Below are 72,089 nucleotides of genomic sequence, written 5' to 3' on the forward strand. Positions count from 1 at the left end.
GAAAATTTACATGGGGCAGAAACTAAATAGTGTATGGTCATCATCAGGTGAAACTGTACTATGAAGCTTTTTCTACTCATTGTGGCCATCCATGAAGCTTATGTCTCTTTGTACAGGACAACTTCAAAGTTCACTGCATATGTTCATGCATAAAACTTTTTCATATTCCATCTAATATCTCACAAACTATAAAACTCAAGTTCTTTATTATCTCTTAATGAGGTAATCTGAAGTAGTGAGGCTACCAGATTTACAAATTCAAGAGGTGATAATCTAATGCCAGGCAATGATTAATGAAATGCTTTAAACACATTATTCAAACATAAGGTGAGACCCTGGAGAATGGCACACTGTGGGTGGAGGTGCATGAAGGCAACAATAGACTGAAACAAAATGTTATAAGAAATGGTCAACAGGAACAAGCAACTGGTGCAAGAATATATTTGTATTGTGGTGGGATGTAATAAAGGCAGTGACATAGGAAGAGCTATTGGCAGAAGAGGGAAAAACAGAAAAGCAAAGGAAAGCATGTATAAGCATGAAGGCATGGGCAAGAGGGGGATGTAATGTAATAGAAGTAAAGCAAAAGAAAATAAGGACACCTAGATAACTAGCAATTAGCATTAAAAAAGAGACATCATAACAATAACAAAAGCAAAGTTAATAAGGCGGGAATATCTGACACCGTGAATAAGCGAAAAGCTTCAAATTTGTGGCTTAGAAATTCAAGGAGAGAAGGCAAAGGCACTCCATAAAAGAAACTCAGATGTAAAAAAATGAACATCAACATATATGGATTCAAAAATTATGGAAGAGCATAAAATGTTCACTGTGCTATACAAAGTTTTGTCTTTTCTGTATTAAGACATGCAAATCTGTATTTATGTACTACTTATATAGGAATTTTTTTTTGTATTATGTGGAGCTTTTCTCCATGGGCCTCCACTGAAAATGGACTATTTGTCCAGTCGACTCTCCCAGTAAGCAAATGTAAAATAAATACAATAAAGTTTTAAATCCCAAGAGACTTAGAGAGTATAGCTAAATGGGTAAACATTCATACAGTACTGCAAACAGCTGACAGGGCCTTGTTAGAAGGCAACATATTGGAAGAAGAGATAGTCAAAACAACAGAAAAGCTAAAACCCTGAAAAGCTGCTTTTCTTGTTGGCTAGGAAGCTGAGTTGTGCAAATGGGGAGGATTATAGTTAAACATTTAATGTATTTTTATGGAAGTATTCTTCAGGATAGTATCACACCTCTCTCTGGGAATAAAGTAAGAAAACTAGTTCAACCCAAGACCTGTAGCTTAACCCAAGGGTAAGGAATTCCCAACAAACATGGACAACTTTCGCACCATTTATCTGATAAACATAGCTGCAAGATCTTGGCAAAAATATCAATAGTTATGATAAAGTATTACCAGAATTATAAATGCAAGGCTGCAGGGCTCATGAAATTATGAAAAATGTTAGATATTTGCTAAGCCTTAGTAGTTTAAAATGGGTGTCTGCACCAACAGAAATGCAGAGGCTAGATTAGTTTTCTTTATTTTTTAAAAGACTTTAGACTCTGTACACTGGACATTTATGAAAGAAGCACTACAATTCTGAGAGATTTATGTAACAATTTCTAACCTAGATAGAGATGTTAAAAAATGATAATTCTGATAAATTATTTTACATATTTATAGAGCCTGCAAGCATAGTTAGTCCATGGAACATAATCACCTTGGTAATGAGTGAGGAAATGTCTAAAGATGGGAGCATTAAACGGGTACTGTCTAGAGGTGTCCTTTATCCCCAGGTCTGTTTATAATAATAATAATGGTGTCACTTGTCTATAAAGTGAGGAACTTACTGGAATAAAATCTGGAAGGCAAGGAAGGAAGAAAATAAATATCCTTATATTTGATGATGTTTGTTGATGGGGAAACCCTTGAATCAAATCCTGGGATTAGTACTGCACATGTTTAAGGAATTAGTATCCATATCAGGACCTTGTTGAAATTAGAACAAACCAGTCTTGATGCTCTTAAGGGACATCTATTGCTGCCCCATCTGAAAGGTTTTGCAAAACTGAATATTAAATCAGTGATGGTTATGGTTATAAGTTAATTGTTTACAACCTCTCAAGTGTTCCGTTAAAACTGGTTCCACCAACAGCTCCTCCTCACCTGGCTTCTCCTCAAGTTTTCCATTACAACTGGTTCAACCAACAGTTCCTCCTCAGGTGTTCCATTACAACTGGTTCCACCAACAGCTCCTCCTCACCTGGCTCCTCCTCAAGTGTTCCATTACAACTGGTTCCACCAACAGCTCCTCCTCACCTGGCTCCACCTCAAGTGTTCCATTACAAATTGTTCCACCAACAGCTCCTCCTCACCTGGTTCTTCCTCAAGTGTTCCATTACAACTGGTTCCACCAACAACTCCTCCTCACCTGGCTCCTCCTCAAGTGTTCCATTACAATTGGTTCCACCAACAGCTCCTCCTCACCTGGCTCCTCCTCAAGTGTTCCATTACAACTGGTTTCAACAACAACTCCTCCTCACCTGGCTCCTCCTTAAGTGTTCCATTACAACTGGTTCCACCAACAGCTCTTCCTCACCTGGCTCCACCTCAAGTGTTCCATTACAACTGGTTCCACCAACTCCTCCTCCTCACCTGGCTCCTCCTCAAGTGTTCCATTACAAATGGTTCCACCAACAGCTCCTCCTCACCTGGCTCCTTCTCAAGTGTTCCATTACAACTGGTTCCACCAACAGCTCCTCCTCACCTGGCTCCTCCTCAAGTGTTCCATTACAACTGGTTCCACCAACAACTTCTCCTCACCTGGCTCCTCCATAATTGCTGACTCCATTTGGTCATGTAGCCCAGTATTAAGCCCATGTTGTAGCTGCTCCATACATATACTGAACATTTAGCATTCTATTCAGTACAACTCCTTGACTTGAATTAGCCAGTTTAGATTTCCTAAGAACTGGAAACAGTTTCCATAGCTAACATGGTATGTTGAATGGTGATAGTTCTACACTGGAGTATGATGAAGTTGTACCATATCCAACACTATGTCTATGCAAGATGATGAAGGAAGTCAAAACATGTACTACTACTTGTCCATTAATAATAACAATAATTTGTTTAAAATTAATAAACCATTCTTAGTTTGTCAACCAACTGTTTTCTGTTAAGGGATATAAAAATAATCCCCATTAAATTGATCACTCTGTGGTATCCACCTTCTGTGGGTGCCAGGTAGTAAATCAGTGGGAAGATTTCTGAAATTGGGGTTTTCATTGAGTTGGAATTGTTTTCCCATGTTTGAATAAAAAGCTTAGAAATTATGAACAACCATTCTAATCCAATCCCATAGTAATGGTAAGATATGATATAAGGTTGCTGTGATTCTGAAAAGCCAAAAGCGAGGGTATGCCTCGTCAAGTAGTAATGACCTTGTTGTCCAAATGCAGGCTTCAATTATAACATCCCATAGTATAAACTTCTTGGACCATAACCAAATAATATGTCTGTAGTCTGCTTTTGGGGAGTTATAATGCAAGAAGGTGTCTGTCAAGGAAATATTCCATTTATATAGCCTCTTTGGAGGGTTATGCCACTGATTCAGTAATTTAAAAATGTAAATTTGTGTATGTTTGTAATGTTACTGACAAATTTTCCTTGTAAAAGCCTCGGTTCTAACTGTGTCCTAGGGAAATCACTGCAAATATGTACCCTGTTATTCCTGACTGACTAGTTTGAGGGGTGTCTCTCTATCTTCTTGGTAGACTAGCTTTATCTGCAAGCCCCCCTTGTAATTATAAAAGTTTTTTTCTTCTTTATTAGCTGTAAGTACTTAGCATGAATTATTTATCTACCCACACCTCACTATAGATAATCTTGGGGGCTGAAGATCTTGCCACCATGTTAACGTCTTGTTGAGAAATTTTCTTGCAGCTCATTAAACTCTGTTATTTTATTTCATTCTACATCCCAGATGTCCATAAGGGTGAAAATGCCCATTTTAATCTAACTTGACCATTCAGAGAGCTTGCTGTTTTTGTTAATAAACTTGGAGTTCCACAAAATTTTCATATGTTCTTTATTACCTAAATTACTCCATCAAAAGTCTTTGTTCACTGTCCATTTCTCAGAACCTCCAGATTCCCAGATCATCCCTGGGATTCAATAAATTCCCTACATGGAGTTTACATGTTTGATCTATGAGGAGCAGCTCCTAATGAATATTCATGCTGTGCACCATGGTCAAATGTAAATAAGTGAAGTTTAATTGTGGGCACGAGTGTTGCCAGCCAGGAAACTATGTAAGCCAACAAGAATAGCAGCCCTATTGAGTCCAGAGCACTGAAGCACCACAGGTTTGCACTGAATGCCACAATGATCACCAGGGTTTAACAGATAATAGCTGTCATAGCTACCAGACTCTCAGGGCAGCACAGTGGTGCAGCAGTTAGCATTGTTACCTCACAACAAGAGGTTCTCTGGTTTGATTCTTGGCTGGGGTATCTTCTCTGTGGAGTCTGCATGTCCTCCATGGGTTTCCACCCACATTCTCAAAGTATGCAGCAGGTGGATTGGACACTCTAAATTGGCTGTGTATGCCTTCTAAGGAGGGACAGATGCTAAGCTGGTAGCCTGACACCATAAAACATTGTTCAGCAGACCACTGATCTGCTGTGGTGACCCCTAGTGGGAGCAAACAAAAGAAGATGCTGTCAGGCTCTCAGTGCATGATATTTTTGACAAATGCCAACATAAAGGGGGGACAATGACCCAGAAATAGGGACAGAGTTGACATATTTGTATTTAGGATATGTGCTAGAATAACAAGGAGTTTTTGTCAAGATTCATATTCTGAAGGATTTGGAGTATAAAACTCAGATGTGTATAACTATTGAGCTACTTCAGTCCTGAGATTATCCCAGTGATATGGCAGAAAACCACTAATCTGATAAGGAACAGATCAAAAGATAAGGAAAAAATGTGGACATGTTCTTAAAATTATGATAATTGAGAGTTATCCAGTGTATACAGTGAAGAGTATTATGAAATCCCATTCCTGGCATTCTGTACTGAAGATGTTTCTATGATCTGTAAGGGTACATAGACTGCAATGTAAAATAAACACTCAAGGGGGGTGTGAGTATTGAATAGGGGAACACAGGTGTATTTTAGGAATGAACACAGGGACCAAGGACAGGTGAAACAACCTAATGTACAGCAGATGAGGGCATGTCAATGGAAGACAGTTGTAGCAGCAACACCAATCACATATCAATATGGCACAGTTGGGATTGTGCAATGAAAATGTGTGGTATGTGACCGTCACACAAGATGAGTGTGTGGGATAAGTATCCTTACATGAACAATGCAAAGAACATCTATCAGGGATGTTACATACAATTGGGGTAGGGGCATATTGTGAAGCTGTGTAAAATGATATCTCTGAATATGAGTGTTATCTCAGCAGAGGTCTCCAGCAAATGGAAAGCAGGTAAAGGCTAATGGACAATATTAAAAACAGCAGTCACAATCATGGGTACTATCAGAATAATATCACCTGTAATCCCATTGTCTCTGATATAACATATGTGATTTACAGTGATCAGAGATGATTCTGCAGAAGCACACTTGTACAACTATTATGATATGTCCACACTCTATTTTAGGGTAATTACGCACAATGTCTTGGCATCATAACATCTGCTGCAGGTGTTAGGAGGGGCACTGCTATACCTGTATGCAACATTATGATTAATACAGGCTAGTTAACTGGGATGTATGGTAATATATATATTTATATATATATATATATATATATATATATATATATATATATAGATACATATATATGTCACAATCCACACTACCGTGATTGTTACCCATGCCATTAATGTTGTCAAACACCTGTGTATGTACTGTGTGCATCACCATAACAGGTAGTATACATGTATTTGGTGTAATAACTTGATGAGGGTTCTGCACTGTCAGACAGTAATGTTTATGAGACAAAAGTAATACCTAGGTATGGCCAATAAGACATATGAGAGCTCAATGTGACAACGGTGGTACACGTCTGTTATATATCACTTGAAGATGTGTAGGGATGGACTTGAAAAAGGGTGCATTGTACTCAGTTATTGGTGTGATGAAGGCTGTGAACTATGAGGGTATTATGGACTCTCAAGTAGATGTCCTTCACATACTCAGTAGTTGTGTGACATGCAAGGGAATAGTCAGCACTGTGACCACATGCTATTGGACAACATCAACCCCAGGACACAGGTCACATACCTATTGTTCTAATTATAGGATGTGATGTCTGCATTATACTTGGGTTGAGTTTTGAAGAAGTTCCTTTATTGATGTATCAGGAATGAAAGCACTTAACAATTTTAATAAAAATTGAGTTTTAAGTTATTCAGGACCGTGTGAGTACAGAGGTATCTGTGGTTATGCAGTTTCTAAAGTTTTTATCATTGGTTTCACTGTGAGTACTGCCTGTATTATACTAATATCACAGTTGGACTCAAGGATTGGCCATAATCTGTAGTCCTTCAGACAGTTGTTTGGACACAGAATGTGTATGTCATCTGTGACATCTGTAACATAAATAATGGAATGGAAAAGGCATAGCAGGCAGCCCTGATGTATGGACCTGATCATTGGACCTGAGAGATAGGTCACTTCAAACATGTCAACATATTTAGATGCTATGTATGTGATACACTGGTCTACCCCCTGGGTGATATGGGTGTATATGGCCACATCTGACAGTTGTTGTTGTTGTTGTTTGTCTTTCAGCTTTTCCAAGTAAGGGGTCACCACAGTGGAACTCCGGTCCGCTAATGATTGGCAGTAGATTTTTACAAAATGCCAAGGTGCCAGCTCAACGCCCAACCTTCAACGAAGGCACGCACATTTATGCACATGTCTTTTGAATGCTACCCAACTGCGGGGAGGACATGCAGTTGGGTAGCATTCAAGGCACTCCCAAGCCCAGCTGAGAATCAAACGGGAGAACCTCTTGCTGTGAGGTAACAACGATACCGCCGTACCACCATGGCCACTGATGAGTGAATATTTCATTGTGGATTTCTGTCAAATGCTTTGGCCTTGTCAAGTTTAAAAGGATGATAGTGTTGTTGTCATGCATGCTCTAGATGACTTCTTTGAGGATGTCTAATAGATGTAAAAGACATGAAGTAGCATTAACAAGTCACACAGGTCTGTTGCACACAGCTGGGATATCTGCAGTGTCCATTTAGACAAGGTCCATGATGGCATATTGGTCTATATCACAGATGAGGAGATTCAGAATGTGTCTATACATGCATGCATTGGGTGCTGTCCCCCCACCCCCCAACTCAGATGAATACATGTTGATGTACACTCTTCATCATAAACATAGTCTATGTGGAGAGTGTGCAGAAGCGTGTATGTAACCTTGTCAGGAAGGTGTACGTGATGAGCAATGTGACAGGTGATCTGCGATGTTGCCACACCCTATTCATTTTGTGTGATAGGCCTGGATGAAGGTAAGACAGTGCATACTGGCTAGACTCAGCTGGCCTAGGATTTGAACACAATCCCCCATGCAGGTATCATTGAGAAACTCTTACAGCTGATAATTAAACTTTATGCCACTACATGGGTAATCAGTTGGTTCATTTACAAAACACATGCTGTTAAGGTTAGTGAATCAACCTGTACCAATACAGCTGTCACCATTGGTGTACCCCTGGAATCTGTGCTTGTCACTTTACTATTTGGAATATATGTCTTGACAGTTCAGGCTACTGTATACAGCCTCTGTCTTACTGTGTTTGCTGATTCTTGCATATTGGGTACAATCACTGAGTCCACCTATGATGATAATATACTACAGGAGGGGATACCACTGACAAATGATTGCTGACAAAGCCACACAGTGTACAAATAAATGCAAAAACGTGTCTTTATTTTGGTCTTCTGTAAATAGGTCCATAGGTTAGTACTAGGCTAACTGCCCTTGTGGGCCATTTTAAGCCTAGCCAATTACCCCATATGAGAATCAAACCCTGAACCTTGTGTCTGTAAGGTAAACATCTTGACCATTATGCCAACCTCCAACCCCCAGTGGAATTTCCTGCTGAATACAGCATCAACAACATCCTGCTATGCTAAAAACCACTGATGCAAGCACTGGGAGCAGATGTACATAGCAATCTGAACTTTGACAACCAAGTGCTCACACTGGTATTGAAAGTCTATGTTGTATACATCATAAGTTATGACATTGTACTCCGTGCTCAGGATTATATTACAGCACTGTACTCAAACCTTATCAGAGCATTACTAGAGTATAATGCTCTCTTTTGCATATAACTTACCAGACACATGCAGCAGCTGGAGAGATCACAGGGGTTGCTTACCAAGAAAACACAGTGCCTGCAAACCATGCCATGATGTATGAAGATATACTGAAATCCATGTCACTGTAATCTGTGTTGTATAGAATGAGGTGATTTCTACCTGACTCAAGCCCAGTCTCTGACCCTACACTAGTGGGAATACTGTACATCCACAAATCAGATATAGCTGATGACATCAGCAGTGTCTGGTGAGGAGACTACAACAATAACAGTGTTGCACATGCTAATGTAAAAGGCTCTCTGTAATGTCAAGCAAGTGCACACACACCAGTCGTGTGCAATGAGAACAGAACCTCTACTTATCTAAGTTGACAGACTGCAGATTTCTGTATTTATCACTAGTGCCACAGCCCAAGTATATTTGGGAGGGTGTCAGACAACACTTTCTAGCTGATGACATCAGCATAGTCATTAGAGAGAAAGTTGGTAATAGCAATCTTACACAAGCTGATGTAAAATGCTGCCTCTAATGGCACTCAAATGTGCACACATACCAGTTGCCTGCAGTGAGAACAGAACCCTTACCTATCTAGGTTCATAAACTAGATATCTTTTTTTATTTATCACATGCACCAGAGTGTTAGGCAACACTTTATAGCTACTGACATCAGGAGAGTCATGGGAGAGGAAGTTGGTAATAGCAGTATCCCACAAGCTTGTGTAAAATGCTCCCTCTAATTGCAAACAAGTGCACAAACACACACACACATACTCATACACTTAACCACAGTGAGAACAGAACCCTCCCCTATCTAAGTACACAGACAACAGAACACAGTACTTTACCCAAGCACCATAGCACAAGTCTAACTTTTACAAGGCTGCAGGACAATTTACAGTGGATGACATCAGCAGGGCATGTTAGACAGAAGATTTTGGGAGAGCTGAATGAAATGGACATGTAGGCATGTGCAAGTATCAAAATTCTGTCAGTCCATGGGATTGGAGCAGTAACTGTATGATACACAATTCTACTCTTCTGGCTAGACACATAAACACAGTTGACTCTAGTGAGAACAGAACCCCTACCTATCTAAATACGCAGGCTACAGAACTCAGTATTTTACACATGTCTCATGGCACAAGGCTGCAGGACAACTTATAGTGCATGTCAGCAGCACAGCAGGTTGGAGAGAAGATGATGGAATGCCTGCATAGATTCATAGGAGGTCACTAGGCTAATTGCCCTTGGGCATTTACAAGCATAGTGGTATAATCCCATTAGCAAACAACCCCTTCACTATTGATCATCATCATGGAAGTACTCATTCATTCACATGCATGCGTGCTGCAGCACACACACACACACACACACACACACACACACACACACACACACACACACACACACACACACACACACAGACACCCATGCAAATACACATGCACAGCCGTATAAACACACATACCCTTACATAGGTGGACTCAAACACACAAACACAGATCCACCTATCAACAAACATCCCCTCACAATCAATCACATTCATGGAAGAAAGTATTCATTTACCCACATGAATATACATACATGCATCCACACAGATGCATACACACAAACACACACACACACACACACACACACACACACACACACACACACACACACACACACACACACACACACACACACACACACACACACACACACACACACACACACACAGAGGTGGCAGCAAGGAACAATGTTTGACAGGTGATTGATGCTTGTCATGGCATTAACCCTGGAATCCACTGGTGTGCAATATTAGTCAATGAATTTATCGAGTGTATAAAGAAATCTCCCATGCAATGTTAGCAGAAAGGTTTACAATCTGTCTGATAAGCACCAACAGACAGGAAAGGCAGCAGCTGTGAGAGCCATCAGAAAAAAAGCATGCGTATGGACAGAGTTTGTTAAACCAATAGCAAATGGCTTCAGATAGTATCAAAAGAGTTAAGTAAATCATCTAGTGACCTAACAGAGACTAATGCCAGCAATGATGCAAAAATCCTGTCCTCAAATGAAGGTCTTGTGAGGAGATACACTTCATACAACTCTCAAACCTGATGAGCATGCCCTTCTGTGAAGAAGTAGTGCCAAAAAGCAACTGCTGGGACTGAGTGCATTTCTGATGATAAGGTTATATTGTGGCAATTAAATAGTTCCAGGTTGTCAGGGCCATTGGGGATTGTGATATCTATGCAAAAATGTTAATTCACTGGATATTATTGGGCTGTTATAATTAAATCATACTTTTATTGTTGAGTTGTAAATAAGAACTATAACTTTAAATTGACAATTGGGGTATTTATCTCCATTTTCAAAAGATGGACAACTTTGCATTTTCCTGTTTAGAGAATTTATTGTCACCATCCTCCCTGCAAAAGCCTTCAGCAGGATACTGCACAGAAAATGTTGCCAGTTATACAGGCATCTGATTCAGGATTAGAAATATGTATTTTTTTCTGGCTTAAATTAACCCTATGCCCTTGCTGGGATATATTATGAGATTTCAGCATTTATTAATATTGTGTACAACTGTTTTATGAACCAAGACAAGGCAAATGAATGTCCACTGTCTAGTAGTGTATAATATGACAGTACAGGTTATAAGGGATTTTACTTGCCATTCATGCCCTGCATTTAAGGTGAGGAGTGGTATTCACATTACTGTCATTAAATAAGACATACACAAGGAGGATTATAATTCTACCATGGATTTGCCTTGATTTTCATCCTGTTCATGATCTTCAGAGACTAGAGATTAATGCTCAGGCGAAGCTTGGAGATTTTCCAGTTTAGGAACATGAGGACTGTGTCTTTGTTGTTTCTGAGTGATTCTATATGTATGGCCTCAAGTAGCCATGATCTACAACATACATTGTAGTGGTACATTCCCAAGACTGCAGTGGGTAGTAACCCTAATTTCCAAAATATAAAATAGTGATAGAGTGCTGAGATTAAAGTGGGTGGTAACCCCAATCTCTACCATATAGTGTAGTGGTACATTCCTAAGACTGAAGTGGGTAGTAACCCTAATTTCCAAAATATAAAATAGTGATAGAGGGCTGAGATTAAGTGGGAGGTAACCCTGATCTCCAACATATAGTGTAGTGGGTGATTGCTGAAATTGACATGGGTGGTAAGCATGACCTCCAAAATATAGAGTAGTGGTTGATTGCTGAGATTAATGTTGGTGGAAATCCTGATCTCCAATATATAGTATAGTGCTTTATTTCTGAGATTGGCATGGGTGGTAGCCATGACCTCCAACATATAGAGTAGTGGTTAATTGCTTAGATTGACATGGATGGTAACTCTAATCTCCAACATTTACAGTATGGTTAGAGTGTTGAATGAAGTGGATGGAATATGAATGCCCTTAAATCAGAAGTCAACATTATTTTTGGGAAAAGAGAGGATCAATCTTTGCAGGATGAGAGAGAACAGCTGCCTCAAATTCTGCAGTTAAAGTATTGTTGTTGATGAGTGAAATTAGAACATAGTTAGAGAATGACTAGCAGGTGGTTACAGTATTAGCAGTACTGAGTGAGTTGTACCAGACCACATTTGGAGAATGACTCACAGATAGTTACAGTAGTAGCAATACTGAGTGACTTGCACCATACCACATTTGAGAATGATTAGCAGATGGTTACAGTAGTAGCAGTATTGAGTGAGTTATACCAGACCATATTTAGAGAATGACTAGCAGGTGGTTACAGTAGTTCATAGGTTCATAGGTTCAAAGGTTCATAGGTAGGTACTAGGCTATCTGCCCGAGGGCATTTATAAGCCTAGCCAGAGTGTGTCGGCTTTTGCTGCCCCATTGATTAATTAACTGATCCTCTGTCAAGCAGAGCCAATGAAGTGATCCCAGGGGTGTATTTTCTGTTACCCATCCAGTCGTCAAGGTTTCTCTTGAAGAGTGTTAGTAAGGGACTCTGCCTAATGTAGTTTAGAATTTTGTTCCAAAGCATGTGGAGTCTCTGTAGCAGGAATTTATCCCTCCAGCATGTTCTTTTTATTGTTGTGGCAAGGTTTAGCTCACTAGAACGCATGGCTTGCAGTGACTTGGATTTCTTTAGGTGGAGCATGTCCATCAATTTTGAGTTGGACATGGCTTTGTAAGTCAGGCAGAGATCACCTCTGAGTAACAATATGCCAATGAGTACATCTGGAGCTTTTTCAGTTGGGCTGCATAGAACATATGTTTGAGGCCAGTAATCCTCTTGGTGAGGTACCTTTGTGGTCTTTCCAGCTGTTGGAAGTGTCTTGGGAGGTACATCCCAAATGGGGTAGTGTACTCTATGATGGGTCTAATGAGTCATGAGTAGAGGGGCACTATAACCTCTTTATTTCTAGATGCAAACCCTTTAGTAATTAGATGGGCCACATAGAAGGATTTCCTAATTACTTTGGCAATATGATTGTCAAAGGAGAGATTACTATCTACCAGGGTCCCCAGATCTCTTATTACCTCCTCTGTATTAAGGGGGCTGCCACCTATGTGGTAATTTGTGGGTGTTTTATTTTTCCGAAATGGGATGACTATGCATTTTTTGATATTTAGCTTGAGGCCATGACTTTGATAGCAGGTCTCCATCTCAGTAAGGCCCTATTGGAGGATGTCCATGTCAGCCGGAGAGTCAATTATGGCTCCCAGTTTGCAGTCATCAGCAAACTTGGTTAGCCATAGTCCTTCTGTGTTTGCCTGTACATCTGAGAAGTATATGCCAAACAGTAGGGGTCCCAGGACTGAGCCTTGCAGGACACCACTTGTGACTGGTTTAGAGTTGGACCTGGAGCCTGCTATTCTTACTGTGTGAGTTCTGTCTGTAGACCACTTTGCAACCCATCTCGTGATGTAGGGGTTTATGTTCAGGCTGGTGAGTTTTTCTTTAATACCCAAGTTGGGAATGGTGTTGAAAGCCTTGATGAGGTCAAGGTAGTCTGCGTGAACCACTTTTCCCTCATCTATGGCCTTGGTGACTGTCTCAAATAAGTAATTCAGGTTTAGTAGGCATGATCTGCCCTTAATAAAGCCGAACTGGGTCGGGTCAAGTGTTTGGAGGTTCCCAATGTCTTTGTTAATGAGTTCCATGTTGATGCACTCCATAGCCTTGCAGATCAGGCTAGTCAGGCTTATGGGGCAATAGTTACCAGGGTCAGTTGTGGCCCCTCCTTTGTAGAGAGGAATAACCATTGCTGTGCACCATTCTATGGGCAAGTAGCCTGTGGAGAGGCTGAGGTTGAGCAGCATGTTTAGGTAGGGGGTTAGTTCATTCTGTAGTTTGTAGTTTGTGCAAGATGCAGCCTGGGACACCATCTGGTCTCATTGACGCTGTGTTCTGGCTTTTGAAAGGGCTGTTTTCACCTGTGCATCTGTGATTTTTGGGACACTACACTTTTCCTGTATTGTTGTGGGCCCTTTTGGAGGTGAGGGGGGGGTGAAGTTTGCACTGAATCTATCTGCCAGGATGCTGGCAATATAAGTAGGTTCAGTATATCTTGTGCTATTTTGCACTAGTTCAGTGCATATCTGTGACTTGCCACTTAGATTCTTAACATAGCTAAAGAAGGCTTTGTGGTTATCTTTTGAATCCTTGGCTATTTTTCTTTTGAAGTTTGCCTTGGATGATTTCATGAGGGACCTTAGCTCTTACTGATACTGATCAGGAATGTCTTTTCTTCTTGGGATTTGCTTTTTTTCTGAACTGGTTTCCTCCTTCTATTGTATAGCCTGTTTATGGCAGGTGTCCACCAAACTGGTTTCCTTCTCTTAGAGGAGTGAGTCTTGATTTTGCTAGGGATGGCACAATCCATGCAGCCTTGTAGGTGTTCATAGAGTGCATTTGTAAAGGTTTCTGCATCTTGGGGCAGTGTTATCCTTTAGCGTGGGGGCTGTGAAACTTACCACCTCTGTCTTAAGTAAGGTGAAGTTTGCTTTAGAAAAGTTTTTTACTGTGGTTTCCTTAGTTGGGGGTGGTGGTGGAGTGTGGACATCCAGAGCGATTAGTTTATGGTCTGATCTAACCAGTGACGGGTTGACCTCCGGTGTGGAACACCTGTCGCCCATGTTGGTGATGACCAGGTCCAATGTGTTTTCATGTCTGGTAGGGGAGTTTACCAGCTGATCCAGGGTATTTGAGTTGATGAATTCCAGAAAGCGCTGGGCCTTGGAGTTTGTACTCGAGTAGTTTCCCCAGTGAATGGTAGGGTAATTGAAATCACCCAATATCAGGGTATTCGGTAGGACTTCATGTTTTCCATTGTCTCCAGAAAGGTGGCTTGGTGGTCCTGGGTCATGGAGGGTGATCTGTAGCAGGCCACAATTTGCATTGCAGATTTGCCCGATGTTAGTTGCACATGGATGATCTCAGAGGTATCATGCTGCACCACTAACCTGGAGGTGTAGGTATCCTTGATGAATATGGATACACCCCCTCTTTTTGTGTTTCGGTCTGTGTTCTGTGGCTGAAACTTGTGGTATGAGTTGTAGCCTGGTACTGCTGGGGTGCTCTCTGGAGCCTTGAACCAGGTTTCAGTTACTGCACAGATGTCAACGTTCTCCATATTGAGGAGTGCTTCGAGCGTGTGCATTTTGAGATTTAAACTCCTGGCGTTGAGTAGCATAACCCTCAGTTTTTTGTTAATTGTGCTGTTTATGGAGGTGGGTTTGACTTTTGAACCTTGCCTAAAAAAGGCACTATGGGGGCAGCAAGTGCCTTGGCCAGTATTTGAAAGCTTAGGGGTGACAGGTGCAAGCCATCTCTTGCGAAGCAACTCGGCTTGCGAGCATGTTGTCCCAGGCTGACAGACACTGGATCCCCTTAGAATGACACCAGAAGCTTAGCCAATTGTTGAAATTGATCATTTTTTTCTTTATACTGAGATATCATTCTTGGTGAGGGCAGGATGCTACTCAGAGTCAGGGTCATACCAGCCTGGGCTACATGATCAGAGAGCTCTTCCATGTCTCTTTTCATGTAGTCCAGGGAGGTATGTCTCAGGTCATTCACACCAACATGAACAATGAGAGCATCATATTTGCACTTGTTCTGGAGTGACTTGAGTGCTTGTGTTATGTGGCAGATTCTGGCTTCCGACAGGCAGCTAACAGTAACCTTCTGCTTGTCCAGCCTAGTGAGTGGGACGTCACTGTGCCTGACTGTAGAGTCATCTATTACTAGTGTGTTAGGTATGTTATTTTGCCTTAAGGGCTATGATTGTGTGGCACACTGATTTAGTGTTTTATGTGTTGTCTGGTTTGTGACTGGAGGTGCAGGTTGTTTGGGTGTCTGCTTTGGAGATCTCTGATGCTTTTGCAGGTTTTTATTTAGAGCCTCCAAGTATAATTTTGTGTATTTATGTGTATTTTTTGCCAATGCTGTTTTAGTAGGTCTGAGTGCGGCTGAGGTGTGGTGCAAGTGTTAACCTTCTCCTCTTGACTATCTGTTCCAGTCTTGGGTGGAGACAGCTTAGCTTCTAATTTGGCTGTATAATTGCATCTCTCACATATGTTAGTGTTTTGTGGTAGGAGGAGAGGGTTGACTGTGTACATGAGGCAGTTGTAACATTGCCTCAGGATACCCAGATTCACCAGCTGGACTGGAGAGTACACCTGGAATTGCCCTTTGGTCATGCTTGAATAGTAGGGTGAGCTGCTTAGTCACTTGGTTGGTGAGGGGTGAATAAAGAGCCTTGCCCTGCTGGGCAATCAGTGTCAGGGTATATTAGTGCTTGCTATTATGTTTGAGCAAGTGCTGGGTTGTAGGAAGCTTTTTGAGTGTTTAGATTGAGAGTTAGACTAGTTTCATGAAAAAAACTGCAGGGGAGACTTAGTGGAGCCGGGAATAATTTAACCATAGCTAACCAGTGCTGCCCAGTGCACAAAACCGTGCAAAAGCGTTTTTTATAGTAGGGAAATGAAAGAGGTAGAAATTAGTCCAAAATGGCCAATAAACTACTAACTTCTGGGCTGGAACCACTCCTCCAGGGACAAATAGGTTGCTCAAAGCTCCCCTCTCTCACAGGTGAACAGAGAAGCTTCCTTCTATCCAAGTAAGGTATGGGCAACCTAGAAACTAGTATCACAGCCCTGAATTCAGCACTAGCCTGAAAACTAGACTATACTAGCTTAGAAAGGTGGGAAACAAGGATTTTTTTTTTGAAAAGATAAGGCAAAAACAGTGAAAACCAATAATCCAAAAAATATAAACCACTAAAACACTCCGGTGGAGTGAGTAACACAGTCAATGTAGTGGCTAAACAGCATAAAGATGATCCAACGAAATGATGACCAATGTGCTGCGCACACAGGTTATTCCGAACAAATACAGAAGCTACACACTGAAAGCGTTTACCTAGGTTTCGTCCGTCTCCACAGACTTCATCAGAATACAGCAATGAATAACAAAGCCACTTAAATAGTCAAACCATAAGCAATTATCTAATTAACTAATTAAAATGATTTAAATTCAATAAATTGAAGGATTAACATAAAATGTACATCTGAAGTTACTCAACCCTAATACTAGGTGTGCCTAAATTGTGTAAAAAGTATTAGTATGTATAAATGTATAAAAAAATGTAAAAATAATGAAAAAATAATGAAAAAAATGATTTTATACATGTATGCAAAAAAAATAATTATGTATACAAAAAATTTAAATGTATATAAGTATATATAATATATATAATTTTATAAAAATGAAGATGTTAAATACAAACATATGTAACAATAATGTAAAATAAATTTTAATTTTAATTTAATAGGTTCATAGGTTCATAGGTTCATAGGATGGTACTAGGCTATCAGCCCTAGGGCCTATACAAGCCTAGCCATAACAATTCCCTGGCTATTTCTTCCCACATTATTTACTTTCCTTTATCAGTAACACATAACTGATAAACCCACATATTATCATAAAAATTTTTTTTACGTATGTTGTATAAAATGTTATAAAAATGTTTGTGTTAACACAAATCTAAAGGGTAAGTCAATTACTTGCCCTTAAGGCTAATAAGTCTTAAAATAGGCTTAATGCTACAGTATTCATTTAAACCAGGTCGATTATGGGCATTCAACAAAATTTGCCATCTCAGTTCTTGTACATCTAAATCATAAACAGTTATCCTACCCTGTGGGTCCTGTTTAATTTGTGAAACGACAAAAAACTTAAAACAGTGGTCCCTAAATTGTATAATATGTCTTGCTAAAGCATTGGTACATTTGGAGTGTTTGATGTCCAACAAATGTTTCCTAATTCTATCCCTTAGATGTCTACTTGTTTTTCCAACGTAAAAAGCATCACATTGTTGACATAGTGCAATATAAACCACATTGGAAGAATAACAATTAATAAATAATATAATAAATAATAATAAATAAAAATAGTGAAAAATACACTTAAAACAGCTTGAAATGACTACAGTGATCAGAAAAGGCTATCACACTTTAATGCATAGCCTACAACAGTTAAACAAATTATTTAAACAAAAAACAACTTTTTAAAAGTGCAGGCAGTCAAATAAATACAATATGTGTAAAAAAGCAAGCTTTTAAATCACAATAAATGCTGGGAAATCTGCATTTAGGCAGAAAGCAGTTAAGTACAGCAAGAAAGTACAGAAAACTGATACTTAATCACTCCAAAGTCTCTCTTCTAAGCTAGAAGGTTTGTATCAGTTTAAGGCTTTCTAGTGCTACCCAGTAGGTTAGTTACAGGAAAGATGGGAAACAAACGCAGCTGTGGTCTTTTAAACCAGAAAGTTGAAAGAGATGGACAAACTGTCCAAATGGTCAATACACATCAATTTCTGGGCCAATAACCTCTCCTCTCATGGTAGACAGGCTACCTAGTGCTTACCACTCCCACTGATAAGCTAGAAGGCTTTCCTCCAACACAGAAAGGCTTGCAGGGCTCAGAAGCTTACCAACAGTCCTGGGTACAGCAACTCTGTATCTGGACTAGGTTAGTTACAGGAAAGGTGAGAAACAAGTGCAAGTGTGGCTTTTAAACCAGAACATTGAAAGAGATGGAAAAAACTGCCCAAACGGCCAATAGCTAAAATTTCTGGGCCAGGAACCACTACTCTTGTGGTAGATAGGCTGCCTAATGCTTACCACTCCCACTGATAAGCTAGAAGGCTTCCCTCCAGCACAGAAAGGCCTGGGGGGGGACTCAGAAGCTTACAAAGATCCCTGGATACAGCAAATCTGTACCTGGACTAGACTAGTTACAGGAAAGGTGGGAAACAAGTACAAACACAGGCTTTTAAGCCAGCAAGTTGAAAGAGATGGAAAACTGCCCAAACGGCCAAATAAACTACAATTTCTGGGCCAAAACTCACTCTTCTCATGGAGGATAGGCTACCTAGTGCTTACCACTCCCACTGATAAGCTAGAAGGCTTCCTTCCAACACAGAAAGGCTTGGGGGGCTCAGATGCTTACTAACAATCCTGGATGCAGCAACTCTGTAACCGGACTAGGCTAGTTATAGGAAAGTCAGAAAACAGGTGCAAGTGTGGCTTTCAAACGAGAAAGTTGAAAGAGATGGAAGAAAACTTCTCAAACAGCCAATAGCTACAATTTCTGAGCCAGGGACCACTCCTCTTGTGGTAGATAGGCTACCTGATGCTTACCACTCACACCGATAAGCTAGAAGGCTTACCTCCAAGACAGAAAGGCTTGGGGGGCTCAGAAGCTGACAAAGAGTCCTGGATACAGCAAATCTGTACCTGGAATAGACTAGTAACAGGAAAGGCAGGAAACAAGCGCAAACACAGGTTTTTAAATCAGAAGGTTGAAAGAGATGGAAAATCTTCCACAACGGCCAATAAACTATAATTTCTGGGCCAGAAACCACTTCACCTGTAGTAGAAAGGTTACCTAGTGCTTACTACTCCCACTGATAAGCTAGAAGGCTTCTCTCCAACACAGAAGGGCTTGGGGGGCTCAGAAGCTTACCAACAGCCCTGGATACAGCAAATCTTTACCTGAACTACACTAGTTATAGGAAAGGTGGGGACTAAATGCAAAACGGGCTTTTAACCAGAAAGTAGAAAGAGATGGAAAAACTGCCCAAATGGCCAATGAACTACAATTTCAGGGCCAAAACCCACTCTTCGCATGGTAGACAGGCTACCTAGTGCTTACCACTCCCACTGATAAGCTAGAAGGCTTCCCTCCAACACAGAAAGGCTTGGGGGGCTCAAATGCTTACCAACAGTCTTGAATGCAGCAAGTCTGTTTCTGAACTTGACTAGTTACAGGAAAGGTAGAAACAGTAGTAGCTAGTAGCAGTACTGAGTGAGTTGTACCAGACAACATTTGGAGAATGACTAGCAGGTGGTTACAGTGGTAGCAGTACTGAGTGAGTTGTACCAGACCACATTTGGAGAATGATTAGCAGATGGTTATATTAATAGTAGTACTGTGTGAGTTGCATCAGTCCACATTTGGAGAATGACTAGCAGGTGGTTATAGTAGTAGCCGTGCTGAGTGAGTTGTACCAGACCACATTTGGAGAATGACTAGCAGGTGGTTACAGTAGTAGTAGTACTGAGTGAGTTGTATCAGACTACATTTGCAAAATGACTAGCAGGTGGTTACAGTAGTAACAGTACTGAATGAGTTGTACCAGACCACATTTAGAGAAGGGCTAGCAGGTGGTTATAGTAGTAGTAGTACTGAGTGAGTTGCACCAGACCACATTTGGAGAATGACTAGCAGGTGGTTACAGTAGTAGTAGTACTGAGTGAGTTGTATCAGACTACATTTGCAAAATGACTAGCAGGTGGTTACAGTAGTAACAGTACTGAATGAGTTGTACCAGACCACATTTAGAGAAGGGCTAGCAGGTGGTTACAGTAGTAGTAGTACTGAGTGAGTTGCACCAGACCACATTTGGAGAATGACTAGCAGGAGGCTACAGTAGTAACAGTAGTGAGCGAGTTGTACCTGACCACATTTGGAGAATGACTAGCAGGTGGTTACAGTAGTAGCAGTACTGAGTGAGTTGTATCAGACCAGATTTGGAGAAAGATTGGCAGATGGTTAAATTAGTAGTAGTACTGTGTGAGCTGCATCAGTCCACATTTGGAGAATGAGTAGCAGGTGGTTATAGTAATAGCAGTGCCGAGTGAGTTGTACCAGACCACATTTGGAGAATGATTAGCAGATGGTTAAATTAGTAGTAGCACTGTGTGAGCTGCATCAGTCCATATTTGGAGAATGAGTAGCAGGTTTTTATAGTAGTAGCAGTGCTGAGTGAGTTGTACCAGACCACATTTGGAGAATGATTAGCAGGTGGTTACATTAGTAGTAGTACTACTGAGTGAGTTGTGCCAGACTACATTTGCAGAATGACTAGCAGGTGGTTACAGTAGTAGCAGTACTGAGTGAATTGTACCAGACCACATTTAGAGAATGACTAGCAGGTGGATACAGTAGTAGTAGCACTGAGTGAGTTGTGCCAGACTACATTTGCAAAATGACTAGCAGGTGGTTACAGTAGTAGCAGTACTGAGTGAATTGTACCAGACCACATTTAGAGAATGACTAGCAGGTGGTTACAGTAGTAGTAGTATTGGGTGAGTTGTGCCAGACTACATTTGCAGAATGACTGGCAGGTGGTTACAGTAGTAGCAGTACTGAGTGAATTGTACCAGACCACATTTAGAGAATGACTAGCAGGTGGATACAGTAGTAACAGTACTGAGTGAGTTGTACCAGACCACATTTAGAGAATGACTAGCAGGTGGTTACAGTAGTAGCAGTACTGAGTGAATTGTACCAGACCACATTTAGAGAAAGACTAGCAGGTTGATACAGTAGTAACAGTACTGAGTGAGTTGTACCAGATTCTGCTAGTGAAGCAGGTGACATTCGTAGAAAAACATCCTCACTTTACTCATCATTCTTTGTCTCAGTCCTCAACTACTGTCCCAGAATTTGAGCAGTGATTGAATTAATGAAGTTTTAGATGCAAATGGAAGAATGAAGACTAGCGTGAGGAGTTCAAAAATCCAAAATTGTCTCAGAGTAAATCTGCTGCTGCACTGACTTGAGAAGAGACAGATGAAGTGGTTTGGCAGCTAATGAGGAGGCTTCCTAGCTGACTTCTAGAGGAAGTGTAATGGGTATAGTCCACTGAAAGGAGCTCTCAGGACAGGCTGAAGACATGGCATTAGTGTTATTCTTTAAGTTAGCCCCTGAATTTCTGGGAACCTACAGGATGAGGTGAAAACTATTGACAAGAATCAAAAATTTTGTCATGTACTCATCACATTGCAATCACAATCATTTCCACTAGAATAAGCAACTAACAACATTTTTGGATGGTATAATGTTTACATTTAAGATATGCATCTAAGTTTGAAATCTTAAGAATTATTTTTGTGTTATTAATATTCAGAAAAATTCTATTTTGTTCGGGGTTGGGTGGTACGTATAATTGCAGTGAGATCTAGAAGGGAACTAATGGTCAAAGCACAGGTAGAAAAAGCAGGATGTTAGTGTTGAAACTGTGTCATATTTACCAAACCAGCTCTTTTCACCGAAATAACCCGAAATGTTGATCTGAAGAAGCTAACCTAGCGAAAGCGCTTATCAAATCCAATAAAAACATTTTATTTATTTTTTACAAAAGTTCCATTACCTTATGAAAAGTTTCATTATTTTATGAAAAGTCGGGTTATTTCGGTGAAAAGAGCTGGTTTGATGGATGTGAAGTGATTACCTGCTTTTCTCCATTGCCTATTGTATTTTATGGATTTTATTCTTATTCAACATTCCAGCAACAGAGCATTTATCTGACTGCTTGGCAGACAAACTTTTTATCTTGGTTTTTCTACTGTGTCATATTTGTTTGAACATGATGCTTACTTAAGTATGCAATAGGCAGTGTCAAAATATCATCTATAATACTTAAAAAGTATGGGTAAGTCCACTGAGAGCATTATTTCTGGCTCATTCTCACTAGATAAATACAGTCCGCGTCTTGTAGGTATCCTGCTGAGGATATGGAGTCAACCTGCCAACAAATTCTACATGATAGTTATGGCCAACTTCATTAACCTCTAAGCCCCGTCTTTTAACTGTCTTTTATTTATTTTTCAATATATCTTAATTTCATGCAGAATTCCCTGAGGTAGCTTTTTGGCATGTCAAAAGTTAGCTTTTCTCTGAGTAAGTGTAACACATACCTGGAGATTCAATAAACTATGTGTAGGCTTACACAAAGCCTACACATAATTTGCATGTTTGAGAGATGAGCTGCAGTGCTAATTGCATATGCATGCAGTGCTAATTGCATATGCATGCTGCACGTCATGTTTACACAAATACAAGTGCAGTTTCATGGCCAGTAAACCATATAAAGCAGCAAGAGCACCTAGAAATGTATAAACCTGTTTACCTATGGGCAAACTATGTCTGCAGGATTGCTCAGAAAGCCACAATAACTACCGGGGTTTAATAAAAAGCAATGTATACAGTTGTAACACATTATATGAAAGTGTAGTCAGTGCAGAGTAGTGTGCAAACCTGTTTTATGCATACTAAATAAAAGTTTTGCTAGTGATCAGCAAGGGTACATAGACTGTATTAGATATACATATTCATGAGACGTTTGTGTATTGAAAAGGGATAGATACGTGAATTGTAGGAATTAATATGGGGAAGAGTACAGGTGAAACCTGGTAATGTGCAGCAGTTGAGGGCATACCAATGTACATATACCACAAAGACAAGACATTTGTAACATGAACAGTAATCACATGTCTGCATGATACACAACATGCTGTTGTTTATACCTCCTGTGTGGGTATAGTCATATCATTACACAGTGATTGTATATTATGTGACTGTCATACATGGTGACATATCGATGGAGAAGTTTTTTTGTGATATAAGCATCCTGACATGATCACTGTAGAGGACATTTATCAAGGACAGTATATACAATAGGGGGAGGTACATATTGTGAAACTGTGCAAAGTAAGTTGCCTGAATAATATGAATGTAATGCCAGCATACGTTTGAAGCAAGTAGGACACATAGCAGGCTCATGGACAACAGTAGACAGAAGCATGCACAGTCATGGACACTATCAGAATAATGCCACCATTAATCTATGGCATTGACATAAAATATGTGGTTGTGAGTTATTATACATAGTTCTACAAGAACACACTTGTACAACTATCACGTATTGTCAGTAATCTATGAGGGGAATGAAGCACATCTTCCTCAAAAAATAACATATTCTGTATGTGGTAATACGGACACTGTTAAACCTGTAAATGAAATTATGAACTATCCTGGCTAATTAACAGTTTGCATGGTATATATATATATATATATATATATATATATATATATATATATATATATATATATATATATATATGCCATTATCCAGACTTTCATGCCACTAATGTTGTCAATCAGCTATGCATTTACTGTGGACATTACAGGAACATATATATCACACATGCATCCTGTATAACACCTTGAAGGGGGTTTGGCACTGTCAACTCCTAATGGTTATGCATCAAAAAAGAATACTTAGGTATGGCTGATAAGTTGTCTGGGAGCTCATTGTGGCAAAAGTGATACACTTGAGGAACTCGTCTCTGGAAGATATGTAGTGAGGTGCATGCAAAAGGGTGCATTGTACTCAGTTACTGGTGTGATGAGAGCTGAAAACAATGGGACTACAATGTCCTTTGATGTGGATGTTCAACACATGCTCAGGAGTTGTGCTATATACAAGGGATTTGTCACCACTGTGGGCATATGCTGGTGGAAGTTCTGCATACAATCTTCCTTAGTACACAGGTCACATACCACTTGGTCTGCTCATAGGGGTGTGCTGTCTATACTGTAATTAACTTGTGTATTTTTTTCATAAAGGAAGTAATTACCCAATGATTTTTGTTCATCTACTGTGTCCCCATAGTTGTGTCAACAATCCTCTGTGTGCGTTAATAATGTCTGCATTATATCTATATAATACTTGGATTTAGTGATTGTCCATAATAAGCATTCCTCCACAATAATGGTTAGACAAAGGATGTGTAAGCTTGTCTTGATGTCTGAGACTTAATTACTGAACAGCAAAGGGCCTAGTACAGAACCCTGAGGTACAGACCTGGCACTGGACTCTAGACAGATGACTTCACATGCACGTTGAGATTATCTGTCACGTATGTGATCCAGTTGTCTACACACTCAGTAGCATAGATGCTTATGCCAAGTTGAGACAGTGTCTCTGTAAATTCTGAATGAGGACTGGTGTCACCTGCTTTGTTCAGGTAAAGTTATGCTGGGCAATAGTGTTTCCCCATGCATGCCTTTAGCGACCTTCTTAAATAGGTTCATAGGTTGGTACTAGGCTATCGGCTCTAGGGCCTATACAAGCTTAGCCATAACAATTCCCTGGCTATTTCTTCTCACAATATTTACTTTCCTGGACCCCTATCTAACAGGGTGACTGACATGATCCCCGGGGTGAATTTCCTATCTCCCATCCAATCATCAAGGTTCCTTTTGAAGACGGCCAAAGAGGCACTCTGCTTGACATGTATGGGCAGCCTGTTCTAGAGTCTGGGGAGTCTGTGAGTCAGGAACCCATCCCTCCAGCATGTTTTGTTCATTGTGATGACAAGGGTTAGTTCCCTGGAGTGTGTGGCTCTGAGGGATTGGGATTTCTTAGCATGTCCAACAGCTCTGGGTTTGACATGGCCTTGTATGTTAAGCAGAGGTCACCTCTGAGTAGACGATATATGGCAGAGTATAGCTGGAGCTTTATAGATGGTCAGCATAGTGCGTCTGCTTTAGGCCTGTGATTCTTTTAGTGAGTTATTTCTGCGGCCTTTCCAGTTGTTGCAGATGTCTTGAGATGAACATACCAAATGGGGCATTGTATTCTATAATGGGTCTAATGAGGAATGAGTACCGTGGGACAATGACCTCCTTTTTTCTGGATGAAAAGCCCTTAGTGATGAGGTGTGTCACATAGAAGGATTTCCTGACAGTTGTGGTGATGAAGGTGAGATCACAGACCACCTGTGTCCTTAAGTCTCTTATCACACTTTCGGTATTTAGAATACTGCCACCTATGTGGTAATTCATGGGTACATGTTTTTTCCCAAAGGGGATAACTATGCATTTCTTGGCATTGAGCTTGAGACCATTGCTCTGGCACCAATCATCTGTTTCTGTAAGGCCCTTTTGTACAATATCCACATCATTTGGAGATTCAATAATGGCTCCCAGTTTGCAGTCATCTGCGATCTTTGTTAGCCAGAGTCCCTTAGTGTTGGTCTGTACTTCAGAGAAGTAGATTCCAAACAAGAGCGGTCCCAGGACTGAATCCTGAGATACTCCACTTGTCACTTGTCTGGAGCTGGATTTGGAGTCAGCTACTTTTACAGTGTGGGTTCTGTCAATAAGCCAGTTGGCAACCCATCAAGTGACATAGGGATTAATGCCCAGATAAGTAAGTTTATCTATGATTCCAGAGTGGGGATGGTGTCGAAGGCCTTGGCAAGGTCCATATAGACTGTGTGGACTGCCTTACCCTCATCCACAGCTCTGGAGACTGTTTCAAAGAAGGCAATCAGGTTCAGAAGACAAGATTGGCCCTTCACAAACCCAAACTGGGTGGGGTCCAGTGTTTGAATGTTGCATTGTCTTTGTTTGTAAGTTCCATGATAATACGTTCCATGGCCTTGCAGATCAGGCTTGTCAGACTGATGGGGCGGTAGTTCCCAGGATCCAAGGTGGATCCCCCCTTGTGAAGTGGGATAACTGTAGCTGTGCACCACTCAGTGGGCATGAGGCCTGAGGTGAGACTATGATTAAAGATGATACTTAGGTGAGGTGCCAGTTCATTTTGTAGTTCATGTAGTACACAGCCTGGGATGTTATCTGGTCCCATGGATGCTGTATTTTTAGCTTTGGACAGTGCAGTTTTTACCTGTGTGGCCATTATTACCAGAATTTGGCAATCGGTTGGTACTGAGATGGGCCCTTTAGGGGATAAGAGGGGGGTGAAGTTGGCACTGAATCAGTCTTCCAGGATATTGGCAATATCCTTGGGATCAATATATTTAATGCCATTCTGTTGTAGCTCAGAGCAGATCTGAGCATTGCCATTTAGATTCTTGACATAGCTATAGAATGCCATGTGGTTGTCTTTGGAATTTTTAGCAATTTTATTTTTGTAACTAGCTTTGGAGGATTTTATGAGGGATCTCAGCTTCTTACTGATGCTGGTAAGACATGAAAGAGATATAGCAGACATGATGCAGCCTTAACAAATCAAACATGGGCTTGGTACACAGTTGGAAGAATACACATGTCCTTTTTGATAAGGTCCATGATAACTTATTGGTCTACCTCACAGCTGAGGAGAGTTTGGAGTATGGGTCTATATCTCCATGCATCAGGTGATGCCCCCCCAGTTAGACAGATGCATGTTGCTGTATGCACTTCTACAAGAACATAGGCTGTCTGGAGGCTGTGTGGAGTTATGGATCCAATGGTCTCTGCTAAGCCAGGTTTTAGGTCATGTTTTAGGCAACCTGTGATTTTGTTAGGGCCCATTGCTTCTGTGTTATTAGCTGTAGAGGGCACACAGATGAGCTGCCTCCTGAGAATAAAATCTGAGTAATGTTTACATGTATACTTTGGCTGATAGGCACTGGTGATGGGGGATGAAGTTTGAGCCAAACTGCCAGCTAGCAGATTGTCTATATTATTTGGTTGAGTATGTCTTGTGGCATCCACAAACAACGTCATGCTTACTTGTATATTCCTCGTAGCATTTCATATTTATTGAAATAAATTATTTGTGAAAAGACCTCCAAATACAACCTTGGTCATGCATCATAGTCTACGCATAGATACTGTTCACACAGTCATACTACTGTACCAATGTCATGTAATTACATCAACTGCATAACATATTCCTATATGAGTTTTGTGTGAAAACTCTGAGCAGCCCTGATGCCATATAAGAACACATTACAGATTGGTTGTTTGTGGCTCATATAGACCATTTCCTGACAAAATGCTAATAGTCACACAATGGTGCTGCTGACCACCTCAATAATCCTTGGGAATAGCAATACAACTGCACATACATTGAATTCCACAAGCTTGCAATTGAATCAAAACATGTCATATTGTTGTGTATATCATAGCATACTAACATGTGGATGAAACAAGACTGAAATTAAATACATCAATGTAATCAGTATGAATTTATATTGATGTCTGTGCCAGCACATTTAATGATGGTAGGTAGACACATGCACACCTGTTCCATACTGCAAGTGTCTCTGTAATGGTGGAATGAGAACTGTGTAGAATGTTGATCTACCATACCACAACAACATGTCTTAAAAAGCCAACACTATACATAACATTTTATCATACTATGTCAACAGTTCTCAGGAGGCATATTACTATAGCTGTTATTGAAAAAGCATGTAATGAACTGGAAGCAGTGGACATCAATATATTAGCTCACATCACAAATTGTAATAACCTCTTGTAGGCTTATTGTACATCCACACCTCAACATAGCGTGTGTCAACAATAGCAACACTGACATGTCCAATGTTTTATGGTCATAGGACAATTATCAACCTAACAGCCAACATCACATAAATCCTAGCCATTATTATACCATTAAAACAAATTCTGTATATCTACATGATGGAAGATAGCAAGAGTATTGTGTGTATATCTGCATTTGCTGGCTTGCATTACATACTGCTGGTGCCCATAGGGGCATGTGCACCACACCATGACAGAGTTAGCAATCACACATGCAGTTGTCTGTTGATGAGCTGCAGAGGCTCATGGAAGGTCTCTGGTTCATGATGTGTGTATGCATATTTGGCATGAGGATATCCTACACTCCTCTGCAGGAAGGATGGTATGTGTCCAGAGGAAAAAAGAGGAAGGTAAATGCATGGGGCTACATTAAATATTCCCCTAAGTGGGGGTGAAATGTAGAGTGATTCAAAAGATCATACAATGGCCATAATCTTCCAACAACCACAGACACAGCAGTAGAATTGGTCTGATTTGAACAATACACCTGTGTAGGTATAGAAGATGAATACTACGCAATATAACAGTAGCACCACCACATATGTCTGACTTTAACACTGTCATGTTGAACTTTATGGAGTATGATAGCGTCATTATATGCTGAGAAGAACATGTTGAGAGGAGTTTCTGTCATGGAAGTGGAGTCACATGACTGTGTTAATTTGTCTCAAAAGTAATATTTAGATGTATATACACTCAAGTTATCTGCTGTCAAATTAGACCCTTATATATCTAGGTAAAGTATCTTGAAAACACATTAGTTAATGTTACTGCCACAGCACAGAATTGTCTTAAAAACTGTCAGAGTGCATGTTATATGGGATGACATCACCAGTGTATGTTACAAGAAGATGTTCAGAAGAGGGTCTTACGTAGCTGTGGATTCACTTATCTTTCTAAAACTGTGACCATACGTATTGCTGAATGCATATACAATCCCATTGACTGCAGTGGAAGTAGAACCCCTACTTGACAGAAATTAACCCAAGTGCCACAGTACAAGTCTGGCTTCTATGGTGTCAGACAACACTTTATAGCTGATGACATCAGCAATGGCTGTTGAGAAGAAGATGGTAATAGGAGTATCTTGTGCTCTTTTAAAATGGTTTCTTGAATGTCAAAGAAGTGAATACAGACAGACACAAGTTGACAGCAGAAAAAGTAGAAACCCTGACTATCTACAGAGGACTGTGCTTAATTCCAGCACCACAGCACAAGTCTTGCTTCTACAGTGTCAAACAACACTTTTTAGTTGATGACATCAGCAATGTCTGTTGAGAAGATGATGGTAGTAGGAGTGTCTCACATGCTAGTTTAAAACAGCCTTTTGAATGTCAACTAAGTGAAGACTAACAAATCCCATACACACACGCACACCAGTTGACTGCAGGAAGAGTAGATCCCATAGCTAACTATTTATAGAACACAATACTTAACATAAACACCACATCACAAATTTGGTTTCTATAGTGTCAGACAACCCTTTATAGCTGATGATATCAGCAGTGTCTGTTGAGAAGAAGATTATTTATTTATTTATTTATTGTATTTGTTGACCGAGAAAGTCCACTAGGCCTAGAAGAGCCAATTTTCAGTGGAAGCCCAGGGAGAAAAGCTCCACAAAATTTAAATTAACATACAAAATATATACAAAAGATTTAAATACGATATTGATACATAGAAATTAGGATACAAGGCTGCAAATAAAAACACAAGTTTAACAGTGATAACATTTTATTAATTGCACACAAAGGTCTTAATCTATGAGAGAGAGAGAGAAAGAAAGAATGAAAGAAAGAAAAGTGATAGGTTAGTACATAGGATGATGTCATACTGGAAGTTACTATCACATGAGAGAAAGTAGATAGCAAAAGTGGCAAAGTGTATGAACGTCAGCTGTGAACAAGAAAGAAGGATGCAGAATATCTAAGTTAAAAACATGAGGATAGGTATATTAATGTGTAAGGTTCAAGCTGAAGAATATGGTTATAGGGTGTAAAGCAGGTGGACAGAATGAGTGAGAGACAAACAGGAGTTGACAGAAAGAGATAGGAAGCAGACGACAGAAAGAGACAGGGAGGTACAGAGAAGAATAATGGTAAGTTTTTAAAAATTGATAGGTGTATAGCAGGTAACATAAAAAGATAGGAAGTAGGTGACAGAAAGAGACAGGAAAGTATAGAGAAAAATAATGGTAGGTTTTTAAAGAAGCAGGTGACATAAGATACAGGAAGGTAGAGAAGAGTAGTGGTAAATTTTTAAAGATAGAGATTTATATTCCAGAATGGGAAATCAGGTGTTGGGATTTTTTGGTGGGGTACAGGAGCAAAGCCTCTAAGAGAAAAAATGTAATTTAAGTGATTTTTTTAAAGGAGGCAGGATTATTGATTGCTCTGAGTGATGGAGGAAGATTATTCCATAGCTTGAAGACAGCATAGGAGTACAGCATTTGGCCAGCTGAGAGTTTGGTTTTCTCAATAAGTAACAACATTTTGTTTTTGGATCTGAGGTGGCGATTGTGGAGGTACATGGTCACTATGGATGAGAGGGAGGGGCAGCTTTCAGGTTGGAAGATTATTTTGTGGGCTGTAGTTAATTGAAGGTAAGTAAGATGATGAGAAGATTCTAGCTAATTTAGTTGATGAAGTGTGGAGCAGTGGTGTGTTGAGTATTTAGCATTTGTAGCAAATTTGGCAATTTTATTATAGCATGCATTGTGCTTATTTTTTAGGGAGGATCGTAGGTTGGTGAGGATGGGGCACCATTTACCAATGTAGGAAGTATATATGATGAGGCTAGGGCCTTTTTAGTAGTCAGACTGAGAAAATAGGTGTGTCTGTAGAGGGTACCTAGCTTTTGATATGTTTTTTTGATGTTGCTGTGGATGTGAAGGTCAAAAGTTAATTTGTCATCAATGATGACACCTAGCAATTTTGTACTAGGGACAACTTCTATGATAGTGTTGTTGAGGGAGCTAACAGTAAATAGAGATTTGTCAATGTGATTAGCTTTTGTGGGGGTAAATAATAGAAGTTTAATTTTATTTGGGTTCGGGGCGAGGTGGTTCTGGGACATCCAGTGCTCAGTAGAGGTGAGTGCTTCTTGGGTAAGATGCTATAATTCAGTGAGGGAATTGGAGGAGCAGATTATTTTTGAGTCATCTGCATATTGGATGACAGTACTATGAGTTAGAGTTTGATGAAAGTTGTTGATGAATATAGTGAAGAGGAGGGGACCCAGAATTGAACCTTGGGGAACTGTTGTAATAGCAGTAATAAAAGGGGAGGATGAGTGGTGCTTTTTGGTGGACTGCTGCCTGTTTTTGAGGTAGTTGGTAAACAATTGTAGGGTGGGGGAGATAGTCTAAGGTTAGAGAGTTTGGTAAGCAATAGTGAGTGAGAAATGGTGTCAAATGCCTTTGATAGATCGAGAAAGAGAGCGGAAACTAATAAGCCAGCATTGTGAGCTCTATTTGCTGTGTCTAAGAAGGAGATCAGGGCAGTGTTGGTGCTATGTCCTGGTCTGAAGCCATGTTGAGTAGGGGGAGAGCAGTAGGGTTTCGCTAGATGATTTATTAGCTGAGTATGGATACACTTCTATAATATTTTGGAGATGGGGGAAATAAAGGCAATAGGATGGAAGTTTGAGATGTCAGAGTTGTTGACACCTTTATGAAGAGGAATGACAAATGATTTCTTCCAAATATCTGGTATGCATGATTCTTGAATGGACTTATTGAGGAGGATGCTGATAGGATAAGCAATGGAAGGGGCTGCTAGTTGTAGGTATTCTGCGGGTAGATTATCTGATAGTAGGATTGTCTTACATACTGGTCTCTTGAATGTCAACCAAGCGATCACTAACAGACACCCAGAGCAGTTGCCTCCACTGAGAGTGGAACTCCTACTTAACTAAGTATACCACCTGGAGAACTCAGTACCTAATGCAAGTGTCATTGCATAGACTGACTTTTGCAATGCTGCTGGCCAACTTATAGTGCATAACATCATCACTGGATGTTTGACAGAAGCTGTTGGGAGGCCTGTATGTAGGAAGCCATATATGACTATCAAAATATTTGCTTTCCATGGGACTTTCTTTCTGAAAGTAGGTTACACAGTTACTGTCACACAAACACCAGTTGATCATATTGAGATTGGAACTCTTTCCTACATAAGTAAGCCAGCTAGAGAACTCAGAATTTAACACAAGTGCCATAGCACAGGTCTGCCTTTTAAAATGCTTCTGGAGAAACTATAGTGTGTGACATCATGTTTGGATGTTTGAGAGAAGATCTTGAGAAGCATGTTTGAAATGGATGGGTAGCCATGTATGAATATCAAAATATTTGCACTCCATGGGACTGATTTGATGACAATAGGATACACACTTAAGCTCTTCTTTTTTTTTTTTCAAAACTCACTTAAGCTCTTCTGACTGCAAACACAAACAACAGTTACCTGTAGTGAGTTTAGAATCCCATTCTGGCAAAGTATACCTGCTAGAAAGCTCAGTACTTAACACAAGCACCACAGCACAAGTCTGAGTTTTGTAATGTTGTTTGACAAATTGTAGAGGATGACATGATCATTGGATGTTTGAGAGAAAATTTTGGGAAGCCCTGTATGAAATGGATGAGTAGGTATGCATGGCTGTCAAAATATTTGTACTCCATGGGACTGTACTGATGGCAGTAAGATACATAGTTACATTCTTCTGAAATTTTTGCCTTGTCATAGTAGTCTTTATGGATGATGCAATCATCATCATTATATGATCTAGTTAACATATCCTGCTATGAGAGCAGTGTGCAAATTTTGGATGTACTATTTTTTGTTGTGTTTCCAATATACAGGTATACTTTAAGAGATAGCTTGCCAAACTAGCTGCAAGCAACTGTCAGGGATGCATGCAGTATACAGACACACATTTTTTGTGATCATATTTGTTTGTTAATATTTTTGAAGAATTGCTGTTCACATTAATACAAGTATAGGAAATCTGAATGTACATTGTCATTATAAAGGAGTACATGTTATGTAACAATGAATGTTTTGTATTTATTTTAGTAGCATAGTTGATATTTGGGAACAAGTACTGAGATACCAAGTTTCAAGTGCATGGGTGCAACTAACACATGACTGACTGTAAATATATATTCAGTCATTAAAATTGCCTTCCCTTAGGTTATGTTTTTACATGGACTTTAAATGGAATGAAGACTAACTAGACAGTAAACATAAGTAATACATGCTAATAAGCACTTTCCATAGTGCACCACCAAGCAGCTGGATTGTGTGATCAATGACTAAGTGTTTGTTCATGCAAGATACCTATTTAAGGACTCTAGCCGAACTTGAGAAATACTTATCCATACTGGCTATGGTGGACTCAGCTACCAGATTCTATGGTGTCATAACTAATTCATATTGGATGTATTGAGTCATAAATTGTATAACCTTAAAAAATATTTATACTGCTTTCCCCATTTATGCATAGTTAACAGATGAGCAAGCTTGGGTCTCTGTTTCATTCACAAAATTAGAAGAGCTGTATTGGTTCACTTTCCTCCATGCAAACAGATTAAGTGCAAAAGCATTGCAGTCAGTATTTTGGACAGCACTGAGTAGAATAAATGCACCTGCTGCTTAGTTGACTCTGTGGCAGCAGGTGTAAGTGTGGTTCTTATTTTGAGCACAGATGATACAGGGTTTGAATTCAGTTATATTGAATATTTTTGCATATATATTCATAATGTCATTAAATAATTGCATGTGATTATTGGAAATGTGAGAGGCAATCACTACAGTGAAATACTGTATAAAAACAAACAGTACTCAAATGATTTATGCCAACAGTACACATACCACATTACATATTTATACAGTCTTCATTCTAAATATTTTATATAAAATTTTTAATATGAGTGCCTTTATTCTACTTTAACTGTGTGCTTCCTTAGTGCAGTAGGTTTAAGGAGCATTGTGCAGAGATAACTCCACCATGCCATAGGACACGAAGAGCCATTCACCATCACTTAGCATTGAAGTGCAATGCCAAACACCTTGCAAATAGAAGACATAAAGTGAAGGGCTTCATTTGGGGTTTCTTATTTATGTGCATGGCATGTGATTCTATTTTTTTTTTACCAAATTAAAGGTGTGAAAATGAGGTTGATAGGTAAGTGGTAAAATGGGGAGCAAGCAGAGTAAAGAACAAAGGGAAAGCAATATAGGAATGTGAAGGAGGAAAGAACCATAGATATCCACTTCTTCAACAGTGTAAAATGAATATGTATAGAATATTGGCTGAATTTGGACTGTAACCGCAACAAAGATGGATGACAATAATGCAACCATGTTGCATAGTCAATTGGACTGAATAAAGTATGTGAAGATTTGTGTGTGAAGTAGAGAGCTATGTATGGAAAAATATTTTGTTGGGGACAGTTGACCAGTTTTGAGTTTTTATTTCAGCAAGACAGGAATGTAGGGTAAGGGATGTAGATATTTCAAGGTCAAGTAAGTAGGTAGGTGAGGAAGTGAATGCATCAAACAGGACAAACAAGACAAGAGACAGGGATGGTGAGGGACACAGGCTGGAGGGGCATCATGATTTGGAATAGGAAGGGGACATCAGGTGCCCATTCCTGTCATATGTGGGGACAGTGAGAATCTAGTCTTCAAGCTCAGAACTGTCATCACTCTCCCCCTCTTCAGCTTGCTGTTGGAGTGCTTGATGTTTTAATTTGCCCACCATTCCAGCAAGCATCTTCGCCACCCAACGAAGGTATTTACAACCTCACCCACCATGCCTGGCATCTTCTGGTGGGTGACAAAATTACCATTTCCACCAATACTCCAAGAGGGTACCACTGCACGAGGTTCTAGGGAAATGCTACCTGATTTTCAGAGCCCAGGTAGTGCCAGGGATGGATTGGCAATACTCCCAGGTTGGGTCTGAGATGTATGGGATGTTGATGCAGGAGATTTAGGAGTGAGGACAGGCTGGGCCACAGTGGTTTGCCTATCTTCCTGTGCTGAAAACCATGTTATGAATTGTCAGAATCTGATATCATCAAAATGTTGTGACCAGAGGTGGAGCCTACATGGCCAACTGAAAGCAGTGAATTATGAGAGCTCAATAAACTAGTATAATAATATATGAAAATTTTATTATTTTCAATTTTAAAACATCAGAAATCTATAGATAAACTACTAAACTACATAAACATCAATTTTGGTGGAGATATGCAAACATTTTCCTATCAAGTATATTGAGTAACTGAATATGAACAACTCAAGGAATTTTCATCCAGATGCTGCTTTGAAAAAAGAACTGCAATTGATGACATCTACTTTACAGGAACTATCTTTGAAGATAGATGGCTTTAAAATGAGTTAGAAAACCTCAAATTGAATTCTCAAAAACAGACTGATACTCTTAAGGAACTATTACAGCAATAGCATACAAAAATAACAAATATAGAGACGTATCTAAATGACTTTGAAGAGAGACTCAAAGAGGAAGAGCTCCATAAAGAATTTCTGCTTAAACAGAATACATAGCTGCTTAACAAAATAGATTATTTAGAAACAGAAAACAGGGAAAGGAGAAACAACATAAGGATCTTTGGTCTGCCTGAAAACATTGTAGAAGAAGACATTATTTCATTCTTAACCTGGATTCCTGAATTTTTCAACTTGAAAGAGGGACTTTCATTTGGAATTTAAAGGGTGCATAGAGCACTGAGGAAACCTGCTTCTAACTCAACAATTACTCCATCTAGATCCATAGTTAATAACATTTCTTTCATTTCTGGACAAGGAACTCATATTAAAATCTGCTTGGAGAAAATCACCCTTAACATACAGTCAAAGCCTTATAAGACTTGGCAATGATTACTCTTCCAAAATACTAGAACAAAGGAAAAAGTATGGCCAATAATAAAACTGTTAAAAGAAAACAACATTAAAGCACAGTTGGCCTTTCCTGCCAAGATAAAAATACCTTTTGCCAATGAGATGAGAACCTAATGACTTAGAAGAAGCTCCTATATTCATCAAAAACAACAACAAAGTGTCTATCCTAGAAGAAATGGAATGGATGACCCCTACTCTTAAAAGAATAAAAGAAACAAATCCTTGGACTGATGCTAGAAAGAAGAAATAAAAAAAAACTGATTCCAAGATAGCTGTCCCAAAAAAATAACTCTTACAACTACATCTCTCAAAGTATCAACTGATATGATACATCACTTGTCATCTGTTTATATTTGAAAACAAAAAATAGGGTTTCTTAAACAACAGAGAAACAGTAATGATTTATTCAGAATGTTCAAAGAGTTCAATAATTCGTCAAAAACAAAGGTAGGTCAAGATGGATTACTATTTATATTATTGGGAAAGAAATGTATTATATAAGCCAAACAAAGCAACATATAATACAAACATAGGACTTTCCATTCCCTTACCTGAACTCAGTGAATACTTATCTTGTTCATGTTAACTGATTTTATTTGTAATAATTTAAGTAATTAATTAACTAATTCAATGAGGTACCATTCATCAGAATTCAGACTCAAATGTAACAAATTAACATCAGATATAATAGTATCAGTAGAGTGTTTTAAAAAATGCTGTCGTGGAGACTAATGCCTTCTTCAGTTAAAGTATGATTTAGAAATGTCATATATATCCTGGTTAAGTAATAGTAGCAGGCTCTTAGTACAAATGTCATCATTATTCTGTCTAAATATAGTTAAAATCAGTTGTGGCAGGTATCATAGCTATGAGTGCTGTTTGATCAATCCTGATATGGTCTGCATGGATGCAGCCATGTCTGGCAGCTAGTACAAATGTCATTATTATTCTGTCTAAACATAGTTAATATCAATTATGGCAGGTATTATAGCTTTGAGTGCTGTTTGATTAAGCCTGACATGGTGTGCATAGATGCAGCTATGTCTGGCAGCTGTTGAAATTTGCCATTTTCATCTCCGGGAAGCTGTGGCTTGCGGCTTGTGATCAAGGTTTACTGATGCTCATGTATTAGGAAGAGACATTTGGTGTTTTAGCCTGAATCCAGGGGAAGGGGGTGGATAAAACTGTGATTTGGGAAATTTTGGCAGAGAATAGTTTGTTTACACATCTGCCGAGTGAGAGGTGGGAAGGCTGGAAGAATGTGTGGCTGTTATTGCTTGTTGTGGCAGCTTGTTGGGAGGTTTTTTTTTTTTTTTTTTTGCTCTCTGTTCTTTTTCTGGCTGCTGCCTCACTGAAAGGGATGGAATTTAGGTTTGAAGTTGCATTGAAGTGAAGCTTTTACTTCAGATGCATCATGCGATTCTGGCATGCAGTACACAGACACACTAACAGAAAGAGATGCTCCCAGGTTGCTATGGTAACAGAGACAGAGTGATGATAATGCTTAGTGGCTCTTAGGAGCCTCCAAGATGATTCTCGGCAATAAAGTTTTTTTTTATTTTTAAATATAATAAAAGGGCTGTTTTAAACCACATGTACACATATTGATGGTCTCCCAACACTTCCTTTAGCTCATCAAGTTGATTCTTGATAAAAAAAAAAATAATAAGTGCAATTTTATATTTAAAATGTATTTGTGGTCCAAACACATTAAGGATTACATGCCATAAACTAAGAACCAGTGAACCAAACAGTAATGCTACTACAGTCAAATATTCCAAATGAAACCACCAAATGTGTCACAATAAAAAACGTGACACATTTGGTGGTTTCATTTGGAATATTGGACTGGAGTAACATTACATTAAGGACTTACACAAGAGTGGAAGTCTGAGTTATTGTGAAAGACTAAGAATACTTGGTCTTGTGCAGTACCCTTTGCAGTGGTCTGGGAATAGAGTTTGTTTAGACATGTTGGGCATATGGGGATAGCTGATTCTAGGGGTGTTAGGGGTTGCCAGGAAGTGCTATAGAGTCATCAGATTTCCTTCGTTGAAATATCTGTGAGAATGGAAGGTATGTTGAATGGTTCAGGGGCAGAGTGACCACTGCATGGAACAGGCTGGTAAAATGGAACAGAACAAATAATGGTTTAAATATTTTAAGAACAGCCTGGAAACACACCACATGAACTAGTGAATGGTATTCTGGCAAAACTGGATGGGCATTGCTGTCCATGCTTGAAGTACTGATATTTGTGTATGTAAGGATAGAAATATGCTTATAACAAATAAGAAACTAGAAGGGTCTCATAATTTAATGTCTATGGACTGTATAAACACACTTGGAAGGAGGAGCTAATAATAAGAATAAGCATTACAGCTTGTGGTCTCTCAAATAACTAAGCAACAGCCAAAAAAAAAAAAACACACACAATAGTTATGCAATGTATGACTTTAGTAAATCTATACATAAAATATACAATTGTCATGTGCTTCTGTATAATAACACTACTGTCTTAACTTGTCATAAATGACATACACTACATTGAACATCAAAGGGAAGCATGATGATTTTCTTATATAAGTAAATGTGCATAACAAGTCATGTAATTGCTTTAACTTGAATTGTAGTTTTTGTAAACCATCTTGACCATATATAAAACTTAAGTGGTTACCAAGGTAACCAATGTTTTTATACATGATACCAAACTGATAAAGTTGTTCAAGGGGAACAATAGAAGCCTGAACCTGAAATGTTACAGGATGTAACAATCATACTCTGAACAAATAGTATTAAATTGACAATAGACACTCAGTTTTATGACACAGGCTTGTGTATAATAGCACTACTGTTTTAACTTGTCATAAATGAAATACAATATATTGAACATCAAGGGGAAGTGTGATGATTTTCTCATATAAGTAAATGTGCATGACAAGTCATATAATTGCTTTAACTTGAATTGTTGTTTTGTAACCCATCTTGACCATACATAATACTTAAGCTATTACCAAGGTAACTACTGTTTTATACATAACATCAAACTGACAAAGTTATTCAAGGGAAAAAATAGAAGCCTGAACTAGGAATATCACATAATGTAACAATCACATTCTGAACAAACAGCATTAAATTGACAATAATCACTCAGTTTAACCTTTGCTGATTATACAAAATAGAATGTTGCCATTTAAATCTAAAAACTTTCAGTATATGCCATAAAAAGGCAATTCATGAATATGGAAAGGGAACTTGTAATCATTAATCACAATAAGTGAATCTGTTGTTTTTAACTTACAATTTCACTGATTTATAATAAAAAATGACATATATGAAAATCCTTATGTGTAGAAAATGGGGTGAAGTGGGATGCACTAGCTTTCATCAATGTTCACATAAAACAAACTTGATGTTTAAGTTAGCGACAAACAAAGTGATTACTTAAATGCTGGCATTTAACAAAATATAACTTCTGAAATAGCCAGTAAAATACATTGTATTATAAACATTATGTGTAAATATTATTACCATTTATTTATATTAAGTAATACGTTTTGAAAGACTTCATCAATAAGGGTGAATATATTAAATAACTGTGTGGTATAATCTTTTACTGAGGTTTTGTATATGACACATCTTACTTTACTATGATTGAATTGCTTGTCATCTGTTTTTACTGTAAATATTAATTGTTTACACAATAGGTAGACATTTATATTGTATTAGAATTCTGTCTAATCTACAATAGTACTATATCTGTTCAAAATAATATAAATATTCCTTATTCCTATTACCAATATTCTCCATATGATAATCAATTTATGGAGCTCACTTGTTCTGGATTGGCAAGGTATGAGTAGGTTTATGCATCAGATTAGGACTAATTTTCAATCCACGGTTAGCGTGGATCTTATTTTTGTTACCATTTATTAATTTAAATTTGTTATTTCATAAAAACATTCTTAGTAAGCCTGACCAAAACATTACTTTATTGGTGAACACTCAAAGTATAAAACTGATAATTTCCTTTGAAAGGTCAAACATGTACTTTATAGTTATCAGAGGAAAATGTTTAATAGTCATAATAAAACAAAAATTCATAGTCCAAATAACCTAAGATGGATTTAACTTTATTATCTTTAAATAACAATGGCTTAAACAATCCTAAGAAGAGCTCAACTCTACTGAAATATTTAAAACTGAACAAAGCACAAATTGTCTTCCTTCAAGAAACTCATTTCAAAACAAATGACAATTACAAATGGAATGCTAAGGAATATATGATATTGGTGCAATCCACTTATAAGACAAAGACAAAAGGGGTAACAATTTTATGGAGAACAAATGTGATTAACCCTGAAATCATTTATAAGTATGAAGATAAAAAAGGCCTTATGGCATTAGTAATTGTTAAATATAATAACAGAATATGGACCCTAGCCAATCTATACTGGTTTCCAAGCATTGGAAAAGGAACTGTTAAAAACCTTTGGATTTCATTGCCAATAATTATAAAGGCAACCTAATATTAGGAGGAGATTTTAACTGTATATTTGCTATTTCTGAAACTACAAATAAAAGACCACTGCATACATCTGCTGTATTAAAAGATTTAAACAAGTGGGTAGAATAATTTCATCTTGTAGATACTTTCAGATTTAAAGAATATACATTTTTGTTGTTTTCTCATCAAGATCACAGATTTGGTACCCAAACTAGAATAGGGTCTATATTATAACAATGAATGATCAGATGATTGAACATTATTATATCGACCCCTAAAGTGCAAAAACTCAAAACAGCAAAGAACCAGAACAGTGATTTTTTTTCCCAGGAAAAAAAAAATCGCTATTCCTAAAAAAAAAAAAAAAAAAAAAAAAAAAAAAAACATTAAATGAAGTGCTTCACTCCCCACACACCCCCTACTTAAATATACCAACTCTGAGATCTCACGACAGTGATGGAAATCGCACAACTTGGATGGCCGGCCGGGCGATTTATTTCCTTGGGAAAAAAAAATTTCTGTTCCGGCCATTTGCTATTTTGCCGGTTCGACAGTTAGTGTTTGAACTAACAGCGTTTGATCATCTGATCATTCACTGATCTAAAGTAGACCCCCTAGAACAGATAAAATATTTGCTACCGATGACTTCCACTCTAAAATCATTAATTTCTCAATCACTCCCTGCCCCTTTTCAGACCACAATTCATTGATACTAAAACTTCAGAATGGGTACAAACCATTAATCTTTAATTCCAGACTTCCAGCATATATAACTAAAATTAAAGAGTTCAAATTCTGGTTATTATCTGAATTATAGTTCTTCTTAGATATTAATTACACCACAGATATAAATAAAATAATAACATGGGACTCACTAAATGCTTACATATATGGTAAAACCCTAACTTGGTATAAAAAAATCAGAGAATGGGATTCTGAATTATTAGATCTACAATCCAAACTCTTGTCAGTAAAAGCTGAAAAAAATCAAAACCATTTGGAGATTAAAAAGAAAGTAGACGTATTAAACAATAAACACAATGAAATTCTAACACATAAAACTAGTTTAGCTTTAGGAAAACTAAAAATTAATACCTTGGCCACTTCTTCCAAATATCTACATAATGTTTCCACAAGAATCAAAATTCAATCAAAAGCTAATAACATTAAAAGTATCTCCCATGAAAAGAAAGGGAAAAGATGTCTCAGATATAGTTGACATTCTTGATGCCTATATAAATCATTATATGGAACATTTCCAAATAGAAAATATACATATCAATCAATTAAATCTAGATGAAAAATGTTCTAATAGAAAAAAATACCAGAAAAATAAAACTAGATCTGCAAGTACCCATATCCTGCAAAGAAATTACAGATACAATAAAAGATGGTAAAAATAATAAAGCTCCAGGTATAGATGGCATAATTATGGAAATATATAAACTTTTTCCTTCAAAGATAATATCCCTCTTCCATAAACCTCTATTAGAAATTCAGTCACAAGCTTTAATACCACCCTATTGGAGACATTCCTTAATCACACCAATGCTAAAGGAAAACAAATCCCCAAACCTCTGTACCTCATATAGACCTATATCATTATTAAATAATGACTATAAGATATTTATGACAATATTAACTAACAGAATGAAAATACCACTATCCAAAACCATAAATAATGATCAAACTGGAGTTATATATCATTGACACACACGTGGCAATATTAAAAGAATAATTTATCTTATAGATTATGTTAATAAAGAAAATAAAGAAACCCTCATAATTGGCATATATATATATATATATATATATATATATATATATATACATACATTTATATATATATATATATATATATATATATAGAGAGAGAGAGAGAGCCTTTGATTCCCTAAATTGGGACTATTTATTCAAAACCCTAATGCTATTTAAATTTCCTGCATCCTTTGCTCATCTCCTAAAGATATATATATATATATATATATATATATATATATATATATATATATATATATACATATATACAAATTATTTAGCATATGTCAAGTTAGGTCATTTTACCTCTGAATCTATACATATAACAAAAGGCACTAAACAAGGATGTCCCGTGTCACCGATACTGTTTGCTCTGTCTATTAAACTATTAACAGATTCAATTTGTAACAATATAAAAATCAAAGGAATAGTTGTTTATGAACACTACAATTCTAACGTAATGCTATTTGCTGATGACATATTACTAACATTATCTAATACAAAAGAGACATTAGAAGGATTAGATATATTAATTGAAAAATGTTACATGACTTCAGGACTCCATTTTAGTAAATCAAAATCAAAAATGTTATTTTTAAATAAAAACAAAAGAACTGCAGACTAAGGGTGATCACATAATAGGGAAACAAGAATCTACCTTAAAATATGTAGGAATTGAGTTATGCAAGTATAATAATGAATTAGTCTAAAAAACTGCAATAATATCATCAATACAATTAAAATCTCTATGAAAAAATGGAACAAAATAATATTAACATTTGAAGATTGACTACATTTAATAAAAATGGTTTTACTACCCAAGATCCTATAGATAGGTTTGGCAATACAACTGTTCCCACAAAGGAATATACTTAAGAAATAAACTCATGCCTTATAGAATTTTTATGGTTTCCCAAAACAAACAGAATAGCTTTAATACATCATATCAGACCATGGAAACAGGGAGGATTAATCTATCCTGATATAGAAACATATATAAAAACATCAATATCTAAAACAATCTCAGATTGGATAAGTCCAAATTACTCTGCAAATTGAAAAGAATTACTAACTATAATATCAATAAATAAATTTGATTTACAAAAAAAATTCAAATAATAGATAAGATGGTACATATAACTGATAATATGGTGCATATTATGTATTAGTATGCAATATAACATAAGTAAGACCACTAAAACTCATATAATTAATTACTACATTGACTCATTTAGGAAAATTATTAATGCAAATATAGATTTAAAAATATTTTGATCTTTTAACACCATTTATAGTCACAAAGAACTTTCCACATATAATATATAGAGAAATTATTAATTCCTGGGAACAGAAAGGAATTGTTTGTTGGATCCAATGTATCAAATAACTAAAAGTTTTAGATATGCAAGTAATAAAAACAACATACACAATTCCACAACAGGACTGGCTAACTTTACAGAGTATTCTTTCATACTCACAAGATTTAAGTAGAATAACTAACAATTTTTCATTTAAAGAAACACATATATGAAGTCATATATATTGACTTTGACATGGGAAACAGTATTTTAAATTTTTACAAAATATTGATAAACTATAAAATGAAACCCTGAACCGCATACTGGAAATATATAACAATAGGACACTCAATACAGTTAACTGAAGATATTAAAACAAATATCTTATTATCGATAAAATATATATCCTTTACACAATACCGGAAAGTTTTTAATTGGAAATGCTTGCACAGAGCATTCTTAAACCCAGACAGAATCAGTAAAATTAGTTCTTCCATAAAAGAAATATGTTGGAGATGTGAACAAGTACACAATGCAGATTGGAACCACATTTTCTTTGATTGTGTTAAAATTAATCCATTTTGGAATGGCTTTAAAAACTTTCTACAAGCTTTATTTAATGAATCATTGTATTTAACTAAAGCTCTTATATTATTAAATGTGAACAAAGGTCCTCATTGAATAGGTCAAACATGTATCTAGTATGCAGTATACTTGCAATTTCAATGAAGTGTATAACAAGAAGATGGAATACAAGCACAATACCAACTTTGGAAGACTTCTACAGCATACTGAAGACCACAGCACTATTAGAAACTAAAATTAAAAAACTAAGAATTTATCCAAAGCCATTTATCAACAACCTTGGAGAAAAGTTTTATTGTTGATTGAAACTACAATAATTGAACAGACACTCTGATAAAGGATTGGACATATTTATAAAGTAACTGTATACATTAAGATCTGTTATAGTGTCAAGATAATGTAAACAGTGTACATAGTTATTTAAGATGTTATGTATAAATACTATGGAATTCATTCAAATATATTTGAAAAATAAAAACTTTTTGAGAAAAAAAATGTAGTGACTACACATATAAAAATAAAAAAAAAAGAAAGATAAGGGGTGGGGTAAGAGAAAAAAGATAATTTGTACCACCGTATGCGGCATACAATAATTTAGTGCAGTTTAAGGAATTTATTTACACTTTTACATTTGAGTATATGTTATTAACAACTAAAATCTATAACTGATGATTGCTCCAGGTAATCCTTACAATATGCAAATATTGCACACATGCTTGATCAAATAATACAGATTCAGTTACCACCATGGCATGTATGTCAATTTTGTTGGAATTATTATGTAACATTTTTAAATTATTACATTATATATTTGTTATTACTGGGATTTGAAACCCCAACATCTGAATATACTATTACAGTAAACTTCTATAGTTGGCTTGAGTTACAGATTGAAGCATGCATGCCTGATTTCACAGGTAAGATATGCATGCTTAATTTGCTAATAATGTATTCAACAGCAATACTTTTTTCTAAAATAATGTTATTCTTTTATGCTGCATGCATTTCCTTTCATCTATTAGCCGTTCAAATGCTCAGCATGGGCATCTCTGTTTGCTGCTATCTCCTCGGTAGCTGTAACAAAAAAAGGGAGAAAAAGAGAAGAATATTATGCATACCAGTCTTGGCTATAATCCATCTTTCAGTATGATTTTTGAAGCAGTATTCTCTGTATGCTTACACAACTGTGGGATGTCAGCAGTCATAAACTCATCCAGCCACTGGCTGAGTTCTTTCTGCTTGCTCCTTTCAAGTTGTTATAGTGGTTCCTGCGCTGTTCTCCAATGCATTGAATGGCAGTTGCACTGGAGACAGCTTTGGCCAGGCTATTTCAAGCCTCAGATCATAGTATCCATGGAATAGCCTATGGCTGTAGTGCTTCATGAGGAGTGCAATGAAAATTCTCAAGTCCTCCACACCCCATCTTTGAGCCCTAATTTGGGCAACTTCCCTTCTAGCTCCTGCCAAGTCCATGCAGGTCCAACAGCAACAGTTAGCATAATTTCCTGTCAATTCTAGACATTTCATTTTACAGCTAATGCACAAACCTGAACAACCATGCCAACCACATTTGCACGGTGCTAAGTGGAGAGCGACAGTGGCAAACACAGAGAAAGTCAGTTTATAAACTAGGAAAGGTAATGTGACATTCAGCATTAGCTTTTGGTTGGGATATGGCTGTAACTGTTAGTTGATTTAACTTTGCAGACATGCATTGGGGTATAAATGTTATGACCTGATCCATTTGTTAGTGTATTTACAAAGTGAATAAAGTAATTTGTACAATGTAGGATTCGAATCTATGTAAAATAGACAAAGCATGTTATTCATCCTTGCAACAGATGAAGTGCTGTCAGACATGTTCATTAATTGTTTATACACAGAACAGAATGAGGGGTTGACTGTGTATGTGTGTGACCGGGCAAGGTCCTCATTTACACATTCATGTGTTTGTGACAACCATTGAAGTATGAAGTCCATCCAAAGCCAAAAAACACTATTTTAATTACAGAAACATACTTTTTAGTATGCCCTCAGCCACACATATAATTCACATGAGCTCCAGTGCTATACATAGTTATTATTTATAGTTAAGTTTGCATTGTTCTTTATTTTTTTTTTATTTGATTGGACAAACATTAATTAAATTTGAGTATGGTAGGTTAAAACCCTGGCTTACCTGTATTGTTTGCTTATATTTATAGCATTTGCCACAAGTAAGGTTGGGCTCCAACTGTATTTTTTTACTTTCATTACCATACAGAGTGCTCATTGCAACTAAGACCTTGTTTGTCTGACCTGCTCATTAGTTCCATGTTGAGTGTTAAACCATGTATGCATGTGACATGAAGGTTCAGAAAAATAAATGTTTCCTTGTACAACCACATACAGTTACACATTTAATATTATATCTGACATCCTGTGTATGCTCAATGCACCTGCTAAAGCGAGTTGTCTCTGTGTGCAATTATTTTTCTAATGTTAATTTTTATATAAAGTCAACTGGCACAGCAGTAATACAACTTTGGTCTTTGCTGTATTCAAACTCATACTCACCTATATTGCAGCCCTTAATTTAAACCTTCTGCCACAGAAACAACTGGTCAGTAGCACTATATTTTCACATTCAATACAATTGTATGTGTGCTGCCTGACATGCTTAGTGTGTTTGTGTGTTGGCAAACCACATTCGATAGACTGTATCCATTTTGAAATTGGAAAGCATCTCCTTAGTGTCTGAAGGTGTTCTGGACCTGCAGGTTTTGTTGACCACAGTGCAACGCCAATTAGTGGGTTTGCACGATGGTAAGCAAAAGTTGAAACAATATAGCCTTTTTAAAATTGACAAGTGTCTATATATTGTCTTTGGGTGTTCTGGAGCTGCAGGTGTTGCAAACCATCATGCAATGCTGCTTTGCAGGTTTGCATGATGGAAAGCAAAAGCAGTAACAGTATATCTGTTTTAAAATTGACAATGTCTGCTTGTTGTCTGGGACATTAGGCCATGTTTGTATGAAGGTACGTAATGCACAAATGTAACAGGCAAAGCTAAACATGCATTATTTTTGTAACAATTTTTATTAGGTTTCATCATTAAAAGGTAAATGTGGGACTTGAACCATACTCTAAATATACTATATACTGTATTCTTCATTCTGTTTACCAGGTGTGTGACACACCCTTGATTCAAAGCTGTAATTTATACATTCTTTATTATGCAAGCAACTTCACATTAAATTTAATGTATTTATCAGCTTCACTGTGTTTGCACTAAGACATGCACTGTGTAAACATTAATATTATAAAAAAAATAACAGCAAAAAAGGTAAAACATTACAAAACACATTTTAACACACATTACAGATTTTTACATAACTCTAGATTTAAACTGTCAGACTACTGAGCCTGCAAAGGTGGTCTTATCATTCTTTGCCAGGGAAACAGCTTTGTACAGTGAAAATCATTGTGCATATAAGCAAGTCCCATTTCCATTGCGGTATTTTAAAGACAGTTTACTATCAAAATAAAGAAAGAAGTCACGATGAATATTCACATCCCCGAACCGGAACCAAGCTGACAGTTCAGAACGTCAATTTTTTGGAAGGAAAACATCAACATTAGACACATAATGGACCTTACAGGAAAAACACCAGACAAACACCATACACATGTCTACTGTTTTGCAGGGGACAAGACCCCTGCACCCCCCACACCCCTGCTAATTATATATTCTAACTCCAAAATCACACTACAGTGAGGAAAATAGTAATTTTCACAAACTATACTGTAGTGCAATCCAATTCAAAACAGCAATGCTCAAAACTGCAAACACAATTGACATATTGACGTTTCAGAGTCGACAGTAATTGCATTCACAGTTTTGTCATTTTGCACCTTACCTTTGACCTACTGGCAACTGATAAGGTGTGTTTCATTATTTTGATAGTAAACCTATAAAGACATACAGCAACTGTACATTCCCAGTTATTTCTACATGTGTTGCTTACATATTTAGTGCAATAAATTATCACACAACCATTTATAAGTATTGTTTATACCAATACAGTTGTGTCTTCTCTTTATATTGTGTTCATTCTTCTCTTATGTGTGCTGTACTCTCACACATGCAGTCTATAGGGCATTTTGTATCATTGTCCTTAAAATGTATGATAATATTAAATGTCAGTAAAATACAGTTTTCTTTAAAAGAAGGAGGGTTTGGCTATCAGTGCACAAAAACTGAGAAATGTATGCTGTTCACTTCCATTTCAAAGCTTGCTATAATTACTTCTACACTTTGTAAGTGTATCCTGGCTGTCACACCCACTGCAGGTATGGGAGTCTGAATTATTGTTGTGTATTCCTTCTCATTCCCACTAATCATTCACATTTGCAATCCATTAGCAACAAACACTGAGATAGTGCCTACATTATGTTTACAAGTGCTACACAAAGCCACGCTTGGGATTCAACAATTCTAATGAGTTCACACCTCATTTGCATCTTTCCCATGTTCAAAGGCCTGAATCTACACCTTAAGAAGGTAAACATGTAGTTAGGGAACGTGAAGATGAGGGGGACATGTGTATTTGTGTAACACAGAGGATTGATATTCATTTTGATGTATCTGCACAGAAGTCTTCTGATATTGCTAAGATATAGTTGTATTTTTCAAGTACATACCAGATTGGTTAACATGTTACACAGAAAATGTTTATATATATGCATAGGTTCATAGGTTCATAGGTTCATACTAGGCTATCTGCCCGAGGGCATTTACAAGCCTAGCCCATAGTTTTGTGGCTTACGCCACCCCTTTAGTATGGGGAACTATACCCATTATTTTGCTGTGCCTCTGTCGAGCAGTGACACTGAGGTAATCCCTGGGGTATATCTGCGATCTCCCATCCATTGGTCAAGATTTCTCTTGAACAAGGCCAGTGAGGTGCTCTGCCTCACATATACCGGGATTTTGTTCCACAGCATAGGGAGTCTTTGGGTGATGAATCTATCCCTCCAGCACGTCCTATTAATAGCCGTGTCAAGGTTTAAGTCTCCCGCCCTTGTGGCTCTGACGGATCTAGATTTTTTGAGGTGAAGCATATTCATCAAATCTGGGTTTGACATGGCCTTGTATGTTAGGCAAAGGTCACCTCTGAGCAGGTGGTAAGCGACTGAATAGAGTTGGAGTTCTTTCAGTCGGGCAGCATAGGACAGATGTTTGAGACCCTTTATCCTTTTGGTGAGGAACTTTTGTGGCCTCTCAAGCTGCTGCAAGTGTCGGGTCAGATACATTCCGAATGGGGCATTGTACTCAATCATTGGTCTGATGAGTGATGAGTATAGCGAGACTATGACCTCCCTTGATCTAGATGAGAATCCCTTCATGATAAGGTGGGCAATGTAGAAGGTCTTCCTAACTACTTTGGCTACATGGGTGTCGAATGACAGACTGCTATCAACTTGGGTCCCCAGGTCCCTGATAACTTCTTCTGTGCTCAGTGGATTGCCACCTATTTGGTAGCTAGGGTAACCTTGTTTTTCCCGAAGGGTATGACTATGCATTTTTTGGCATTTAACTTTAGGCCATGGCTCTGGCACCAGTTATCCATTTCTGTGAGACCCTTCTGAAGGATATCTGTGTCAGATGTGTTTTCTACTATGGCGCCCAGTTTGCAGTCATCTGCAAACTTTGTCAGCCATAACCCTCCTGTGTTTGCTTGTACTTCGGAAAAGTAGATGCCAAACAAGAGTGGGCCCAGGACTGAGCCCTGTGGTACACCACTTGTGACAGGCTTTGAGTCTGACATGGCGCCAGCAACTCTGACCCTGTGTGTTCTGTCACTCAGCCAGTTTGCGAGCCATCTTGTGATGTATGGGTTAACATTTAAGCTGATGAGTTTTTCAATGATACCCGAGTGGGGTATTGTATCGAAGGCCTTTGCCAGATCGAGGTAGGCTGTATGGACTGCCTTTCCCTCATCAATGGCTTTGGTGACTGTTTCGAAAAAGTCAACCAAGTTTAGGAGGCATGATCTGCCTTTGACAAAGCCAAACTGGGATGGATCCAAAGTCTGCAAATTCCATATGTCTTTATTTATGAGGTCCATTATGATCCTCTCCATGGCTTTGCAGATAAGGCGTGTCAAGCTAATGGGCCGGTAATTTCCAGGGTCGGTGGAGGCACCGCCTTTATGAAGTGGGACCACAGTTGCAGTGCGCCACTCCCTGGGTACGTATCCAGAGGTAAGACTATGATTAAACAGCTGTCCTAGCTGTGGGTTTAATTCCTCGTTGAGTTCGTGGAGCACACAGCCAGGGACACCATCAGGTCCCATGGATGCTGTGTTTTTTGCTTTGGAGAGAGCAGTTCTCACTTGGGCGTTGGAGATGTTTGGGGGGCTGCAATCGCTTGGTATAGATATCTCTCCTTTTGGGGGGGAGATTAAACTGTTATCTGCATGCACTTCTTATAGTTTGTTTTTGGCACAGGCATTTTGGCATACGTTGACTTCCACAGATAGTCTTATTAACTTGCATTACAATTGGTACTGTTAAAAAAGTGCTTACCTTACAGTCTTCTATCTTATTCCATGGAATCGTAAAGTACATATATTGCCAAAGATGAAGGGGTGTTATGCTTCTAAGATGGTCCATAGACACCAACAGGGAAGTGCTGGGCACAGTGAGAGATGACTAGCAATCATATAAAATTGACTTTTGTGCTGTAAATATGTACACAGCTTGCGAAAATTGTGTGCAAAGCATTTATAACAAGTGCAGCATGTGTTATTCCTTGGATTGTATGAACTGTCATTTTCCCATTGTTTTAAGGGCAGAGGAGCCAAATATTATTTTTGTGTTGCCACAGTGGAAGTAGGTTTTCAAGAGTTTTGCTCTTACAGCTATGTAGTCTTTCTGGTATTTCTCTGGTAAACAATACAGTACTCCTTTGGCATTCTTTGTTTTAGTCTAAACATTGGTTTGTGTCCGAGTGTGATATGTTACAAACACAATGATCTTATATCACACACCTTATACTTAGTTACATCAGCAGGTAACAGTATGCAAGGATCTGACATTCATTTGTGTTCTTAGACATTTATTGTCTTTTTTTTTTTGTGATCAACACTTACCATGATAATCCAGCAGTTAAAAGTGTTTTACTTTGGGGCTGAGTCTGTGTGATGCTAGCAGTACACAGCTATTACATGGGTAAGTAACTGTAGCTAATTTTGCCTGGCATCACTGTTACTGTATGTATGCAAGTTTTATCACCTTAGCTGGTGAGCATGTGTGCTATCCATTGCCTCTTAGCTAGGGTGAAGGCATATTGGCATGCCTATATCCATCTACTCCAACAGTGGCTGGTGATTCCCCATCTGACTCTTCATCTCTGTCTGGCTGTGATGACCTTGCCAGGTGTAAAGGGAAGTGTGGCCCTTCCCCTTGGTGTTCCTGCTGTAACTGTTTTCTCATCACAATGTTGTGAAGGATGGCACAGAAGGTGACAATTTCAGCAAAGGTATGGGGATTGTACTGCAGCCCTCTCCACGATGTATCTAGGCATGAGAACTATGACTTCAGCAGCTCAAACCCATGATCGATGATATTTCTTGTTTGAGTGTGTGCCTCCTTATAGCATTCTTTTGTGGGTGTGCATACATTTCGGATGGGTGTTATCAGCCACTCCTCCAGTGCATATCCTGCACTTCCCAGTAAATGACCCAGTGGGCTATCACTCCTACAAAACCTGTGAAAGAGTTGGGAGTTATGCCAGATATGTGAGTCATGGTAACTGCCAGGGTTATTAGCACACACATTCAGGAGGATTCCCTTAGCATTACACATGACCTAGCAGTTAATGGAGTGGAATCCCTTTCTGGTTATATACACCCTTCCCTGGCCCCCAGGTGGTGCTTTGATTTCAATGTGGGTACAGTCTATGACACGTAGGACTTTAGGAAAGTGTGCTACAGGGTAGAAATCCTGCATAGGTGCAACTCTGTCCTCAGGTGTATGGGGAAACTGTATATAATCACTGGCATGTTGTAGCATAACATTCAGGAATTGATGTAAGATCCTGAATGCTGGTGCCTGTGACACTCCTAGCATAGCTCCTGTTGGCCACTTAAAGGTTCCTGTAGCTAATATTCTAAGTGCTACACATACCTTAGTCTTCACTTGTTTTAGTTCCCCTCAGTTTGCCCTTGTTTTCAGTTGTAGATGACAGAGGAAGCTGAGTTCCTGTAGTGTGTCTCTATCCACCCTGTAGTACTTTATAATTTCCACATCATGCAGACCTTGGAAAGTTATACAGGGTCAAAACCCCCTTCTTCTTCTTGGCTGGGGCTATTAGCAGCAGCAGCAGCATAGACTTGGGTCTGTTGCAAATACACATATATAACAGCAACTGAAGCCCCTAACATCATTTCTTTGTACGGAACTTTCTGTGTCTGTATTCCAGTGGGTTTTGGAAGCCCCATGGAAAATGAATTGTTTTATAGCTTGTTGAATAGCTTCTCCATCTTATTAATAGTCTACATTTCAGCTGCTCATGGCATAATTAGCATGCTACAATGTTTACTGTGTTTGTATGGCTCTACACACCACGTAGAGCCACTTGCTAAATATAAAACGGCACAGTACTGTGTGTGCATCATGTCGCAGCATGTAGACAGTCTTAGTGAACTGTGTAGGCTTTATTGACTCCAGATAATTTATTTTTTTAATTTGTTCACTGAAGAAGTGACTGTTATACCAGTGCAGTCCCAGGACTGGTAAGAATTTTGAATGAAGCAAAAAAGTTTAAGCATACCAGTAAACAATGAAATTCCATTTAATTCCCAAGTCAAGCATCAAGAAATCTAAATAAGTCAAAATCTTTATTTAATGTTGTTAAGGACATAAAATTTTAGTTTCAACAAACAATAAAATGCAATATAATATGCACACTGAAATGTCATACTGCTCCTTCTCTAAATAAAATAATATGAAAATTGCATGAATATATACCACTGATGCATTCCTCACCCTCCTACAGATAGATATGTTTTGCCATTTATTAACAATAGTGTCATGTTGTACAACACCTTCTACAACCGAATACGCATCATAATCTGCAACTCATGACACTTTCACTTCACAGATGAATCAAAATGCAGAAACATATCTAATGCACTGTGCTATTTCTATTAAAGTAAAAGTGTATACATATATTACTGTTATACCATTTTGAGTTTGTCCTGAATTATTTTAACTTCAGTATTTAACTGAGTTCAGTGCTTGGCATTCCCTTGGATTCTTTGGTACATTTTCTAGTTCTTAGAGTTTGGTTTAAGTTAAAATATTGAATTTCTTGGAATATTGAAGTAGCTTTCCATTAAAGTACCGCATCACTCCAGGCAATACTGTAATTGTTCTTACTAAAAATAATACATGAGCAATAAAAGACAAGGGGAGCTTCTTTACTTCTGCACAACATTCAATTGCAATTCATATTCAGGGTGGTTTATAAGGAGGATCCCACATAAGCCTAACTGAAAATTTGGAGCAATATTTTTTAAAGTTACTAAATTAATTTTCTTACCTTAACAGCTCTTTCAAAGGTCCTTCATCACATATTTTATCAAGAACTTGGCTTTGAAAAAGAAGAGCACAATTGTACAACTAAAATATAAAACAGTCCCTTCATTATCTCTTTAATAGATTTGTGTGCGTGTGTGTGTGTGTGTGTGTGTGTGTGTGTGTGTGTGTGTGTGTGTGTGTGTGTGTGTGTGTGTGTATGTGTGTGTGTGTGTGTTTGCATACATATATAAAAAACGCACTGATGACGCCATGCGGAGAAACCTGGTTTGTGGAAGAAGTGGCTGAACAGGTCTGCCATTAAATCTCTTTGCACGCTGCTTTCTGGTATTTTGTGTTTTTTTAGTCCGGAAGACTGCTTATTTTGAGTGCTGGAATATTGTGTGGATTATAAACATATATATATAGATTAATATATTAATATTAAAATAAATATCTTGTGCTATATTTTTGTAAATATTTTTCTGCAATGTACTGTAAAATGTTTTGAAACATCTGCTATGTTAACTTGATTGTAACCCTATATATACTGTTTTAAATTGTAACCTTATACATTTGGTATAATGTATCTGTCTTGGAGCTTTTCTCCCCGGGCCTCTACTGAAAATGGACATATATCCAGTTGGACTAGCCCAGTCAACAAATGTAAAATAAAAATTATATGTATATATATATATATATATATATATATATATATATATATATATATTTACCAGAAAACAGGAAACAGGAATATGGTTTGTTTCACTATTTAGGGAATTAGGGAGAAAGGATCCTCAAAATGACCTAGAGCATATTATGAGTGTTTTTTAATTATTTATTTATTTTTTTTATTTTTCAAACAAGAAGTTCATAGGGTTGGGGGTTGACTTACTGCTTAAGGTGTTTCCTTTATAGACTCAAGGCAAAGGGTTTGATTCGTATCTTAAAGGGGAATTGGCTTTGCTTAAAATGGCCCAGAATGGCAGCTAAATTGCTACTAACCTGCAAACCTATCTTACTACTAACCTGCAAGCTTATCTGCCAGAATAGTAGCATTATGTTGTCATGCAATGCCGATTACTGATGGTTAAGTATGAAACAGTGGTGTATAATGGAACTGCATTATGCATTTATGCTATAAGATGCAGACTAAATAGTAACCTTGACATCATTTATTTTCTTCAAATTTTCCATTACTATTCCCCTAGTAATGATTGGTAACTTCAATGTTGTTGACTTGTTTTTCTGAATCTGAATGACAAAAAATATATGCCCTCTATAGTCATAGTTGAATATCTGGCATAGACAGAAAAAAACAAAACTTGTATGTGGGTTATACTATTTACCGTTTTTAATCTGAAACCGATTCCTTAACATTGAGCATATATTACAAATGTAAATAATATTTCACTGCTTATTAATATGTCTTATTCTGATGTATAGATAAATTAGTCTGAGGTTGCAATAATTATTTAGTTCCCGTATGGTTTATTGTAAAACATACTACTTTACATCTAACCTTCTGATTGAATGCAATGAGTATCACTGGAAAGACAGATGGAAAACAAAATGCCAGGAAATGGCGGACATCATTTAAAATAGTAGGACCTTCATTTGAAATGGAAATTTGATAAAACCACAAAGAGTTGTCTACTCCAAAACACAGGACATACACTACAACAAATGTTACAACCATCTTAGCTGCCTGTCGTTCAGCTGTGTTTGTTTGGTCAGTACTCCGCATTCCTTTCATTTGTTTGCTGTGTCTTTGTAAAACTAAAAGTATGTACATACTGGCTGAAGCCATTAGAATCACAAATATAAAATCACGACAAAACATTATAAAACCAATAAGTTGAAATAAAAATCTGTTAGGAAAAACTACATAGAAGTAGCCTAGTTTGAACATGGGTCTTGGATCTGTAAGATTTGTATTAACTACAGGATAGAGAGCTGAACTGATGCTGGATACCATACTAAGTAAGCAAACACTCGCAATAAGAGCTATGAGATTTTTTTGAATCCATAATTTCAAAATACCCCATTTTGGCTGAGAAGAAATCAAAGTCACACATTGGAAGCAGCTGAGCAGACAAGTTAGGCCGATGGAGATCATTCTAGCAACTCTCTGAATGTAAGAATCCACTTTGCAGTCAAGATCAGTGTAGAAATATTTCACTCCAAACTCATAAAGAGAGTGAGGAAGTCCTAGGGTTAGCAGAAGTATGACATGTGACACAGCCAGGTTAAGAAGTATTGTCTCCGATGGCATAATCTTCTTTTCTTGATTAGCAATGATCAATAGAGACATCATAATCAGTGTGTTACCACAAAGGCCAATAAACGTTGTGATGCAGAAAACAATCCCTTTAATGAAGTGTTGAATTTCCATCTCTGTGAATATTAAAACATTGACTAAGTAGAATGTACAATATGAAGGATATTACTTAAAAATGCAGAAATAGTTTAACAATGCAGATAAAAATATTGGTTTTGAGGAAGTTCTAAGAGTGAAATATTCATGTAACAGTTTGTTCAATGGCATTACTGCAAAGATTTCGTAATCATGATTATATATCTATACATCTATACACATTTAAGTAAAAACGTACCAGATACAATTATGCTAAAATTAACTTGCCTTCTGAAATGTTAAAAAGAGCATAATTTGGATACATGTCATATTTGCAAGTGCAGAAACAGTGAACATTTAACTCTGTCTACTGATTATGTTTCCCAAAAGTAAAAAAAAGGAATCAAATGAACTAGTAGTCAGGGATCTGAGAACATATGTAGACAGTAATCTGGCCTTTATCCAAGGCAGTAAGAAAATCATTCTATGTCACCCAACTTATAAGTAAGGGCATGGCATCCAGGTCCAAGGAAGTCATAGTGCCACTTTATTCAGCTCTTATTAGACCCATCATTGAGTATAATGTCCCCTTCAGCATGTGCTTGACAAGACATATGCAACAGTTGAAAAAACCCACAGGATATAAACACTTTGTCTTACACAGATTGCCTTACAGCCCTTTCTCTATACTCTATCTTTTACAGGTTACTGAGAAGTGATTTAAGCCTTGTATTCAAGGCATCCTCAGATCCAGCATTCATGGGCCATTTGCACATCCACAAAATGAACAAGATCAGAACCACTAGATCCAAGGATTTAAATTTTGCTCATGACATAAATAAGACATTTTGGTAAGACAGATATGTGTCTCAGTGGATCCCCATGTTCATAGAGTCATAGATTCATAGGTTCATAGATTAGTTTTAGGCTAACTACTTTTGTGGGCTATTTTAAACCTAGACAGTTTCTGGAACAGGCTCCCCAGCTATGTGAAGGAGAGTTGACTCCTAACCCTATTTATGAGTAACCTTAACCAATGGATTGGAAATCAGAAATTCATCTTAGGTGTATCTCTCATGCCTCAGATAAAAAGAGGCAGAAGGTTACGCCCAAACTAATATTCCTCCACCCACATAACCTCCAGAAACTTTGTAGCATATCTCCTCCTAATAATACATAGGGACACAATTAGGTTGGATTGCACAGCTAGGCTTATAAAGACCCTAATGGTCATTAACCCAGTATATTACTATGAACCTATAAATCTATAAATGAAGTTAACAGATTGTCATATTTCAATGTGTTATAAATTTATCAGGGGAAAAAAGTAAACATCACTGATGATTTTCATTTAGAACCAATATGAACAAATGCAAACTCTGCATGCAGGAGACAGAAACCTACTAGCATATTTCTGTTTAGCTGTCTGCCTTTTACAACCCTAAGCAATACTGTAAAGGTACAGTCAACATGAGTTCATAAGTCAGGGGGTGTGTATTATTAAACACAAGAAATTGTCATTCATTTTTTTATTTATATTAATACTTTTCAAATAATTTCTCAGAAAATGGAACATGAACGAATAGCTAAAGACATTCCGATATAAATGTGAATCATCAAAATAGTATACTTCTGCAGTAACAAATGCTGATTGGAATCATATATTTTATGACTGTGTATTAAAGAAATTTTGAGAAGAAGTTAGCACTTTTTTACAGTCAATTTTTACAGACAATTTTATGCTTACAAAGTCACTTGTATTATTCAATACACCTGTCCCAGACTGTATAAATAAAAACAAATATTCTTTGCAGTAGTCTGTACTATCCATTGCCAGGAAAATAATTACAAGAAATTATAATTCCTCATTAGTTCCCTCATTTAAAGAGTTTAAAGGTCTTCTCTTAGAAATATCTAAGTTAGAAATGTTAACCATCAAATCTAAATCTACAAGGAATACAAAATTATATTTCAAATGGGACGATGTACATTAATTATTTGTTAAAGAACTGGATAAATGATTAATGCAGTAATCTTTCCTTTTTCTTTAATCTTTTATTCTATGTTTTCATTTTTCTTCTGCCAAACTAAAATTAATTCATCCTGTTATTCGATATATAGTGAACATCATTGTACATAGTTTACTGTGCTATTATAGTTATTGTATTAATTTTTTTTCTTTGTTAAATATTATATTTAAAAAAAAATAACTTATTGAAATGTTTTCAAAATATCTGTTCATTATATTAATGTTTTCAATAAAGCTGTTTACAAAAAATAGTATACTTCTAAATGCAAAATCTTCTTCTATTTTTCCCTATTAGGGGTCACCACAGTGGAACAATGGTCCACTGAAAAATTAGCAGTAGAGTTTTACAGTGTCAAGTTGCCAGTCCAGTGCCCACATGCATAACTATGGCCAATTTACAGTGTCCAGTCCACCTGCAGCATATCTTTGGAATGTGGGAGGAAAACAGAGCACCTAGATGAAACCTGCATGATGACATGCAGACTCCAGATAGAAGGCACCCCAGCTGAGAATCAAACTACAGATCCTCTTGCTGGAAGGTGGCAAGACCAACCACTGCACCACTACAGTCACCCATATTTTTAAATGCAAAATACAGGCCAATATTTAGTATTACCAACAAAACATTAAACATGATTAAAATATGATTTAAATGTAGTGTTATGATTTTTAGGTAAATTTAGTGTTATATGTTCACTTTATTCTGCACTTAGCTGAATTATTTGTATATATTTTATCTTATTAACTTATTTAAATTATTGGCAACTGCTGTGATCATTCCTACCTTTATATGATTGCACTTTCACATGCTTTAAGCACCAGGAAATGACCTTTAGTTATTTTCATGATATTGATGTGCACAGACTTCAGGTTTGTTTTGCAATGGCCAAAATCACAGATGACAATACTCCTTGGACCAAATCATTCACCAGTTTGACACATGCATATGTCATACATAACTACGGAATGCTGCAATGCTATTCCTGCTCTATGATATTACTATCATGCAGAGCACCTAACGGTACTATACTGGGGAATTAGAACAGAAAGTAAATCTGAATTTCTTTTGTAAAATAACAGCATTCCTCCTCTTCCCACAATTCCCATTTTATGTGTATTTCTGCACTAGCTAATTCATGTGCCTCATTTTCCTTGGTTATTTTTCTTATGTGGATAGGCAGAGCAATTAAATACATGTGAGCATTGTCTTAATATCTTAGAAAATGTTTTACTGTGTGGTTTTCCTTCTGTATTACTTTATTTTTTTTTCATATTTTTTTCGACATTTCCATTACTTTTAAATAAGTAGATGAGGTTACAGTTTCCCCCAGACTAAAAAAAGCTAAAATGTAGCGGTCTATGAGAAAATGATTAAACCAAAAGGTCAGAGATGGATCTGGATTGGTGTACTGATGGTTACAATCGTTATTTCAGGGTTCACCTAACCTATAAGCATATTAAGAATAATAGATGTATTTGTACACACAATATTAGGGAAGTGCATTCAGAGGTAAATGTAGGGGACCTGGATATAAACAAAGGCAGGAAATGTTTGAGGGCATTAAGGCAGATATTATTATCTTTCAAGGCCCTATATACAGCATTGAGACGTAAGAGAAGCTACATCAGAATATGGAGCTAATGCTATGCAATTGACCTGTAACTCTCTGTATATGTGCTGAGAGAGGGTATGCCACTGAACCTACACATTCATCCATTCATAGGAGGAATAATTTCTTAATTCTCCTGTGGATATGTTACTGATATTGGGAATTAATCTCCCTTGCTTCCTTATAGTTACAGCTATGTTAGTCTGCACAAAATCTACACCTTTGCAATCTTTGGCTAAAGTGAGAAGATAAGTACTGAACACTTTTTCATAGGTTCATAGGTCCATAGGTTCATAGGTAGGTACTTGGCTTTCAGCCCTGGGGCCTATATAAGCCTAGCCAAAAAGGTTCCCTGGCTTTTGCCACCCAAGAAAATTATTTTCCTGTGCCCCTGTCAAGCAGTGCCACAGAAGTGATCCCCAGGGTGAATTTTCTATTTCCCATCCAGTCATCAAGGTTTTTCTTAAAGACTGCCAATGAGGAGCTTTTCTTGACATGAATGGGTAGTTTGTTCCAGAGTATGGGAAGACTCTGGGGCAGAAATCTATCCCTCCAGCATGTTTTGTTTAATGTGGTGACAAATTTAGGTCCCTGGAGTGCGTAATTTGGAGAAATTGGAATTTCTTTAAGTGTAGCATGTCCAACAGCTCTGTATGTTAGGCAGAGATCGCCTCTGGGTAGGTGATATGTGATGGAGTAAAGCTGGAGTTTTTTGAGATGGTCAGCGTATGGCATCTGTTTGAGGCCACTAATCCTATTAGTGAGGTATTTCTGTGGCCTTTCCAACTGTTATAGGAGTCTTGTGAGTTACAAGCCAAATGGGGCATTGTACTGTATAATGGGTCTGATGAGGGTTGAGTAGAGAGGAACAATGACCTCCTTTTTTCTAGAGGAGAACCCTTTTGTGATGAGGTGTGCCATGTAGAAGGATTTTCTGACTACTGTGGCGATGTGGTTATCAAAGGAGAGAATACTGTCCACCTGTGTCCCGAGGTCTCTTATCACACTTTCAGTGTTTAGTGAGCTATCAGCTATGTGGTAGTTCATGGGTACCGAGTTTTTCCCAAAGGGGATGTCAATGCACTTCTTGGCATTTAGCTTGAGGCCATGACTTTAACACCTAGCATCTGTCTTTGTGAGGTCATTTTGTAAAATGTCTACATCATTAGGTGATTCAATTATGGCACCCAGTCTGCAGTCATCTGTGAACTTTGTTAGCCAAAGACCTTCTGTGTTGGCTTGCACTTCAGAGAAGTAGATGCTGAACAGGAGAGGACTGAGGACTCAACCCTGCGATACTCCACTAGTCACTAGTCTTGGCTTAGCACTAGAAGCCATGGGAAACTGCTAACTAGTAGATATAACTTAGGATATAAAAAATAAGAAAGGTTAAAATATTTTAGCATTTGATCATGAGATAGCTTATGTATAAATGGACTATCTGACTCACCCATCTTACATCTCAATAGATAAAACTATGGCTTGATAAACTTTATTATAAAACAGAAGGTATATATTCCTGGAATATTTACCATTATGTTTCAGTGATCAGCTATTCTGATTTCAAACCCTCCCATTTCTCTTATGAGTCAGAGACCTCTTTCACAATGCTGTCTGCAGTTTGTTGCAACACACCCAAGAAGCCTACACAATTATAGTGTGTTAGATTGGTCAGCATTGGCACTCATTGAATATGCATGCTGCTCATCACACTTACACAGTGTTAGATTGGTCAGCATTGGCACTCATTGAATATGCATGCTGCTCATCACACTTACACAGTGTTAGATTGGTCAGCATTGGCACTCATTGAATATGCATGCTGCTCATCACACTTACACAGTGTTAGATTGGTCAGCATTGGCACTCATTGAATATGCATGCTGCTCATCACACTTACACATTTACAAACACCATTTTGTGGCTAGCAGCAATGCTGGGGGCCATAAAATGGTGCTAGGAATCATGAACACACAATTTAAACAAAATACCTTTTCTGAAGGGACACATATTATGCAAGCACACATGGACAGCTTATTTGAAGTAATGGCAAGTGATTTAATAAGAATGTAGATGCAGGGACATGAAATCAGGAGAATGTACACAGAATACAATGTTAATAATGCAAAGGTAAGTATGAGGGTAGAGCAAATGGAAACAATGTATTCAAGTTAAAGCATTCAAATGTGATGGTGGCATAAAGAAACATTTTCAAAAGAAAACATTCATAGTGATGGTAATAATAAATATTCCCATTTCCAGTCATTTACCCATGTATGTAACTTAAAAACAGACATGCTAACAATGGATGTGAGAGAGAGACACAATGCAACATTGTAAGGAAGGGGAGTAAATGTGATATTAATGTTGATAACATGCCAAGTTGAGATAACAGTTAACAAGGACAGGGGATACATTCGGGGCTATTTGCCTATAGTGCAGTTATTGAATATGCCATGTATATACAGGGAGTATATGGGTGATAACTGACTGAAGTGCTGTCTCCTCCATGCAGCAGCTGTGTCACACACAGCAGTAAGGGACATGATTTACAGTTTGTTGTCATTGGCTAACCATAGGGGTGTATATTACCTTGATATGTTTTAGACAAGCATGCATTTTATATTAGTAGACATCATAAACAGAAAAATAATAGCAACCTAAATACACACGTGACAAATGACAACACATATCTGATGATAATGCAGTAGTTCAAGGTCTCCATTTATAAATGGCGACATCTACTAAATAATTATACTGGGCATGCTCACAAGATGTTACAGTGAACAGTGCTATAACAATATGTAAACAACACAAACACACAAGAAAGTGTTCCAACAGGTGCAATCAAACTTTTTTGATGATCTAGCATCATGCCAAACAGGAAGACATGTTCTGTAAGTCCTCATGTCCAATAATGCTGTACAGTGAGAAGAAAATTACAGAATATATAAATGTTTGGAGTAACACATGCAATACAATTCATTCTTATTAGGATGTTAAGTAATGCCAGTGAACAATCAATGACATAATCGACATTTGTATTTTGCCAGACTCAAATGCATGCCAGGACAGATATCAGAAAGATGCGTATCAACATGTGATGGCACAGAAATAGGCATACTGTGTGTGCCATGACATACACACTTCAGCACTTCCCAATCGTAATAGGTATGGATCCCCTACCGTGGAGGGTGATGCCTTAAAAATGCTACCCTCTGACTGTGCAATAAATACTTCATTTGCCTTATCCAGTTCCATCTGACATAGTTATATGACAGACAGTTGATACTGGATTGAAACCTCTGCCTATAATACTACACACTCTACAGAGCTGTGTATTGACTGTGTCTGTCACATGACATAGCGATGGATCTTGTCACAGATAAATGAACTTCATGTGTGAAGTAATAAAGTACATTTAGGGATAATGCTTACAATATGATTTTGACAGAATGATGACATGAAGGTAACTATGTTAATGTTCACACAACTGTGAGTATTGAAATATCTTAGCTGAGGAAACTATTCCTGTTGATTTGAAAACACTGACCCAGATCTGAAATACATACCTGTGTAGATATATTATGCAAGTTATTATTGAATGCATGTGAGATAGGAGAACTCACCCCAAAACATTTGCAGAACAACTATTTCACTGACATAATATTACACAATGACTTCTTATTTATTTTTCCAAAGTAAAATTGAGAATAATAACTTCATGTCGTATTGTTTGGATAATGTCAGTGCATTCATAGATTGTTGCCCTTTGCTGGAATTGAACAGTAAACAATGTACATCCAGCAACTACCACAAGCATCATAAAGCTTTGAGACTGCATGTATATGAAGTCAATACATCATATGATTGTGATCCAATTTGTATGAGACAAAAGGGCTGGGGCAAGTTTCTTCCACTGTATATCATTAATGCATGACACCACTGAAACACACAATGCTTACAATAAGTTCATGTGGGTTTTGAACACCTGACTGTGTGATGACAGAAGCTACATGGTACTGACAAGAATAAATGTGCTACAGTGCCCCTGTTGCTGCAATTGTGAGATATTATGATCTTTGAAGCCATGACATCATGTTATTGCTGCAAGGTATGTATGTAAAAAATTTCTTTAAAACAATGTTGCTATATGAGTCTTTCTCATACAATATTGTCTGCTGCTAGGTATAACCAAACATAAGTGATGTGCAATGCACTATGATTGGAGAATGGCAATCATGAACAATATGTGGATAATCCCAGATTTTAGCACATGCCTTACTAAGTCAACAGCATACAGCACATGGTCTCATATCCTCACATCACAGGAACCCTCCTGATAACTGTCATGGAAAAACCAAATGTCATTCCAGGGCATTACCATTATCCAATAAAGCATTTCTGTGAGAAAAATGGGCATAAATACCTGTAACAGGAATCTCCAGCTATGCATGTACACAACAGATAGCTGGTGACAACATTGTTATCTACCCGCATATTCACAGACATACTGGCACAAGTGATTCTAAGGAGTAGTAGCTGGATCTGAACAGACTAAGATCACAAGGCACAGTACACTGCCTGAATAGCACATGCCACATGAGATGTTGGTTTACACTTGTGACAGTGCACATTTCAATGGATAAAATCACCATTCTTTCATACATTAATTTTCTTCTAAAAGTATGTGAAGGTGGTTGAAGTGCACAGTAACATTACACAACTACATATACTAAATGCATTAGAAGCCTTCTCTTCACAGTATGTTAGACAAATACACATGCACAGTAGTCAGTCATTGCTAGATTCAAATCGCCTCCTTCTGTACTTATGCAGCCCAGAGACCACAGTATCAGCAGCCAATTCCAAAGGCTATCTCACATGATTACTGTGATGTGGTTTATTTTTGATAGTATAATGTAATCATTGTGTTTCTAAGACTGTTTATTGCCTGGGAGTAATACAAATGTGTAGGGTAATCCTCTGATAGTGAAAATATGTCTCCTTAATGGAATTTTACATAAGGGGTGTTGTCACTGACACAGTTGTATGACAATACATACACACAGTCACATTAGTTAACCAATGTTGTATTCAAACCCCTTACTTTTCTGTTTACACAATCTCTAGAACAGAATTAAACAGAAGCACCACATGAGAAGTCTAATTTGGAAGGGCATTATGCACTTTTGACATGGCAACCTCATCAGTGTTATGCAGACAAGATCATACTGATATGGGCTATGGGGATGGGGACATCCTCTACCATATTAAAATCTTCCAATGACTGCAGCTGAGCTATATCTCATCTGTTCATGAGGCTATATGTACCTGAAATTAAAGCCAGCTACATGTTTTCCACTGTGACATTTAAACCTATCCCCTATCTAGTTCTACAACCTAGAAAAAACATTATTTGATACAAGTGCCACAGGACAAATTTGTCTTTTATAGGGAGGGAGTGCACTTTTGACAGGATTACCTCATCAGTGTGTTGCAGAGAAGTTTATGTTAATAGTGCGAAAAACTACAGAAGGAGATGTGTCCAAAGTGAGTGGAAGTGAAAACAGCACATCTGTTGGGGAAGATTTACTTCCATGACACTACAACCACACAGGCATGTAAGTTCACATTGTCAGTGACAACTTACTGAAGCAGAAAGGGTGAACAGCGAGAGTGAGATAGAGAAATAGCAATAGTAGGACATGTAGAACCATCTGTATGGTATGTAACTCTTACTTATTGCCTCATTATCATGCTGTGTACAACAAAATTGCTCACTCTGGGGAGATAGATGGGATAGGAGAGTAGAAACAAGATTAAGACATAGGCAGGATAAGTTCTTCCTGTTGGGAAATGAATCTTATTACAAATGTTTTTTGCTGCACTATTCAAATGGTATGTTAATGAAATTTTGCAACTGGAGATGAATATGGACATTTGTAGTAAACCATATGATAGGACAGGAATCTAAAATGTAATAAAATGATAATATGACCTACATTTGTAATTGAACTCATGTCACTATGCAAAAACATCAGTCTACAGAAAGGATAATTATCTCAACATAGGAACTTCTAGTTTATTTGTTCAGCAGTCTCAAAACTGTTACAGTAACTGTTTCACACTGGGGCCTTTAGTCTGCATATACTGTGTATTCTCATAGTGCAGCAGATATTAGCACATGTGAGCAAAAGTAAACAGACTTGTGTGAGTGAAATTAAAATCTTCACCTTTTGCCACAGAAAGTTAAATGGCTTTCACCATCTAGCTAGAAAAATGGGTCTGAGTTGATGCCCTGTTCAGATCTCTCTCTTGTAATGGCTTGTGCACAAAGACACATAGCCTTGTCAGCTGCAGTTGCACAACTAGAAGCACAAGCAATGGCTTGTCAGATACATTGGCACTGACTATATCAAGAAACACAGAAGGTGTGAATTATGGCAGTGAGATTTGGTGATGTGTAGTGTTCAAACTATTGACATGTTGCAATGATAAACAATGAAATGTTTTATGGTGCTTATTGTAATCATGGTTTGTTGGAGGAAAAATTGTATGACATGAGATATATTGGCATGTTGGGAGTTAGATACTGGTAAGATTGGGTATTGCCACATCAGAATCAAACTAAAGAGAAAACAAAGATACAAATATTAAACTTTGCTTATTTGTCACAGGAGAACTTGTATGCTAACATGGTATTTTTAATACTAATTTATGACCGAATGTAAAAATACTAAATTGATACCCGTGTGCCTGTGACTTTATTTCTCATGAGAATGCATTCCTATGTAAAAGTCAGTGTTTATGTATATCTGATGGATGCATGCGATTGCATGACCTGAGTAAGACATGCGGATTAGATTACATACATACTTCAAAACACATGTTGTCATAAACACATACTTATGACATGTGAGAACTCAATAATTCTAACAAAAATATTGTGAAAATAATATTTATGTATGTACATTATGCATCAAATCATATCATCGTCCTGTTTAACATAATTTACACACACAACAGTTTGGGCTTTTATAGCAAGCAGTTATTATTCATTTCTTCCAGTAAACATTGTTATGATACTTATGTGCAGTTACCATTTACTAGTCAAACTCTTATGACAAATGACATTATGACACCCCCACCCGCAAAAGTATTGTTAACTGGATTTGAATCCTGCATCATCTGTCTTCATTTTTAGACCACTGTACTTATGCCTTGGGCTACAGAGAAAGTTACCTGACAGTTGGAATCTATTCAGTTAGTACTACCCAGAGTGCTGATGGCTGCACACCAGTGACATGCTTATTTGTGCTACAGGAGGCAACCCAAATTCATGTTTTCACTTTTTTCCTTAGGGAGTGAAATATGTTTGCATACTGATGAGCAGAGTGCAACTAAAAAGGCATTATGAAAAAGGTAGGAAAACATTACATGAAAGTTGCATCATTCAAATTGTATATATAGCAATGAAGACAGCAAGAAGTCCATTACAGTGACACATTCATCCTTCTCACATCTCCTTGACACATCAGAACTTTAATTTTTAGCACATATTATCAGCAATGTAGAAACTACTAAATAATGGGGAAGGGGAAAGACAACAGCCTGCAAGTTAGCAATACTAAGAAAAGTTGATTTTCAAACAGTAACATGATGATATAACAAAATGTGTATAAATATGTATTCAGACCTCCTCCTTAAATGTATCACTTAACTGGATTCAGACTCTGTATCACCAGTCTTTTTTCTGCCAACTCACTACACTTATACCATGTGTCACAGAGAAAGTTAACTGTCAGGTGCATTTTGTTCACTGAGTACTATCCAGAGTGCTGACATTCGTGCATTGGCACAAGGCTTATATCTGTCACAGAAGGAAGCTCAAATTACATTTTTCAGTTTTTCCTTGGGAAGTGAACCATGTCTGCATACTCTTAAGTTGAGTACAAATGCAAAAGGCATTAAGTTATTAAAATTATTTTTTAAAAAGGACAAAATTAACACACTGAGTGGAAATATGTAGCAAGGAATGAAGCTGTTATAGAATTAGCATGATGAGTCATCTTTTTCACATCTGCTTGAGCCATCACAGGTGGCTTTTAGGTTACACATAGCCAGGATTTAATGACAATTGCTCAGAAAGGGGACACATAAACAATGACAGGTGGTCATTCTTGCCACAGAACATAAAATTACTCTTGACATCAAAGTTTACAGTATATTGTGCAAATTTCTTCAGCATATATGACACATATGTCCACTTTGCTCATGTTTATAATTTTGTGTTACCATACTGTAATACATGTCATATCTGACAATGTCTTTCAAAATCCCATCACATTTTAATATTACTAATGAAAAGAAGAAGACGTTTACAAGCAACCCTACATTGCCTGTCTTATTTCTCTACACTCAACTAATGCAAATATTGTGCCACAAAGATATTTACCTGTTAGGTAGAATTTGTTCACTTGGTGCTATCAAGAGTGCTGCTGATCATGTACTGATGCCCGCCTTGTTTGCACTACAGAAGGCAGCCCAAATTAAATGTTTCACTTTTTCTTAGGAAGTGAACTGTAGTTCACTGCTCGGGATCCCTGCCATTCCAGAATGCATAATGCCAAATGGCACACAAACCATAAAGAGAAAAGAAAAATTCTATGAAATAGTAGAACAATTATAAAACAAGTAGTCAAAATGTATAACTCAGATATTTCCTCAACTTTGCTGTGTTTCAACATTAACATATGTTCATTAAATATCATTTTGTTCATAAAAAACAAAGGAATTTCTGGATTAGAACCACAGGGCATTCACAAGCCACACTTGATATTCTTTTCAATATGGGCCATACATACATAGCTATACTGTGAAGATAAAAAAGAGGTTGCATATAGTCAATATATGATATAGTATTAATTGAAATTAGAGCTGTCAGAGAAACAAGTTCTGCCCTCTGTCCTATGTAGTTTGAAGTTAGATGTGTGGGTAACTGTGATACTGGAAAAATAGATGATGTTCATAATATATTTTGTGAGGAAATATTATCATTACCATATCTATGCTTCTCTAACAAGACTGCTATGTGCTTTGCCTTGCAGTTGATATATTTTCAATGAGTATTCTACTTTCTTAGACTTTTAAATATAATTGTATTCAGAGTCAGAAATTGTTGCCCTAAAAAATTATACAAATGTTAGGAATGTTGCTGTCCTGAGTCAATGGTAGTCACATATTTTCTTGTAAGTCCCTTCTTCATGGCACACCCTCAGTAAGTGTACATCAAAGAGGACTGACTGTGAAAAACTATTTAAACTTCTGTCAGGCTGATCATTCACACTTACAAGCACTTAGCAGGTAACATTTCTCAGTGTTTGTCCTTGCAGAGGTAGGGCATGTGCATACAATTGTGTAAGTCCTTAAATCATGTTTACATTCCCTGCACTTAGTGCAGATTGTGGAATTTCTGTATGCTAATGAGTTTAACCTTATTTATATACTCACAGTGCTGAGAGGAATGACTCAGCATTAAAGAAAGGTAATCATGTAGGGGAGAATGTTTTGATCCAGAGAGCGCGATAGTGCTACTTACTAACTTTGAAAACTTGTTGATACTTTCACAACTGACTTGCTGCAAAGGTAGGTTGCTACAATGTAAAATTGGATGTATTATAATCTTATTTAAGAATTGCATTTCACAACAAAAGTATTGCTTCTTGTCTGCATTATTCTCAGTAGCTGTTGGTATGGGCATGTAGGACACAGTTATTTTTGACACTGCAGTATTTTTCTGCATAATGATGATAATTTAATGCAGATTTCAATTTTGAAAACTGACCATTTTGTTAAGAAAACTGTTGCATTAATTCTTTTCAAGGGCATGTCTTTTTTTGCCTTTGTAGTACAAACAATTATGTTAAGGCTATGATGTCTGCCTGTCTTCCCTCCAAGGAAGTGGATGCCACACCAAAAAGTATTAAACATTTTTCCTTGTCAGATTTACATTATTTTTTTGCAAATGCTGCAATGTACCACAGAGTGACACAAAATGTTGCCCTACTATGAATTTATTACCAAGTTATTTCCTTCATTTGAAGTGTGGAAGGGAAGGAAATTTGTATTAAGTTGTGTGTACTCATATGAAGTCTTACTTTTTCTTGTACTCATGTATGACAGATGGATGCATTCATAAATGTGTGTGCGTGTGTGTGTGTGTGTGTGTGTGTGTGTGTGTGTGTGTGTGTGTGTGTGTGTATGTTTTTATCAATCATGTTATTTATTTCTTTTGGATTTGGGGAAAGGGGAATCTGTATGCAGCTATGCATTTTATGTATGATGGGTGATGCATTCATGTACATTGTTTTTTGGGTTTACCAATCATTTTTTTTACTTATGGCTTTTTTCTTTCCTATTATATTTCTTCTACAGGGTTAAGGTGCCCAAAACATCTTCACCCCATAAACTGCCATATCCCGACACTGAGAATGATGTGATCATTCAGACCGTAAGCTGCCTTGGGTCAATCTTATTTGGGAGAGACAGGGGTGACAAGTTCTCGCATGTCTGTGTCTGAAAGCAGGTGGTGAATGATGTTAATGCAGTGGGAGGCTGTGGATGTACATAATCCAAAATAGGACATAGGGCCAGTGATATGATTACAGAGGCCAGACATTAGGCAGCTGCAACTGCCCATGACTGTATGACTATGAGGGTGGTCCTGCTACCATACCGCCACTGAATGAGATAGAGAAGCTCTTGTGTCTACTGTAGGAGATCCAGACAGCTCAGTACAAAGTTAACAAATAATCATTGATGTTGGGGCTGACATGAAAGACAGCCCAGATGAGTCTACTGCAAAACATCCAGGTATGCTATGTAAAAAATAATTGTCATTGTATGTATCCTATGTATATATACACACACACACACACACACATATATATATATATATATATATATATATATATATATATATATAGAGAGAGAGAGAGAGAGAGACTGGTGGAATAGAATAGATAGAGATAGAGATAGAGAGGATGATAAAGTGGGGAATGGGTGGGTGGGGGTAGTCCAGTGAACAGTAATGATTTCTGTGTGTCTTATTCTGCATCTGGAAAGGCAATTGTTTTCTGTTTCTTGATATTTCTTTTGTGATGCTTATCATCCGTGTTTCCTATCCCTTTTTTGTACATAGACACATGTGGGTCTGTCATTGCATGGCTTCCTGCACATGGTAAGCACACCTCCTGTATTCTTATTATTGTCTAAAAGGTAGAAGCACGCGTGACTAAAAGTTGATTTCATTCCCTAAGTATATTTTAATTTGTAATATATGTTTCACATAGCATAAGTTTGATAAATGCTTATTCTATTTTCTTTTTTGTTGTTGTTTTTGTTGCTTACTTGTTATCATAGCTGATGCTGCCAGTGGAACTGTGGATTTCCTACCACCTAATGCCAGGTTATTGGTAGCCTATGATGACTGTGGCAATGAAGAGGCACAGTCTTGTGGTGCAGAGTAGCAGTCTGATATTGAGGTTGTTCTTCCAATATCTACTGCCCCTACTTCAGACACAGTCAGCATGCCTACACATATCTATGACAAAGAGACCTCAGACATTGGACAGGTTAAGGCTGACACAGTTTATCAGGTTGCTGTGGTGACTCCAGTTGCAGAACTAGTTGATACTCCCAGTAACAATTATGAAGGTGAATTGTTACACAGACAGGTTGTTTGAGGTCCTCAGAGGAGACCTGCTGTCCACCCTACTCCTGATGTCAGTGTGTCAGTAGGTGCCACATGATATATGCGTAGGACTGTCACAGAGGCACAGGCACTTTCCACATGGGCTTCAGAAGACATAGTGTGAGTACTAAACATTGTGCATTCTGTCATGCAGGACTGCCTGAACCATGTGTGTGACTCCTTGGTCAGGATGAATGACACCTCAGATCAGACAGTGTCTGCAATGGAACATCTGCTGAGGGAGGGCAACATCCATGTGGCTAGAAAGCAGCTACATCATACATTGTTAGCCAAAGTGGCAGTGCAAGATTTTGCTCCCATAGTGGCATTACTTCCACTGCACCATCAGTTTTTATGGTGTCCACACCCAGAAGTGGTAGATGTGGTTGTGATCATCAATGTAGTCATGCTGAGAACTCACCCAGCAGATATCATTCACATTCAGGATGTACCACAAATTATAGTCAGGGCCATGGAAATAACAGTGCAACTCATGACATAGGTAGTTCTCCTGGTCAGGCCTGACAATGCAGACATGACTAATTGACCATGCATGGCTCACACTTGACAAGCATACCAGGACATAGTGCTAGCATGCTGCTTGATTGTGTTCATGCAGACACTTACACATTCAACAGATATGTGCTCATACCACCTC

The sequence above is a fragment of the Protopterus annectens genome, chromosome 8.part1 (genome assembly GCF_019279795.1).
Source record: "Protopterus annectens isolate FY-2018-M chromosome 8.part1, PAN1.0, whole genome shotgun sequence".
NCBI lineage: Eukaryota > Metazoa > Chordata > Ceratodontiformes > Protopteridae > Protopterus > Protopterus annectens.